This window comes from Callospermophilus lateralis, chromosome 4 (assembly GCF_048772815.1).
Source record: "Callospermophilus lateralis isolate mCalLat2 chromosome 4, mCalLat2.hap1, whole genome shotgun sequence".
NCBI lineage: Eukaryota > Metazoa > Chordata > Mammalia > Rodentia > Sciuridae > Callospermophilus > Callospermophilus lateralis.
In genome coordinates this window covers 147,481,916-147,554,004 of record NC_135308.1, presented here as the reverse complement: position 1 = coordinate 147,554,004, position 72,089 = coordinate 147,481,916, and the positions used below count along the sequence as shown (strand labels likewise).

Genomic DNA, 72,089 nt, shown 5'->3' with positions numbered 1-72,089 from the left:
TTGTGCTTAGGATCAGCTTTTACTCTGAGTGGAAAGGGGAGCCGTTGGAGGGTTTTGAGAAAAGGAAAAGCGTGATCTTCCACTTTAACAGTTATGACAATTCATTCTTACAATTGTGGGAGTCAATGGGATGACTCCACCATACGCTTGAAACATTGAAAATGGCTCATGAAAGCACAATAAGGACTATCTCGAAGCCACGGGGACTTAAGCAATATTCATAATGTCTACAAAGTGGAAACAACCCCAACGCCCATCAACTGATGAATAAGCAAAGTGCGCAACATATCCATACAGTGGAATATTACACGGAAAGGGATAAAGTGCTGATGCATTACTACAACTGATGAACCCTGGAAACATTAAGCTAAATGAAAAGGCCAGTCACAGAAGGCCATTGGGTCTCATTTATATGAAAAGGTTCACCATGGGCAAATCCATAGAGGTAGAAAATAGATGAGTGGTTGCCAGGGGAAGGGGAGCGGGGCAATGGGGGGGGGGGGGTGACTATGAATGACAGCGTTCCTTTCTAGAGTGATAACCATGTCCTGGATCAGCTAGTGATATTTTTCGCACAACTTGTGAATTTACTAAAATCCAGTGAACGGAACGCTTTCAAAGAGTAAATTTTATGGTGTGTGAATTAGATCCCAATTTTTTCAAAGGAAGGATTTAGACTTTTTTGGGAACTGGTAGCAGGAGAAGGGATTTTTCCCTTTGCTCTTTGCCACTCTCCTCCCCTCAGGTAATGCACAGCACCGAGAGAGGTTGATTCTGTTAAATTGATCACTGTGAATGCTCACGCAGAACCAGTTAACCCCAGAAGGGTCAGACACCCTTCTCCTGTATCTGTGATGCTGCCAGGTCACCATGAGTCATGACTAGCTTCTTTCTTCCAAATGCCTCTCACATGTGCACTTGACTTTATGTCCCCATTACCGTGACCCTTATCCACTGGGCATATGCACCAACATGGCTGGGGTTCCCGCCTCTTTCCTGCTCCCATCTATCATCTCCAAGCTGTCCTAACAGACCAATCACAGGACACCATTCCATCATTTCTATGTCCTACTTGAGCATCTAAGATGGCTTCTCTCAAGACATTTCTCATACTGGGGAAATAGACTTTCTGAAGAAAGAATTTTATCATGTGACTATGGTTCTGTGTTACTTTTACCTTGGAAACAGAGTTTGGATGCTGAAATATCAAAAAAGAAAGTTTTGTTGACTTACGTGGAAAATGGAATACATCAAATCAGAACTAGTCCAGAAAACCTCAGGAAGAGTAGCACCTGTGCCAACGGCTTATTGAATCAGCCATTCCTGGCATCGTCCATTCTGAGGAGTTCATTGCCTTTCTCCCTTGCTCTTCCTATGCTCCTAGCAGGGAGGCCTTCTTTCCTGTACCTCTTGACATCGGCCTTCTTAGACTAGGCCAGAGTTTCCCAGCCTTGGCTGCTGTCTGGAATTACCTGGCACACAAGCCGTCTGCCATCTGCGCAACAGCATCACCACCACCACCATCCATCACTTCCAGATGCTTCCAAAGTGTAGCCAAGGTTGACAGCCATTACTGGAGACCTGTTGTGATTCCTGTACATAAGGGAATCAAGAAGACAAAGTCCTAGCTCTCATAGAACTGATAAGCATGGTTTGGTTTGGTTTGGGGCAGGATCTGGCTAAGTCATCCAGGCTGGCCTCAAAGTCATGATCCTCCAGCCTCAGCCTCCCAGGTTGCTGGGATTACAGGTGTGAGTCAGCATTTAAAGATATGTGCTCAGCATTCATCTGTAAAAGGAAATGATGTCAGAGAGTGACAAAGGAAACAGATAAAATCATAAACATTAATAAATCAAGGCGCAGCTAGGAAAGTGGAAAAGGCAACTTTAAGCATTGTGAAGGATTGGCATTGAGCGGAGATCTGAATGGTGAGAAGGAGCCAAGATTTGAGGAAGAAGCATTTCTGACAGGGAACAGCAAGGTGGGTAAGTTTGAGGCCAGGAACAGAAGGAAGAAAGAACGATACAGGATGAGAAGGAAGACAGGGAGTGTCAGATGATGTAGGGATGTTTGAAAATGTTTTGTATCCTCATTGTGATGAGATGCTGTGGGAGATTGTTTTGCAAAGATGATCGTAGCATCCCTCACATTCCTGTGTGGATGCTCCTTTACAAGGAAATTTCGAGGCTCCTCTGATCAGGAGGTGAAGTCTACTTTCCCTCTTCTTGAAATAGGCCTGGCCCTGTAACCAAGAGGATGTAGAAAAGGCAACATGGTGAAACATCTGGGCCTTGTCCTCAAGACGGGCTACAGTGTCCATCCCCTCCCTATAATGCTGTTCAGAATCCACCATGTAAAAAAAAAACCCAATTTAAAAACCTTCCACAAGCAAAGGAAACAATTAAGAGTTGAAGAGAAAGCCTACAGAATGGGAAAAGATCTTTTGCCACCTGCTTCTCAGATAAGGGCATTAATATCCAGAATACACAAAGGACTCAATACATTAACACCCCAATAATAATAATAGCAACAACAACAACAACCACCTAACCAATCAGTAAGAAAGAGAACTAAACAGAGACTTCTCAAAAGAAGAAATACAAATAGTCAACAAATACAGGAAAAAAATGTTCAACATCTCTAGCAATTAGGGAAATGTAAGTCAAAACTACATTGACTTCATCTCACTCAGGTCAGAAAGGCAATTACCAAGACCACAAATCATAATAAGTATTGGCAAGGATGTAGGGGGAAAAGTACACTTACATACTGTGGTGGAACTGAAAATTAGTGTGACCACTCTGTAACCACATGGCCCACTCTCCCACTCCTCAGGATATATCCAAAAGATCTAAAATCATCATACTACAGGGATTTGGCCACATGAATGTTTATAGCAACACAATTAACAGTAGCCAAGCTGTGGAACCAACCGAAGTGCCCTTCAACAAATGAATGGATTAAAAAAAAAAAGTGGTACATACACACAATGCAGTATTACTCAGCCATAAAGAAGAATGAAGTGATGGCATTTGCTAGTAAATGGATGAAATGAGACTATCATGCTAAGTGAAATAAGCTAGACCCCAAAAGCCAAGGTCAAATGTTTTCTCTGATATGTGCAGCTAGTCCAAAATAAGGGGGCAGGATGAAAAAGGTGGCAGTGGGGGTGGGGGGTGGAATTACATCAAAACAGAAGAAAGAGCAGTACAGCAGACAAAGGGAATTGGGTGGGAGAGGAGGGATGGGATAAAGGAAGAACAGTAGAATGAATCTGACCTAACTTTCCTATGAACGTATATGAATATACCACAGTGAATCTCACCATCATGTGAATCCATGAGACATTATTTTAAAATTTAAAAAAGCTATAAGTACCTAGCAGAAATATCAGTAGAACACAGGAGGGGAAGAGTTGGGAGAGGAGGAGAGGGAAAGAGGAAGTACTGGGAACTGAATTAGAACAAAATTATATTCTGTACTTTTATAAGTATGTCAAAATGAATCTTAATGTTATGTATAACTAAAAATAACCATTTAGAAAAAAAAGACTGTAAAAACTGGAAGGAGAAGGAGGAGGAAGGAGGAGGAGAAAGAGAAGAAGAAGACGACATTGCCCAATTTCGTCACGTGGAGGATGAGAGGTGATGGGGGCAGCACCAGGGCACTACTCAACAGCCAGTGAGACCATCTGACACAGTCAAGTGTAAAAGGACCTAGTCATATGGGCAACCCCAGGGCGGACCAGCAGATGGACCGACTGATGAGGTCCAACCCATACTGCTGACCCACAGAGTTGTGAGCAATTAAGTAAATCTGTGTTCAAAAAACATCAAACCTTAGGGGGAGTTTATTATGCAGTTATAAACTAGAAATTTTTGGAATTCTAAATAAGGAAAGAAATAACACTTTTATGTTCTAAAGACTAGTTATGTGCCTAATGCATTGATGGATTCATTCATAAGAACCATAGTCAATCTTTCTAAAAAGTTATAAAAATATTATGGCCTTATCAGAGCAGAGGTGCTGCTCATGGGGCAGTTTTGGACCCTAGGACCTTGGACTTTTCTACTCACAATGAAATCCTATCCTTGAGTTTAGTCAAACCCTGTGAACCACAAACACGAGACCAAAAAAAAAGAGCCCAAAGTCATTTGACTCTTTATTCCATTTCAGCTAAGAATAGAATAAAAAAAGTTCTGATGAAAACCAGGACCATATTTCAGGTCAGAACTCATTATGAAATGTGTTCCCAAAGAAGATTAAAAAGGAAGTATGTGTGAACTCCAGCCTGTGGTGCTTCGCTTCGACATTATGCTGAAATAATCAAGGAAGCATTACATCATTGTTAAAAATGCAGAAGATTAAAAGATGATCTTTGAACATGCAATCTTGGAAACAACTTTAAAGCAAGAAGCACTCTTAAAACATAAAAAGCTATTTCATTAAAAAAAAAAAAAGTTTCTGTAATTAGTAAAAGCCAAGATGTTTGCTCTTGCTGTGAATAATTATTGAATCTGGAGAGAAATAGGATTGACTCTGATTGTATAAATAGCATTATTTCAGATGGTTCTTTAAGTGATAATATTTAACTAGACTTTATGGCTATGTGTTCCTGGTACTTCATAGTAGTTTCCATTAATTTCTCAAGGATGTTAGCATTATCTCCCTAGGGTGTTGCTCATCAGGCTTTATTACATATTACAGTCACATGCAATATGACTTGGGGGGAAACTATGCCCATACTTTTTTTAAAGATATTTTTTAAATGCCTTTATTTTATTTATTTATTTATATATGACAGCGAAATGCATTATAATTCTTTTTTTTAAAAAATGACAAATTTTACTAGAAATGAACAAATATATAAATAGCATTTTTCTTCTCATTCTTTCATCAATCCAGCCATCCAGACACTCAACATTATCTGTTGAGTTTCAGGCATGCTGTTGAGTGTTAGGAGTTGTATTGGGTACTTTTGTTTTTTAATTTATATATGACAGCGAATGCATTACAATTCTTATTACACATATAGAGCACAATTTTTCATATCTCCGGTTGTATACAACATATAGTCACACCAATTCATTCTTCATACATGTACTTTGGATAATAATGATCATCACATTCCACCATCATTTCTAACCCCATGCCCCATCTCCTCCCCTCCAACCTCTCTGCCCTATCTAGAGTTCGTCTATTCCTCCGATGCTCCCTCTCCCTGTCCCACTATGAATCAGCCTCCTTGTATCAAAGAAAACATTCAGCATTTAGTTATTTGGGATTGGCTAAATGCATTATCTTCTTGAACTCCATCCATTTATCTGCAAATGCCATGATTTTATTCTTTTTTATTGCTGAGTAATATTCCATTGTGTATATATGTCACTTTTTTTTTTATCCATTCATCTATTGAGGGGCGTTGAGGTCTGTTCCACAGTTTAGCTATGGTGAATTGTGCTGCTGTAAACATTGATGTGGCTGTGTCCCTGTAGTGTGCTATTTTTATGTACTTTGGGTACAGTCCGAGGAGAGGGATAGCTGGGTCAAATGGTAGTTCCATTCCCAATTTTCCAAGACATCCCCATGCTGCTTTCCATCTTGGCTGCACGAATTTGCAGTCCCCCCAGCAGTGTGTTTTTTAGTGCTGCAGATCAAACCAGGTGCCTCCCACATGCTAGGCAAGCACTCTACCACTGAGCCACAAGCCCAGCCCTATGCCAGTACTTTTTTTTTTTTTTTTTTGAGAGAGAGAGAGAGAGAATTTTTTAATATTTATTTTTTAGTTTTTGGCAGACACAACATCTTTGTTTGTATATGGTGCTGAGGATGGAACCCAGCCGCACGCATGGCAGGAGAGCACGCTACCGCTTGAGCCACATCCCCAGCCCCTGCCAGTACTTTTTACATGAGTTTGTCTTCTTAATTCCAGTATCTTAATAGTTATTATAGCAGAGGGTAGGAATAGGTGTTAGAGAAATAAAGTGGAGACATTCTCACCTTTTTGGCCACCCACCACTATAATAAGCCAAACTTCTCTGATTAGATGAAGGAGGAAAAGGATGGGAAATAAAAAGAATCCAAATGAAGAAAAGAGAAAGAGGAATTATGGTAGATAATCATGATAGATTTACAATAAAGATAAGGGAAAAAAAGGGAAAAGAAATAAACAAATGCTTAAGCCAAAGACCCAATCTTACACCAAAGGTGTCTCGGGCAGTGGGTCACAAAGTCACTGCACAGTTATTAGATTTCCTTCAACTGAGCACATTATCTTCTTATCCCTTCTGGGTTAATCTTAGCTTATGATGGATTATGGGCAATTTTGAGAATGTGACAGTTAGACTCTGTGGCCTGGAAAAAGTGAACAAATACAGACTTTCGTTCCACACTTTCTGAGGGTATTCTGTGGGCCCCACCTTTGAACCCCAAATGGAGAAAGTCTCATCTCAAGGACTTTGCATTATCTAAAACAGCAGAGGCTTCCCAAGCTTCAGTATTTGGCAATAATTATTCCCCCTTCCTCTTGATATTCTCTCCATATGAAATGTGTGGCAAAGTGGGAGCTTCTCCAGAAAAGTTCTGCCTCCCCACTGGCTCAGCCACAAGCCCTGGCTGAGAGGTGGTGCCATCCATCTCCATTAGGAGGAAAGGGAAGTAGATTCACCTGGCAGCTTCTGCCACACTTCTACAAATGGCTCCCACACAACTGACTGACAGGGTCAAGTTGCCATCACATTAGTGGTATGTCTTGATTATCAGCTAAACTCAAACTTTATTTCAGAGTCCAGACATTGTGGGTGGATATGTATATGAGGATGGGGAGAGAAAAGAAAGAAAATAGGCACGGAGAAGGAGAAATAAAGAGAGGGGGGAGAGAGAAAGGGAAAGAGAAAGAGATATAACTTTGGGATATCCCTTTGTTTTAAGTGCTTTCAAGCCCTGGAATTTCAGTTGTCTGACTTCAAATGTAACTACTGAAAAATATGCATTTCAAAATCACTTTGAAATTGTTTTTCAGATAGATGCACTTTTGCAGTCTCTGTTAGTCAGCTTTCCATTGCTATGACAAATATCTGAGATAAATCAACTTCAAAAGAGGAAAGGTTTACTTCGGCTCACACTTTGAGAGGTTTCAGTTCATGATTGATTGCCACTGTTGCTTTGGCCTGTGGTGGCATAGTACATCATGACTTGAGCCACTTGGAGCACATGGCAGAGGAAGTCCATTCGTATCCTGACCAGGTTAGAGAAAGAGAAAGGGAGAGCCCAAAGAAGAGACTGAGATCTTACAGTCCCCTTAGAGGACACACCACCAATGACCCATAGACCTCCCATTAGGGCTTCCTGCAAGTTCCTCCACCTCCCAATGGTGTCATGCTGGGGAATAAATCTTTAAGACATTTATGGGCCTTTCATGGACATTCTAGACCCCAAATAGAGTATTATCTGCTTTATTATTGTTGTTAGTAAATTTAACCAGATATTTACAGAACACTAGATAATGTAGAAATAGGTTCATTTTCTTTTGAAAATATCTCTTCCAGATGAAGTCAAGGATTTATAATCAAGGACATTATCACTATTATTTGTGAGAGTGCAAATTAAGATTCTGCCTAAAAGAACCTAGTAGCTGACATCTCAACAATTACCAGGTGGTATAATATAATATAAAATAATAATATTGAATCATTAAAGATCATGTTCTCACTGGCATGGAACAATTGGAACTCTATTTATAAATGGTAGGAAAGTAAAATAGTACAACTGCTATGTAAAATGGATAATTGTTTGGCAATTTGTTATAAAATTGAACAAACATCTACCCTATGACCTAGCAATTCCACTCCTAGAGAAATAAAAACATGTGTCCACAAAAAGACAAAAACATTTATAGATACTTTATTCATAACAGTGTCTACCCCCATATACACACACACACACAAAAAAACACAAACATGGAACAATTCAAATGACCATCACTAAGAGAACAGATAAACAAATTTTAATATATCCATGCAATGTAATATTCTATGACATAAAAAGTGAACTACTGATAAACACAAGAACAGGAATAAATTTTTTAAATTATCCTGAGGGAAGAAAGATTCAAAAGAATCAGTTCTGTATGATTCCACTTATATGAAGCTCAAAAACAGACAAAAGTATTCATTTCGATGTCTAGTTTCCTCCAAGTACCTTTCTTCCTGTGGGTGTTGGTCTCTTGTCTTTCATGTTGAAAAATTTTCCAAACTGTCTGACAACCCTTGACTGTTTGTTCATAAGTAAAAGAAAGACTATAAAAAGCCACTCCTTATGGAACACTTTATGGAACATTCAGGGTTTTGTCATCACTGCTATATTAAAGGTCACTTTGACCTCCATGTTCCTAAATCAATGGTTCTTCCTCAGTCGTTATCTCAACTGACCATGAAGAAGCTTGCACACAACTGACCATACTGTCCTCCACACCAAGCTTGCTCTACTTGGCCACAGGGCACCACTGTCTCTAGATGCCCCCACCCTTACCTAACTCTTTCCATTTCTTTTGCTGGTTCCTTCTCATTTTCCTCATCTCTCTTAGTTGGGGGTTCCTCGGGGCTCAGTCACACTGCTCTCTACCCAGAATCGTGATAATATCACCTAATATCTTGGCTTTATATACTAACTATGAGATGTGATGATGACTTACGAATGTAGCTCCAGCTCTGACTTCCGCCCTGAATTCCAGACTGTATTTCCACTGCCCACCTGATATCACCACGTAGACATCTAAAGGCGGTAAAATTCCAAAATCCAACAAGTCCAAAATTCTTGATTCCTTCCTCCACCAATTCTACTCCTACCGGTCTCCTGCCCCTCAGTAAATGTTTCCTCTTTCATCAAAATATGTCCAGAACCAGGCCACTTTGAGGGACTTGGGGGTCCTTTATATATGCTAAACATGGGGATTTTGTACTTATTTTTTCCTCTGCCTGGAACTCTTTGCCCAAAAATGCTTTGACTTGCTCCCTCACTGCCTCCAGTCTCAGAGTTCAGCTTACCCCTTGAACACTTGACATAGCACATCAACCCTTACTCTCTGTCTCCTCGATTCTATTCTATGTTTGCTCTTAGCACTTTCTGACATCCCTTACTAGTTGATAGCCTTATTTTTTGTCTGTCCTCTAGAATACAAGCTTCATATGAGCAAACACTTATTTTCTGTCCCTAGTGCCTAGAAGACTATAAGTGCTCAAAAAAACAAGGTGCTTATTATAAATACTAATCGATTGTTGAATGAACAAATGAGCCAACAATATAACTTCTACTCCCATGGGTAAGCCTTGGCGGGTAGGCCCAGCAGGGAGTTATTCAGCAGGATCTGTTTATTGTGATGGGGAAACCCCTAAATGTCAACAGTGGTAAACACTTTTTCTTAATGAGCTCCCACCTTCACTCTGTGACTCCTTCAATCTCCCACACAGGGCATATGAATGCCTGGCTGAAGCATTTTGGAATCTCAGTCCCAGAATGCAGCTGGAAATTTTCAGTATCCAATTTACATACTTTTAGTTAATTTCCCTGTATTTAATGTGGCTCATTCACTCACCCTTCATTGATTCGATAAATATTTACCAAGTCGTTATTTAACACCAAGTACTGTTCTCAATACTCGAGGTACATCAGTGACCAAAATAGATGGAACTCTCTATCTTTTGGAGATATTTAGTGATGAGGGATGTTCTTGAGGCCAGAGTTCCCTTCCAGAAAATAACCCCCCCCCCATTCTCCATCAGGTAGGGGGAGAGTGGTTTCTTGAGCCGCTGGGGAGAGACTCTGGGGCTCCAGCTGCTCTGTTACTGCACTTTCAGTATGGCTGCTAAACTGGCAGCACAAACTTACAGCCAGTTGTGTCTCCAGTTCTCCTCCTTCTGTCCCCACTTCACCCCCCTTGCTTTGTTCTCCAGAGGTGCTGGTATTGGTGCCTTCAATTTTACAGCTTTTCCGGGTGCAGTAACTTCAGTTAAGCTTCCTGCATCTCCATTCAGCTCCCTAAAGGTGACTATTCTTCTATTTTATAAGAAGAATTCCTTCTATAAGGCGCACATAAAAGTCTACATTTAATCTGCATGTTTAATAGACCAACCTGACTGCCATCACCAGCCTGATCTTCCTTGAATGCCACGTTGAATTTGAAGAACATACCCATTGGGCATCTATTCCGTGCAGGACATGTCCCAAGTGAGATTAGATAGTGTTGTTTCCATACACGGGGTGTCTGGGAAAAGTTCAGCCACCTGGAAAAGGTTTTCCCAACACCCCCAGTGTTCAGTCAGCACTGGGTTTAGTCTTCCTACCTGAGCTATTGTGTAGCCTGGGAAGCAGGGGAAGCCCAGACCCCTGGTTCTGCTGTTTCACTGCAGTCAGGCAGTTGGGAGAAGAGGGAGCCCACTTGTTCTGTTTTTTAACCTGGCCTGATCATCGGGTCTGAACTAAACCTCCAGGGCTCAGTGCGTTCAGTTCGATCACACCTTCCTGAAACAAATGTGACTTTTCTGACCTTGAGAACACCATTGTCTGGAGTTACTGCTGGCTGGGAGAAACTGAGGAGAACAAATTAAATATGAAGAATTAAGATTTAATTAAGATTACATTAAATGTGAATATAATCTTTAATTAGATATTTCATTAGGTTAAATTTATTAAGTCAAATCTAATATTTCATTAGAATTAAGAATTTAAGAATTAGAGCTGGGACTGTAGCTCAATGCTAGAGCATTTGCTAGGCATGCACAGATGCAAGGACCTGAGTTCTATCCCCAGCATAGAAAAAAAAAATTTAAGAATAAGATTAAATTATTAATCTTAATTAAAAATTAAGATTAAAATGCAGCCTTTAGAGACTTGTGTTTAAATTCTTCTCTGAAACACTATTTGTTAATAAGTGCTTGGTAATAAATCATTTGACCTTCTCCATTGAGTTGTCATGATAATTAAATAAGATTATATATGGAAAGGTTAGTCTAAAGCCTGGAAACAGCTATGTATGTAATCTAAAAGGGAAGTTCAGATTCCCAAACTTGGTGATTATCTGAAGTTTGAACCAAACCAAAGTCTATTGTGTTCTAATTAATTAATATTGTTGTGGTCTCTGGTCTCTCCTGGAGGGGGATCAGTGTTCCTTCCCATACGAAGATTTACTCCCTATAGCCTAGTTCAGGCCTCCAGAAAGCCACATATCAGGGTCACAACACACCTCCCCTGTCCCCCAGGGCCTTGCACATGCTAGGCAAGCAGTCTCCTGCTGAGCTATGTCCTTAGTCCTGGGTCACACCATTTTTGACACTTGGAGTTAGGTGACTATTTCATCATGTGCTCTGAGAATTTCTAAGTCCCTGAATCAAGGCTGAAGGTGGGTGTAATTAGTGCTAAGTTGATAATCTACATATTCCTCTTTATCCTCTAGCCACCCTTGGAGTTAGATTGGGGCTATGTGTCTAGTGTAGACCTTTGTCTGGAACCAAAAATTATGGTATCATTTCAGAGAAAAGCACTGAAGACCCAGAGTGCCTTCTCCTTTCACCTTCATGGTGATGCCAGTCGTCATGCTACAAATAGTGGGCCACAAAATAATAAGTGGGGAAAAATATATCCTCTATACATAAGTGACCATCTAGAACAAGCCTCCACTCCACCCCAACCCAACTCACCTCAACTTGGAATACAAGAGAGAGCTAAATATCTGCTGTATTTAACCACTGAGATTTGGGGTTTGATTGATTACTATGTTATCCCCAGGAAAATACAGTTGTTTAAAATAACTTATGAAGATAAAATAAAAGAGATTTCAATGTCCACTGATGACATACCAGGTAATTCAGACATCCTTCCCACTAGGAAAGTTGAACAAAACATTTTAACAATCTGCTTGAAAGCATTGGAAAAAACAACATAGTAGTGAAAAATTACCAGCTTGCCATCTGACCAACCAAGAAAAGATGAAAATCCAGAGAAGTGAACTTGACATTTGAGGATACTTTTCTCCTAGGAGCATTTGTTAATTCCAGCAAAGTCAGTGTTTGATAGCTGAGCAGTATGTTTGATGGCCTGGTATGGAGGGGAACACAGTTGGACACTGGTAAGAACACAACAGTGTGAGTTGGAAGCCTGAAGTGCTGTCTTGTAGGAGAGGATGAATTGGAAGTAAAAGAGCCTTCACACAGCTTGCAGCCCAGCTTCCAATCATCAGGTGGCCCAGAATATCTCAGGCCCTGCAACTGGACTAAGGTGATCCCATAGAGCTAATGGGCTCAGGCTCCTGGAAGAAACAAACAAAACTTTCCTGGAGGAAAAAGCAGGGGGCATTGTTTTAGGCTGAAAATTATTCTTCAAGCAACTTTCCAAATACAATGTCTAATACAATAAAGAAAACAAGGCATCGGCCCAGATAAGATTATATGAACAAGAACCAGCAAAATCAACAGAAAATAAGAACAATTACTTGGCTTCCACACATTGGCACTGGCCAGAATTTAAAACTTTAGCTTACTAAATACAAGGTCGAAATTTTTTACAAAAAAAAAACTGTAAATATTTATGTATTTATACTGGTGATTGAACCCAGAAGTGCTCTAACACTTAGCTACTCCCCTAGCCCTTTCTAGTTTTTATTTTGAGTAACTCAATAAGTTACTCAGGGCCTTGAAAAACTGCTGAGGCTACTCGTGAATTTGCAATCCTCCTGCCTTAGTCTCCCTGGTTGCTCGGATTATGGGTGTACACCACCAGTTCCACCCTGGAAATATTTTTAAGACTCAGCAGAAATAAAAGAAGAAGCAAGCAAAATTCTAAAACTGAAAATGCAATAACTGAAATTAAGAAAGCATCGGATGAATTTTTATCAGATTAGAACTTGCTGGTCAACTTACTTTATATACAAACAGAGATTTGAAAAATTGTGGTATATATGTGTAGTAAAAATTGTAATGCAAAAAAAAAACCAACAAAGTACATGTATAAAGACATGAATTGGCATGAACATACTTTATATACAAAGATATGAAAAATTGTGCTCTATATGTGTAATAAAAAAAGAACTTGCTAAAGAAAGAAAGAACTAAAACATAAATCAGAATTACATATAAAAAGGCAAGGCTAGAAAATACAGAGGAGATGGTCAGAGACTCCTAGAGAGTACAGAGAGAATGAAGCAAAAGAAGTATCTTAAGAGATAACAGCTCAATGGAGGTAGAGAGGGGAAAAAAGAGACAATAACTGAGAATTATCCAAAGCTGGTGTAAGATATGGATCTACAGATTGAAAGTTAGGCAGAGAGGCGCAGTGGTGCACTCCTGTAATCGCAGCCACTAGGGAGGCTGAGGCAGGAGGATCAGAAGTTTAAAGCCAGCCTCAGAAATGATGAGGTACTAAGCGATTCAGTGAGACCCTGTCTCTAAATAAAATACAAAATAGGGCTGGGATATGGTTCAGTGGTTGAGTGCTCCTAAATCCAATCCCTGGTGACCACCCCCCCCCAAAAAAAGAAAGTTTTATTATGTGAACTTGGCAGAGAAAAGAAAGGCGGAAACTGTTCTTTTTAAGTCAAAGATAAACTCTGAGAGTTCTGGCTTATATGAAAGGGTGAGATAAAAACAGAGAAGGAAGAATGGGTCTGTTGGGGTTGGAAGGAGGTAGTATGAAGCAGAAATAGCAGGCTCCAATTTTTACTTGTTGAATTTAACATACAAGCAAGAATAACACTGGTTCATTATTTCTTGAATAACTATTATTTTTGTCATGATTTTCATGATCATCCAAAACTTTTATTTGTTTGGAACAGTCAATCAAGACTTTCTTATCTCAAGAATTCAACACTCTCAGGTCTTTCCTTCCTGCTAGAATCTATACTCCACCTCCAAGTGTTGCTCTACCAAATGGATGTTTGCAGCAAAATGTACAAAACAAATGTGGAATTTCTACATATGAAACTAACTTCAAATGATGGAATAAACACAATTTTCTATTATAATCTATAATATTACATCAAAACTTATCTTAAAGGTTTTTTGTGTGTGGTATATTTATTTATTTGTTTTATTAACACAAAAAAAATAATCCACTGGCTACTATAAATTTTTTACTTAAGAAACAGGACAATTTTCACAATAAACTCTGTGTCTGATGAATGAAAGTGACATAGGATGCTTTCTTTATGACTGAAAAATTCCCCAAAAAGGTTAAAAGATGATATCAATAATGTTTGGTATTTAATGAGCACTTTTATATTCTAAAAGGGGCTTACATGGATTAATTCCTTAAAGAGACTTAAAGATATCTTATAAATTATATACCAATGATATAAAGAATATTATTTAATGGAAATTCTGGCAATTCTTTTTTATCCAAGATTATTCTTGTTTTGTTTTGTTTTTGTTAGTTCTAATATTATTCTTTTTATAAAATACATTATAATTCCACAGATACAACTAGGCAACAGAAATATATATGGGAAAGTCAGAGGGAAAAAATACTTTACTATAATATACTACAAGAAAGTCTATCTTTTTTTCGTGATATTAAACTTTTCTTCCAAAAATAATAAAATTTTCAAAATCAATGAACAGGAAAATAATTTTATTTTTAAATAATCTTTTACATGCCACATTACATTTTTAAATATATGTAGAGAGTACCCACGTTATTGCCTGATGCAATCAAAGATGAGTTTTTCAACACCAGTTACAGGTTTAATTGTCTCAGTTTTTTTCATTGTAGTATTTCCCTGTAGAACTACTGCTATATTGTTGTGGCTTCCCTGCATATCATTCCAAAGAAAGTTATTATGAAAAGTTCCACCATAATTTTGTACAATTTAATTAAACTTCTTAATATAATCACAAGCAGGAAAAGGCTAAAGACATACTTTTTTAAAACAGAAGATTCTTTCAAGACAATTTTATCTAATAAAATGCACAAACCTACTTCTGAAACTATTAAATGTCTTAAAGATTTGTAATTTGAAACATTATTTAACCACATTCTTGATATTACAAACGGTTAAAATTTAATAGTCAACCCCTTGTTTATTTCTTTTCAGCCATGCTAACTATTGGATTCCTAGAAATTTGGCTCTCTTGCTTAGCCTTTTTTTTTTTTTTTTCCGCTTTACTAATTTGAATCTCTCATATAATTGTGACCCTGAATATTTTAAAAACCTGTGAATTTATAAAATGGTTGGGTTCTTCAATTAATATAGGACCCTAAGTTTCTTAGAGTCCAGACAGTCATTTAATGTTTGAATTCCCTCTGCCACTCCCATCCCCCCAAAGAGAATTACCCACAAGACATTTCATTCCATTTCCAATTTTCATTACTAATCATGTCTTCCCTGTTCTGAGCTGAAATCTTCTTTCATACAACTGCCACTCATTTTGGGCTTTGCCAATCTCAGCACTAGCCCTGGCCAGATGACCTTGGGTAAGTTAATGTCTTGTTGCTTTAGTTCCCTTAGTTGTAAAATAGAGATAATAAATGTATGTTATCAATACATGGAGATTAAATAAAAATGTTTATAAAGCACCTGGCACAACAGAGGGCCTCTAAGAATGGTACCCTGTATGAGAAATAAGAAACCCTCCTCTGCATGGCTGCCATCTGAGATGTGGTAGCAACTATCATTTACTCTCCTCTTGATCAAACACCCCCATTTCCTTCCATGTTTCTTTGAACAAAAAGATACTGTCTTCCTTATTCTTCTAGTCATTCCTTTTCACATAAGTTCGGTTCTTTGAGAAAAGGGTCAACTGCCAATCCAAATATATACGTATTAAACTATTTTATCAACTGAAAACAAACTCTATATTCATGTCATTGCAGAATGATATTCTCTTTTTTACATTGCTATTTAATCTTCTTCCTTTCCCCTCCTACCTCAAGTGTCCCCATATGTGGCCCCCTGGCAAGCTGGGCTCTGAGGAAGGCAATACTTATGGATACTTTATGGTTCTAATGTGAGGAAAAGACAGAAGCACCTCTCAGATATTAGGATCCATCTGAGAAGTTTCCCTCTTCGTTCTGGTAGGAGGTCAGTTCTCCCTCCTCGAGGGTCATTTCTCTCTGTCCTCTGTGTTCCTTCTTCTGGAATTCACAATTTTGAGTGGTGGCGCCATAAGACATCTTCTTTCTGGGACTCACAAAAGTCTCGTGGTTGAGTTCTGTCTCCTCAGCTAATTCATCCTGGTCAATGATTCCACATTTCTCCTCACAGAGAGACTCTGGGTCAGCCCAATCCTGTTTCTCCCCAGAAGCAAAGATGCCATAGAAGATCACACCACTGTAGTGCACCAGTGCAGCGATGAGGAACACATTCTGCCACTCCTCACGGGTCTAAATGGAAAACAAAATGCAATTAATGTTTTCACCAAAAATAGAGATCTAGCAGTGTGTTCTGAAGGCCTTCACTGAGACAAAACTACCTGCCAAACCCAAGGCAACACTGTGCTTCTTAGGAGGACATGGTCAGACACTGCATTAAGACTATAATGAGGGCTGGGGTTGTGGCTCAGTGGAGGAGCACTTGCCTAGCATGTGTGAGGCACTGGGTTCAATTCTCAGCACTGCATATATAAATACATAAAATAAAGGTCCATCACCAACTTTAAAAAAAGACTAGAATGAATGTGATTTTGAATTTAAAAAATACATTTTAAAATAAATGACATGCAAAAATGCATGCTGCACCATTGCATAGCTCTCCTAAACACACAAATGTGCTTTCCTCTGTCATAGTAGACTAAGCCACACTTGCTTTAGGACCCAACAATTTTAAATATCAGAAATCTCTTTCTGGCTTACTGTTGGGTAAACAATATCTGAGCCACTGAAGTGTTCAACCTTTATGATCAGTAGCTTATTTACAATCATATTTTCTACGTAAAAAGTGGTAAATCAAAAAATAGGGACTTGGGTCTAGATCAGCAATAGAGTGCTTGCCTTGCATGCACAAGGCCCTGGATTTCATACCCAGTCCTGCAAAAGTTGGGGAGGATAGTGTTTAAAGTAAGCAGAGATAATATCTTAGATTGATAGGCATGTTACTGATCTTATCATCTCATGAACAAAAAGGGGAAACATGGGGCTGGGGCAAATAGCTCAGCGGTAGAGTGCTTGCCCAGCACATGTGAGGCCCTGGGTCCAATCCTCAGCACCATATACAAATAAATAAATAGAATAAAGGTGTTTAAAAAAATTCCTTCCTTTAAAAAAAGGGGGGGGGTGGGAAACATGGATTCTCTGGCTATCTCCAAATTCCATCTTCCTTTTTTGTCAACGAGCAAGGAAAGTTACCTCACACTTTCTTCTCAAAGAAGATGGAAGAATATCTGAAGTCATATTTGTAATAAGCAATTTGACTAAGAAAATGGGCCAAAACCCCATAGCAGCAAATAATTCCTGATTATAAAAAGTGGATCCTGAAATTTTTTCCCGATAGAGATACAGAAATCAAGTGGCCTGTGGTTGAACTCTGGATGGGTTGCAGGATCTCTCTGTACCTCCCATGCTGGTGTAAATACACAAAGGCTCAATAAAGACTGAGTGCCACACCCTTGAAGGTTCTTAGGAAGGATCATTAATGTCTTGTTTATTTTGCTTCTGAACAAGGAAGTAGAGCAGCACTAATATTCTTATGCTAGAACACACTAGGCAATAGATGGAAATAACCTATAAAGTTTAATCACTTCAAATTATAAAACAATCTTGGTAACTCATTTATCCTGAGTTGATGGCCTCAGTTTCTTCTTTGGGTCTCTCAATGGCCTCTGTGACCTTCATCCCTGTCCCCTACACCTTTATTTCTTAGTTGAGAAAACATGGAAACAAACAACAATCAGTCCTGGTGGCATCAACAAGTAAAGATATAAGAAATAGGAGGAGGAGGAAAGAAGAGGAAGAAGTGGTCCAGCAACTTCTTCAAGGTTAAGGACACATGTATTTACATTTACAGGCTCAGGAAGGGCCCTGAGATCTCAAGTTTTGCAGCACTTCTACTATAACCCATAACCACAAAGGAGACCATTCGTTACCTTGTGCTTGGTCATTGCACCAACAATGAGGGGACAGACCATTCCAGAGAGGGTTCCCACTCCATTTGAGATCCCCATGAGAATGCTGGCATAGCGGGGAGCAATGTCGAGGTGGTTGACGTTAAAACCTACAGTGAAGCCAAAAACCTCAAAATCAGAGTCAAGAATGGGATTTCAGATATCCTTTGGGAAACACTTGTTGTGCCCCAATTCTCATCAATCCACCGGATACCCTCTAGTATATGACTAATGGGCCTTCTACCAAGAGGCCTCAGTTTAGCACTGACAGGCTGTGGTCTGCACAAAACAGTTAAACATGCTACTACTAGCAATGTCTGCTTGGGTTCTGGATGGGAAGAATTGCAGCATGTGTGTCCTGTAGATCTGGAACTCCAAAACATAGTGTTTAGGGAATCCTGAAAAGCCAAAGCCTGCACCACATCTTTTCAGAGTAAACAATCAAACTTGTAGAATCCAACCTTACTTTGTAATATGCCCCCTCCTTTCCCCAGACTCACTCCTAAAAGGCCCTGTAGGTAAGTCTGCCTTCATGTCCATGCAGCTTACAGGAAAGGCTGGGTTTTTGTTTTTGTTTTTTAAATAATAAACATTTGCATAAACATTAGTAGAGCCCTCTATAATTGATAAAAACACTTACACACCTACTTGATTTGGAGTCTGTGCATTTTGGATTTGAATTTTATTTCCACCTCATAATCAAGTGCATTTTTACCTTAGTTCTCTCATCACTAAAGATGAGGATCCTCATCAGTAAAGATGGTAGTCTTCTGACTCACCTCCTAAAGATACTGTGGCATGAGACTCAAGAGAAATGGATATGTGGGAGCCTTTAGAAAAGAGCTGAGCTATTGTAACCACCATCACCACTGCAGCTTCCACTGTCATTGCTAAGCATTTCCCTGTCTCTGGGGTCTTCTATCAAAAGCGGTGAAAGTGGTAAAATAATATGTTGCCAACACCTCACTGTTGAATAAAGAATGAGTAGAAGGAAGGGGAAGGAGTGAAGGAGGAAAGGCAGAGCTATGATCAAGGTTGAGGCAGTGGAAATCAACTTTGCCAATACAGCCCAAGGATGCATTTCAGAGTCAGACAGACGTCAGCTCTGAGGTGCAACCCTAGTCTAAGGATTTAAACTTCCTGAACCTAAGTTTCCTCATCTATAAATTGGGGGTAGTTATTCTCATACATTTTTGAGTATTAAATTAAATGCATGAACCTCCTATAACTGATAAAACACTTTCATGTGTTTGAATGCACGTTGAATATCTACTACCCAGAGGTGAGAGCCAACACCTATACTCTTGATAGGTTGTTAGCCATCTGTCTTATTTACCACTACCTTTCCTGCACTAGAAAAGCATCTGGCATAGAGTAGCCACTCCCTAAGTATTTGTTTAATCAATTGTTGTTTAATTAATAACTAATTTCAGTTACTGAAATTACAGCAAGGGGTTGTAATTTTGTTTATTCATATCTTTGTTTCCCTTGTTTGTTTTTTAATTCTCTTTCTGTACAAAGAACCTGAAAACAGGATTTAAAACAAACATTTTTTTCCCTAATCTTGCATATTGTTTGGCTGCTTTTTTCCTACCTCCATTCATGGAACATTTTTGAGAAAACCATTTCTGTAATAAACATACCTTCTCTTTCAGATCAAAGTGCCAGCAAGTCAGAATATAAAACAGCTGCAAGATTAATTAATCTTACAGTTCATTTGAATGTGATAAATACTTTATTAGAAAAGAACCCAGAGATAAAAAGCAATTAATGATTGTCTAGTATTATATTCTGATACAAAGCCTCGGCATCTGTGTTCAGCTAAAGATAATGTGACAATATCTCAGTTTCTTGATGATTGCTCCACAATCCTAGTGTTCTGGGTGTGGGGGCAATCATCAAGAAACTAAGATATTGATAGATTTGTGTAGCAAATGAGAAACTGGGAGAGTCTGTATTTTCTACACAGAATATCTCCCAAAGTGGCCGTCACTGGGCTTAGCATCTTTCTAGCCTCACCTATCAAGATTGTCTTGTGTAAAATCACCTCCCGAATTATGCCAGTCTTCCCCAGAATCCTTATTTATTCCTTGCAAATTTTGCAGACAGAAGATCCTTAGGAACTATCACCCTCATGGATACAGTCACTCCCACAGTGTCATTGTTGAGTCAGATAGACCTTTATTTCAATTTAAGCTACTCAACATATTTAGGTAAATTAAATTACCTTTCTGAGCTTCAAAATCCTCATCAGTAAAATGGACATAGCAATTCCCTTATCATAAGGTTGTGATGGGGATTAAATGAGAGATCGTGCCTTAAAAGTGGCAAGCATGCCATAATCCCAGCAACTAGGGAGGCTGAGGAAGGAGGATTGCAAGTTCAAGGCCAGCCTCAGCAATTTAGCAAGGCCCTAGGCAACTTAATGAGAACTTGTCTCAAAATAAAAAGGGCTGGGGATGTGGCTCTGTGGTTAGACATCCCTGGGTTCAATCCCTAGCACCCTCCTCCCCCAACAAAAAAAAAAAAAAAAAAAGAGGAAAGAAAAAATGGCAAGCATGAAGTGTTTTTTTTAAAAAATGGCAGCAGCTGTGATTGGGGGCATTGGGTTTCTCTCCTTCTGATTGTGACTTAATTGGCAATCCAAAGGAAAGGAAGCAATATGAACCTGAACGTTTCAATATCTCTGAAGACAGGATATGAATCTCTTTTGCATCACAGAGTTATCAAGGGAAGGTGTCCCTCAACATCCTACTGGAAGAAAGTCATGACTGCTCTATCCTGGCTACTCAGAGGATGCTATCAGCATCACTGCGGAGCTTGTTAGAAATACAGACCTCAGGCCCCACTCTAGGCCTACCAAATCAGCATCTGAATTCTGCAAGATCTTAGGGTAGTTTCTACCTGCATTAAAGTTTGGGAAGCAAGGGTTAGTGTACATAATAATAGAGCAATAGCAACAGTGAATACTTAAAATTTTGTTCTGCCTCTGACACTGTGCAAATACCTTGTTTCCACTTGAATGTAAACTTTCTGAGGGCAGAATGTTTGATTTGTTCACTGTAACACCCCACTGTTGAGAGCAGTGCCTACCTAGTGGAAAGTGGGGAATGCATCAAAGATCTCAGTCCATCCTCCCAACAATCCCATGAAGTTGTGATTCTCTCCAATCTCTGGATAAGAACTTAAATAATTTAGCAAATTTTTCTTCTATAAATGATAAGTAGTTAAGGATGGTCTCGCACCCAGGTCTACGCACTTCCAAACCCAAATTCCTAGATCCAAGCTACTGTGAAAGTAGACATTTTTTTCCTAACTTATTCATTAGCTCCATTTACTTTTCACAGATACCTCAAGCCCCTATTTTAGGGTAGTTTGGAAGTTCCATTGTCTTTCTGTTCTAGCACATTACCACTCTATTTGATATTAAAAATAGGCTGGGATAATGGGAAGACTATAGACAGACGTCAGGTATAACTGTGCTTCTGTCCTTTTGTCACCAACTGTATGGCATTAGAAAAGTTCCCAATTTTTCTGAGTTTTTGGTAAATATCAGTAAAGTATTGAAAAATCAATAAAATATTGACACTACTACTTGCTTCACAATGCTGTGAGATAGATGCAATTATGTGAAATTTTTGGTACATAACAATTTTTATTGCGATATTTAAAAATAGACAAACAACTGAATTTTGCTTTCCCATTCAGTTTGGCATAGGGAGCTTCTAAAGTCTATTAGATATGACATGGTTGCATAGTGGCTTCTCACTTACAGTAGATTGATTTCTTCTCCCGTAAAACGGGGATCCTAATAGCACTGATACCCCTTAGAGTAGTTGTGGGAATGACAGGGCTTAATACACATAAAGGGTTTTGAATATGCTTGATCAAGGTCAGCTCATTTCAACATTACTGTATGACTATTCCACCTGTCCTGAAAGTCCACTTCCCTCCCCAGACCTCCATTTAGAAAAATGAAGCCTTCATTTGCTAAAATCTAAGGAAGCTTCCTTAAAAAAAAAAAAAAAAAAAAGTAGGTCTCTGCTTGTGCCTCAAGAAAGTCACCTGCATTTGTGACTTTTTCCAGGGCAGAGTCAGTAGGGACAACCCCAGCTTAAATGGATGACTAAGTCCATCCCAGTCATCTTACAATGTCTCCCATGAGACAGATTCTCTAGGCAGTGAGTGGCCCTGTTCCTCAGAGTGGCCTGGCTACTGAAGGAGGGGGCTACAAGGCCCTGTCTTTCCTTCCTCCTAAGACAGGATTCAGACACACCAAGGATACTTTACCTGAAATGGCAAAGCCACTAAATCCTACAGCAAGCACCAGAAAGGAGATAGCCACCCCTTTGGTGTGGGAAAAGCCAACTACCAGGAGCAAGGTTGCCTCCATGCCAAAACCTGCAAATGGAAACAATGGGGGGGGGAGTGTCATTTTCATGTCAGCCAGAGGTTATTGATTTATCAAATAAGAATGAATCCGTATTTCCATGGACCTAGGTTTTGCTCCATACATTCCAGCACAATGCTATTGCCCAGATGGGATATTCTGTGAACTTGATAACATTATCTTGGTACACATTGAACATCAAATGGTTCCAGTGATGTTCCTGGGATGAGGAATGTTATTATTAGTCAATTCATGAGTGGTTGTACATATTATTTCTAAATACTAAAACTCTTCTATATGCTTTTACTGATTCCGTGTTTGACTACATAGGTTATGGCCTCCCACGTGAAAATATCACGACAAAATGGACATAGTGCTATACATTTGTGATCATGATTTTTTCAGGTGGCTAAGGCAGGAGGACTGTGAATTCAAGGCCAGCCCAGACAATTTAGCAAGATCCTGTCTCAAAATATTTTTTTTAAATAGGGGGAGGAGTGTACTTCAGGGATAGAGTGCTTGCCTAGCAAGTGTGAAGCCCTGAGTTCAATCCCCAATACCACAAAAAAATAAAATTAAAATAACACAACAATATTAATATTTATTGCCAGAAATGGCCAGAAAGCTGTAGTAGATAAATATTTGAAATAAAAATCAGGGCCTGACTGCTTGGAACAGAGAAAGCAAAATTCTTCACCAAATCTCAGATATTTGCATAAAAACACAGCAGGACAAAAGTACTTTCTGTTCCTTTCATTCAAAATAAGTGAGTCCAGCACAATAAAAATGGATGAGAAAATTATGAAGAATTTCTTCTCATAAAAAAAAAAAAGTCAGCCCACAGCAGACAAATAAATACCATTTGCAGTATGTGAAGTGCCCTGGGAACGGGGAGACAATCAGCGATGCTTCGTTCTGGAGACTGCTGATGCTAGACATCCCCACACCACTGACCTACAGTTACATCAAAGGCAACATATCCAAACCACGTCTCAGTTCCCCTACTTTTTTACTCCTAAGAAAAATGAAGCAACCACCACCAATAAGTTCTTTGTTTTCCTTCTCTAAATTAATTTCCTAATACTCGTGTTTAGGACCCAGACTATAAAAGTCAGAAGAGATTGGCATTCAGTTCCACCTCAGAATCACTGATTGTGCAACCCTGAACAAGTTACTTCACCTCTTCAATTCCTCACTGGAAAAAAAACAATGGAGATAATAATACAACCTTGTAGCATACTGGGAAACGAAATGAAATTGCATATGTGAAGTGGATGGGCACTGCTCAACAAACGGTTACCCAAAGTCCAATGCAGAAACTTGAGAATCATCTTGGATTTCTCCTCTTTCCTCTGTTTCCACATAATAATCTATGGGTTTGTCCTCAAAAAAATCTACCAAATCCAACTTCCACTTTCCCTACCTCTACCTCTGCCCTAGTCCTGGGCCCCCTTTGCCTCTCACCCAGACAATTACAATAGCCTTTTTGGTGGTCTTCTCTCCTTGCCCTCCTCTGGTCCATACACTCACCACTGTCTTCCTAAATCACATGTCCTTTCTTTGCTTAAAACATTTGTCAAGGGCTCCGTGTCCATAGTGCAGCATTATATAATAGTCCCTCTTGCTGTTCCAGTTTCCTCTCCTGCCAGCCCTCACCTCTGACCTCACTGCCCATGTCCCAAACATAGTCCTCTGTGTTGCATTAACAGCTCTAAAACTTCTCTAATCCACACAACCTGTCTCATGCTCATGTGTATTTTCATGTACTGTTCCTTGCCTGGGACATTCTTTTCCCACCATCTTCTCTTTTTCTAGAGAAGTGTTACTCTCCTTTAAAGTTCACTTCAAATAGTTGTTCCTCTAGAAAGCTTCCTGGAAAACTCTACGCCACCCTCAATCAGTGCAACTGACATTTCCTTCTTCTTCTTCTTACTTGCCATAGAACTTTTCACATCACTTTGTAATTTTTCATTTGTGTTTCTGCCTCTCCCACAAAACTGTAATTTTAACACAAAATCTAGCTTAGCACAGAGTACACACTCAATAAATAACACTTAATGAATTAATTCCAGGGGGGGGGGGGAAACGGGGATCAAAATATTTAGGTTGGAATGAAAGCTATAGCACTTATTGTAAATCTTGGTTAAGTTACTTACATTTCTGAACTCATTTCTTCAAAATAGAGAAAGGCAAGCACTAATCACTATTTTAGATGGAACCAGTTTGTGCTTTTAAAATATGGGTTTGAACCAGGCAGAGTGGTGCACACCTGTAATCCCGGCAGTTCAGGAGGCTGAGGCAGGAGGATTACAAGTTCAAAGCCAGCCTCAGCAACTTAGTGAGGCCCTAAGCAACTCAGTGAGACCCTGTCCCTAAGAAAAATATTAAAAAGGGCCGGGGATGTAGCTCAGTGGATAAGTGCCCCTGGGTTCAATCCCTGCTACCAAAAAATAAAAATAAAAATAAATAGTGGGTGTGGGATGGAAATGTAGCTCAGTGATAGGGTGCTTGCTCAGCATGCACAAGGTCCTAGGTTTTATCCCAACCTTTGGGGATGGAGGAGAAAACTGTGTTTTATATCATTTGCTACTTGTTCTTAATTTGCTTCATAGTTTCAAATTAATCAGAGAAAAATTGCTAGTGTTCAATATACTGATTATATGCGTTTTAAAAGTAACCTACCTTAAATAACAAAGCATTTAACTGACTCTCTTTAACATTTCAGCAAAGATTGTGTCAGAAAGTTGATTCCCCCAAAGAATTAGAATGAGGACACTGTATGAAGAATAACACTTAGAAATGATATGTATTGCTTCATCTGTAAGAATAAAGGTGATCTTGATCAAATTGTTAGCAGATTGCTAAAGTAAGTAAAAGCAGTGAAGAGCCTAAATGGTTTCTCTTGATGGTTAAAGTGCTAGAGATAGGACTGTATGTTTCATGAGCTTAAGGATAAAATTTGAATTTCAGGGGTAACCAAAAGATTCTTTTTTTTTTCCAAAAGATTCTTAAAAATGAACCTATGCAAAGTTAAGATAAACAGCATTAAGATTTAAAGATCCTGGGTTCAATCCCCAGCACCACAAAAAAAAAAAAAAAAAAAAAAAAAAGATTTAAAGACCTAAGAACATTTTCATTTCATATTAAAATAGCCTGGGGTTCACACAGGCAACTGATTCAGCCAGACTAGAATTTTTTCCTTTTAGTCATATTTACAGGTGCTACAGTGGGGAATACAAGGATCTTGGAAATATGCCCTGAGTCAGAATGAACTAGAACAGAACATCATGTCTTAAGGTGATCTTCTTGTTTTAACTGTTTGTATCAACGCATGTCTCTTGTCTGTGGAAAGAAAAAGAAGGACCAGACAGGTTCCAAGACGCATGCGATCCTTCTTAGATGTGAAATGGCCTGTATTTCTTTTTAGGAAACATGAAACCAACTGAAATTCTCTAGAAGATCCTCACAAACATCTTGTCATATCAAAATAAATCTGGATTTTTCAGTGATCATACTATGTTTTTAGGTAGTTGTCACTCATCTAGCATCTCTATTTAAACAAAGAAGGATGACTGAGGTCTTTTTCTCATTTTTTTTTAAGTTTCTATGTAAAATTCACTGATCATACTATGTCAAAATATAAAACAATAAGAAAAAAACCAGTGAAAAGGTATTTTTAAAAGATGGGAGGAATGTTTGGGAGATATCATATATATTCTACTTTCTGCATGAAAAAAAAATTTTTTTTCTCTCAACGGGCACTTTGTTAGCACTTAAAATTTTTTTGAGTTCTCATTACCAATACCCAACACCATCTCCACCACTGTCTCACTCTGACTCCCGTCTCCACCATCAAATTGCCTTCTCTGACACTTAGCCCCCTGTGTCCTCTTACACAAACCCTTGTATTACATTGGGCCCACCCAATAATACAGGATAATCTCCCCATCACAAGATCCGTAATTTAATCATGCCTGCAAAGTCCCTTTTGAGAAGTGGGCAAATATATTCAGGGATTCTAATAATTAGAACCTGGATATTATTCGGCCTACTATAGCTGCTTGGAAAGCATCTTGAATGCAGAGCCCCAGAGGTTCCCCTTCAACCCATCATAGAGTAGGCCTGTGCCTACCAACCTTCAGGCTCCTACACAAAAGGTCAAGTTAAGGTCAAGCCCAACAATTCCTGCCTAATAGACCTGACCCATCTAATCTGGAGTCAGAGCATGCCCAATCCCTCCTTTTCAATTTAAATCCCAGTTGTGACCTCTTTCAGAATATCCTCTTACTCCCACCTGACCCCAGCCCCCTGGACAGGTAGCAACAAAGAGTGACTGAGAGAACTGGCAATGTTCTCAGTCTGACCTGATACCTTACACAGAATCTGCTGCTCTAGTAAGTCACCTTATTTTGCCTCAGTTTTATTTCCGTAAATTGCATGCAGTTACAGCACCTGCTTTACATGGGAATTATGAGGATTAAATAAGATAATATAAGTAAAGAATTTAGTGTTTGGCATAGAAATTACTCAATAAATGCTAATTTAAAAAGTAAAACAAACAAGATGAAAATGGAGAGGTTAAAAAATGGTGAACAATTACAAACATTGCAGATGTTCATGACTAATTTCACCTACTCTTTTGAGAAATCACCTTTCACTTTATTTTTCTAAAATGAAAACATAAAGCAGGTATAAACAACCCAAAAGAAAATGGTTGTGTGTACTGTGTATTTGTGTGTGCAAAGTGTGTTATGTGTGTATGCATGTACCCCATGCACAAGCATATGTTGGGAAGAAAGAAGTCTATTCAGAAAAAATACTTTTCTTTCCTGTAGTGTATGCCTGTCATCCCAGTGACTTGGGAAGCTAAGGCAAGAGAATCACAAGTTTAAGACCATTCTGGGCATCTTTAGTAAGTTCCTATCTCAAAACAAAACAAAAAAAAAATGAAAAAGACTTGGGATGTAGCTCAGTGGTAAAGTGCCTCTGGGTTCAATCTTCAGTATCTAAAAAAATAATAAGAAGAAATATTTTCTTATATGTTTTACTAAAATATACATATATGTGAAAAGGGAGGAAGGAAGAAAGGAAATAAACTATGTAAAAAACATATGTAGAAGAAAATGTGGAAAAGATAAATAAGAAACAGACATATAACTGGAAGTCATGTGGCTTTGGCTTGAGAGTAGACAAAAGAAACATTTTTTGGTTTTAAGCATGCCCTGATATATCAGGCATCAGCTAGTTGTCCTACCTCGGGTTGCACAAAGTACAGGCTAAATGGCCACTTAGCAGGGGTGTGATGGACACAATCGTCTGCTGGAGGGACAGACCTAAGAGTTTCTAAGATCCGTCCCAATAACTTGACATGTTTTCTAAAGTTTCTGAAGTCCCATTCACTCTCATTCTTCAAAAGCTGCTTAAGCTTCCTGTGAAACCCACAGTACCTCCGCAGTTCATGATCTTTCTGACAGCAGTTGTGGTCAAAATTTTCCTGCTTCTTAAATAATCAGCCAATTGCCCTCCGATAGGCACAACGATTGTCATCACCATGTGTGGGACTGCCGACAAGAGACCCACCTGGAAGGAAAAAGCACAGTGAGTAGCCATCTTCCATTTCTCCTAAGAGATGCATCTCTGTCATTTCCTGCTCCCCCTCATTCCACTGCCCCACAGCCTCCACCAAATTTAATCTTTTAATGTGGGATCCAGGATGGTCTGAATGTCAGAATAAACACAACGAACGAGTGAATGATTTTGAGCATGATGATGACTCTTATTCATCACAGAAGCCCCAGCAGCCAGCACAGGGCTCAGTACTTCAAAGGCAGACCACTTGGCACAGAGTAAGTGTTCATAGGTGGCAGCCACCATTTGGTGACTACTAGTTCTTCCATAGTAACCCACAGTTATGCAGACATAGACCTCTGCTAGGCTCTTGCTCCTTCCCTGTAGGAAGAAGATTTTTTTTATTTTATGATGATAGTTTGTTTCACCATCAAAAGCCTCCCTCCCTGTAAACAGCCTAATGAAAGTGGCTGGGGACACTGAAAGGCCTTCTTTCTAAACCATTCCAAGCAATTGTTATTACTGCTACTACCAGCACTACGGAGAGAAGAGCATTTGAAAATGAACTTTTTTTTTTAAGAGAGAGAGAGAATTTTTTAATATTTATTTTTTAGTTTTTGGCGGACACAACATCTTTGTTTGTATGTGGTGCTGAGGATCGAACCCGGGCCGCACACAGGCCAGGCGAGCACGCTACGGATTGAGCCACATCCCCAGCCCTGAAAATGAACTTTTAAGGTTCTTTCTATGGAGTAGTTTATAGGGCGAAAAGAAAGCACATCTTTTTATACTTAATATACATTGAGTTAGCTTCAAAAATGCCTTGAAATTAGATACAAATAAAATTTTTACAAGCAGCTTAATAGAGCTCTGATCCTAAGAAAAAATTAAATATCCAATATACCATGCACTGAATATATAACTTGTCTGACCTCCAAGTTATTAGAAGTCACAGAACAATTATGAGTTATGATCAGCAATTTAATTATTTTATCATACAAATATATTCTCAGAATCAAGGGAGTTAAAGTTCAAGAATATTTGAAGCATATGTATGTTTACCTTACTTATTGCAAATCCAAAGACCTCTTCAAAATAAGCAGGCTGACTTATTAAGAGTAGATAAAAGGTCCAGCTTCTGCAAAAATTTGCCACAATGATTGCATAAACCGGCAATGATGTGAAAAATCTTTTCCATGGTGTATTAAATTTCTAAAGAGTGAAAATATTATGAGATTTTCCATGCAAATATTGGCATCTTATTTTTTTAAGAGTATTGCACAATTACTAAGAGAAATATCCATATGAAAGAGGCAAGACTTTATCTTTCCATTTATTCTTACATTTAGACTGGCCAAGTTGGCACCTTCTCCAATGCTTGTCTCAATATATGTCTTCTCCTCATTGGATATTGTGGGGTGAGCTGCAGGGCACTCATAGGCCTGCAACAGCCAGAACATGTACCAGATAATTCCAAGCATACCTGCAGTTAAAAAACAGAAGGCTTGATGATATGGTCTAATTGTCTTCCTTCTCTCAATTTTTCAATTTTTAAAATATTCCAAAATTACAATAAGAATTTCTCAGCTAAGAGAAATTATTTTGTTATATTTTCCTGTTGTTGTTTACAGGAATTTAAAGAAAAATAATGTTCTACGAGTTAAAAAAAAAAAACAAGTTTAATAAAAGTATTAAATTTAACTCAAAAAATAAGTGTTCCTTTTATGTAATAAATTGGTCTTAGTGACCTCTATTTTCATATAATAAACTCTTAGCCAAACCCTTCTAGAATTACGTGCCATCTTCATGAGTCATGGTGTGAACACATAATGACAAACCACTCACCATAAATATAAAAGACAGAGGCCCATCCAATGTACTGCACCAATACCCCAGCCAGAGGCATGGCAATCACTGCACCCGCATAGGAGCCTGGAACCAGAAAAGATGGAGGGAAATTGACCAGTCACCATGCAAACCTTTTTAACCCATTTTCATGTGACAAAGCTCAGGACAAATCAAACTGAGCCTGGGTCTGACTGCTTCTGTGGGACGAGCCAGGCTAACTCCCAGTGTGCCCTAAAACAGGACTCCCAGGAAAGGAAGGCTACCAGGATACCCTTGAGCTTCACCCAGGGACCATGCAGGGATTAGACCAAGATTGCTCAGGTGCCACGAAGTGGAAGGGCATGAGAGAATGGAATCGGAAGATGAGAAAAATATCCAATGAGGAGAAAATTTTCAAATGTAAACAGGCACAATATTGGGTGCTGAAGATAGTAAGCGAAAGAACATATGGAACCTGCCTTGTGGAGTTCACAGCTGGGAGGATTCTCACCTCCATCCTTAAATAAGAGACACTGAATATTAAAAGGATTATGTTTTTTTATAGACTTGATATTTAAAAAAAGAAAAAGAAACATTTGAATTCCAGGATGGCAGGAAGGCTCTTGTCTCCATTCACTTCCCAAAGTTTATTTCTGTTGAATAAAAATTATAGGAGGCCATTATTTTGGATGAGGTTCTTGCACTGGGCCCCAACAGACCAGACTAAAAATCAAAATGAAGTTACTCATGCTAAAGTTTCACCTCCAAAATTAAACTATTTATCTAACTTTTCTTTTTTTGTTGTTGTTTACCTATATTTTATTTATTTATTCGTTTGTTTTTAATGCGGTGCTGAGGATCAAACCCTATGCCTCACATGTGCTAGGTAAACAGTCTGCCACCGAGCTACAGTCCCAGCCCTTTATCTGACTTTTCAGGAAACCAGGAGAAATGAGAGAACAGTCAATATCCCAAACAGGCCAGTTTAATTGGCATAATGGAGTTCTCCATGTCTTAATACTTAGACAAAAAAGATAACCTGGTGTTAGCCAGATATTTTTTATTGTTCTATGTATTTGTCCCTGCTGTCCTTCAAGGAAAGTAACTTTGAAATGATCAGTCTGCTTTTTGTTCTTTGTTTCTGCTTTTTTCAGACCTTTTCTGTCCATAAAACCAACCTGTTCAAGCCATTTGAAATAATCATTTTATTTTCTGAAATGAACTGCTGCTGATTCTACAATCAAAAATAAAGCCAATTAAGATCCTTAAGCTAGCCAGGTGTTCATCTGTAATTCCAGCAACTTGGAAGGCTGAGATAGAATTGCAAGATGGAGGCTACCCTGGGCAATTTAGCAAGACTTGTCTCTAAATAAAAAGGACTGGGAACATAGCTCACAGGTAAAGCCCCCCTAGATTCAATCCCCAGTACCAGAAAAAAAAATATTTAAATTGTTGTAATTTTGTCCTTTTACATTTCTTACTTTGTAAATACTTAACCTTGTAAATAGTTACCTATGTAAGGTAAAATAATAAGATATCTAGACAAGATAATAAGGGCTAGAGGCAGTGAAGTGGAGCACCTGTCTTCTACAGTTACAGGACATCTGGAAAGAAAACACTACCCCTGCAATCTCCCATCAAATACTAACTGAACTGAAAAATTACTATCTGAAACTCCCCCTGGGCCTTGGATGAGAAATTCTTGTTTCATAAAAATAAGCATCATGTAAGGAAATTCCACATTCCAGAATCCAATGCTAAAGAAGATTTTTAGGAAATGGGAAGTGGGGGATCTTCCAGAGAAATGGATTAAACCATATTTTTCTGAACTGGCCTGACTCTCTAAGAAAGGCCCAACATGGAATCTGGAATCATTAATACTATACCCAAGGAAGTTGAAAGATTCATTCACAAATAAAATAGGAATGAAATATCTGTCTTATGAGGTTGATTTGAGGGTAAACTAAACTATGTATATGAGATGCTTTGTAAGCTATAAAGGGTTACATAAACGCTATATAAGCTAAACTCAAATCCAACATCATTCTAAATGGACAAAAACTGAAAGAATTTCCTCTAAAAAACTGGAACAAAACAGGGATGTCCTCTTTTATTCAACATAGTCCTGGAAACTCTAGCCAGAGCACTTAGACAAAAGAAAGATATTAAAGGGATAAAAATAGGAAAAGAAGAACTCAAACTATTTCTATTTGACAACGACATGAATCTATATTTAGAAGACCCCAAAAACTCTACCAGAAAACTTGTAGAACTCATAAATGAATTCAGCAAAGGAGCACGATATAAAATTAACACCCAAAAATCAATTATGTTCCTATACCTCAGTGATAAAACAACTGAAAGAGAAATAAGGAAAACTATCCCACTCACAATAGCCTAGAAAAAAATAAAATTTGGGGGAATCAATCTAACAAGAGAGGAGAAAGACCTTTACAATAAAAACTATAGAATACTAAAGAAAGAAATTGAAGAAGACCTTAAAAGATAGAAAAACCTCCCATGTTCTTAGATAGGCAAAAGTAATATTGTCACAATGGCCATACTACCAAAAGCGCTATACAGATTTAATGCAATTCCTATTAAGGTTCCGATGATTCGATGATGTTCTTCAGAGAAATAGAGAAAGCAGACATAAAATTCATTTGAAAAAATAAGAGGACCAGAATAGCCAAAGTAATCCTCAGTGAGAAAAGTGAAGCAGGAGGCATCGCAATACCAGACCTTAAATTATACTACAAAGCTATACAAAATGGCATGGAATTGGCAGACATGAAGACCAATGGAATAGAACAGAAGACACAGAGACAAACCCACAAAAATGCAGTTATCTCATACTTAACAAAGGCACCATAATCATACATTGAAGAAAAGATAGCCTCTTCAACAAATGGAAAACTGGAAATCCATATGTACTAGGATGAAATTAGACCCCTATCTCTCATTCTACACAAAACTCAAAGTGGATCAAGGACCTAGGAATTAGACCAAAGACCCTGTGCCTACTTGAAGAAAAAGTAGGCCCAAATCTCCATCGTGTTGGCTTAGGAACTGAATTCCTCAACAAGACTCCTAAAGTACAAGAAGTGAAATCAAGAATCAATAAATGGGATGTATCAAACTAAAAAGCTTCTTCACAGCAAAGGAAACAATCAAGAACATGAAGAACAGCCTAAAAAATGGGAGAAAAATTTTACCACCTGCACTTCAGACCCAGCATTAATCTCCAGGATACATAGAGAACTTAAAAAAACTTAATACCAAAAAAACAAATAACCCAATCAATAAATAGGCAAAGGAACTGAACAGACACTTCATAGAAAAAGAAATACAAATGGTCAAAAAATATATGAAAAAAATGTTCAACATCTCTAGCAATTAGAGAAATGCAAATCAAAACTACACTGAGATGTCATCTCACTCCAGTCAGAATAGCAATTATCAAGAATATAAGTAACAATAAATGTTGGCAAGGATGTAGGGGAAAAGATTCACTCATACATTGTTGATTCACTCATACATTGACAAATTTCCCCATACTGGAAAGCAGTATAGATTTTCCTCAGAAAACTTGGAATGGAACCACCATTTGACCCAGTTATCCCCACTCCATGGTTTATACCCAAAAGACTTAAAATCATCATACTATAGTAATGCAGTCACATCAATGTTTATAGCAGCTCAATTCACAATAGCTAAACTAAGGAACAAAACTAGATTCCCTTAAACAAATGAATGGATAAAAAAAAACCTGATACATATACATAATTATATATTACTCAGCCATAAAGAAGAATGAAATGATGGCATTAAATGGATGGAACTGAAGACTATCATGCTATGTGAAATAAACCAATCCTAAAAAACCAGAGGCTGCTGGGCTGGGATTGTGGCTCAGTGGTAGAACGCTCCCCTAGCACGGGCGGGACCCGGGTTCGCTCCTCAGCACCACATAAAAATAAAGGCATTGTGTTGTGTCCATCTACACCTAGAAAAAAATATTTTTTTAAAAAAACCAAAGGCTGAATGTTCTCTCTGACATGTGGATGCTGACTCACAATGGGGGGCAAGAGGAGGGAGGAGTGGAAGTTCACTGGTTTGGAGGGGAATTGGGGGAAAACCAGGAGGGGACGGGAATGGGAAAGACAGTACAATAAATTGGACATAACATTCCTATGTTCATATATATATGAACATATATGTGTTCATATTTGTGTAACTCCACATCATGTACAACCACAAGAATGAGAAGTTAGGGGCTGGGGTTGTGGCTCAGTGATAGAGTACTTGTCTAGCAAGTGTGAAGCACTGGGTTCAATTCTCAGCACTACATATAAATAAATAAATAAAATAAAGGTCCATCAACATCTGAAATAAATTTTTTTAAAAGAATGGGAAATTATACTCCACGTATGTATGTATGATATGTCAAAATATATTCTATTGTCATGTGTAACTAAAAAGAATAAATTTTTTTTTAAATAAAGGGTTATATAAACCAGATGCAGTAGCACATGCCTATAATCCCAGAAACTGGGAAAGTTGAGGCAAAAGAATCACAAGTTCAAGACCAGCCTAAACAACTTTAGCAAGACCCTATTACAAAATTTAAAAAATAGGGGCTGGGGATATGCTCAAATAGTAGCGCACTCGCCTGGCATGCGTAAGGCATTGGGCTTGATCCTCAGCACCACAGAAAAATAAAATAAAGGTATTGTGTCCACTAAAGCTAAAAAATAGATATTAAAAAATAAATAAATAATAAAAAGGGCAAGAGATGTGGCTTAATGGTAGAGTGCCTCTGGGTTCCATCCCCTGCAGTGCAATAAATAAATAAATACTTACACAAATGCCAACTGTTACGGCTTTTGTCATCTACAGAATAACTGTGCTTTTTTTTTTAACCTCAGAATTCTTAAAGCCGATAAGGAAAGCACTTTAGTATGTATGTCAGAAAAAGGCTGCTGCTCTGACTGTGTGTGTGGAGAAGGTGGTCTTCTACCCCAGGCCGATACGCTGGGAGGTGGTAGATAATACCAAGGCATGCCTGGGACAGGGAGGGTCAGGAATAACCAAGAGCAACTATGAGGCATTGAGTGCTTTCTGTGTGCTGAGTACTCTTCTGAGTACCCTGTCCCCATGATTTTACTCAGCCCTTCAGCTTGATGACTTAGGTGCCAATATTCCCATTTTATAAGAGAAAAGAAGCCTAGGGAAGGTGGAGTAAATTGCCTGAGGTCACACAGATATAAGTACTTTTCTCTGGGACTCTGAAACCTTCATCTTCAGTCTTGCCTCTACCCAAAAAAGCCCAATAATTCCTCATTGTAAGGAGGAGTCTGTCCCTGGGGAAACTACAACTTGACCTTCTTCCCTGGCTATCCAACTCTTCTCTTTCCTTTCAGACAGGGCTCCAATGTCAGCTCCTTGAGCATTTCCCTAACACCACTCAGCCTTTATATGGCTGCCTGCAGGCCACCCTGGCAGCAGAATGCACTTGGCTTCCTTGTGTGCTCACCGCTGCAGACAGAGAAGGTCCCCAAAGACCATTGAGTGGCATGGGGAGGGGGAGTAGCAGATTTGGGGGTGGGGATAGTCCACAGTTCTTCCCCATTTACTGTGGGAATTCCAATCTTATCTTCCTCCACTGAGCCTCGTTTTCGGTTTCTTTCAGCTGTCAAACAATGAAGTGTGACTAGATGTTTCCTGAACTCCTCTTCTCACTCCAAAATCTTTTGATGAAAAACTAATGAACCCCAACCCTGGGTTTCCTTCTACTGACAGTTCCTGCGGATGTTCTTTAATAGTGCCACACCTTAACTGAGAAATGTAATAAGGCCAGTGACTTTGATCAGATAACTTTCCTTGAGATTCAGGCCATTTCTTAAATCAGCCCTATTAGGGTCATAAAAACATACTAAGAATGGGGAGTGGCTACGAGTCATTTTCATTTTGCTGGGAAAATCAAAATGAAAGACCTTAACAAACCAACCATCCAAAGAAAGCAAGGCCAAGATTCCAATAATCCACAAGGTCAGCAGGGGTGGAGTCTTACACTCCTCTAGGGGTGGTATAAGTTCAGTAGTAGGGTGGAGATGTTCTTGAACTACAAACAAGAGGCCAGAGATAGCTTCTACAGATAAGAAAGGCTTAAGATGTAAGACAGCTGTCCATGCAATTCCAAATGAGGCACTACACAGGGACATTGTTGAATAGTTCATTTCAAATTCCCCAAAAAAAACTTTACTGGTATTGTTCTTTAAAGTAAATAAAGAGTGAGGATGTGATAAATGAAAACACTCAGAGAAATAAAGAGGAAGAAGTGCAGGTTAGTTTGTCTTACCAAGGCATCTGAGCTTGAAAAATCAGAGAGGTGGAGCAAGAGGAGGACTGAGGAAGACCCTCCAGGAATTTCTCTCCACAAACTGACCACTTTGGGCTCTTTTGTTTGTGTTTGTTTGCTTGTTTGTTTTGAGATGCTGGGAATCAACCCAGGTCTTCAAACATGCTAGGCAAGTACTTTACCTCTGAGCTGCAACCCCAGCCCAGACAGACCAATTAGAACAGCTACTTACACACCAAACTATCTTTACAGCAGCTAAGGAAGCCAGCTAAACTATGCTAGGAAATACTAAGGAGGCTTAAAGAGGAAGAGTTAACAGCTTCCAGAATCAATTCTTTAATTATGAAAAAATAAAACTAGTATTTGGTATCGTGCTGAGAGTAGATTGGCTCATATGGACAAAGACAGTGAAATAAGAACTCAGAGATTGTATGATACTAGCTCTTCGAGGAAAAGGACTTTGATTCCTACATAAGAAATCTGAATATCAACAAAGCAGAGAGATCTACTTAGGCTAGAGCAACAACCAGGAGTATATGGCCAAATCTTCCCACTCTAAACTAGAACCATAAAGGGAGGAGGTTTTATATCTTCCTAGAATAAAAACTAGGAATTTAAGAGTAAAACTTCCTAAAATGATTATATGACTAAAATATGTTCCAAATATAGTATGTAAAAGCAACTTTTCTCACAGCAAGTGATTCTTTCATAGGCATAAACTGGTTGGTTGGCTGGTTTGTTTGTACTGGGGATTTGAATACTGGGCCCTTTACCATGGAGCTACATACCCAGTCCTTTTTTTTTTTTTTTTAATATATTGGGAATGCTTTTCTATTTTTATGAATCCAATGACTTTTTTTTTAAGTTGTCGATGGGGCCTTTATTTATTTATTCATACACGGTGCTGAGAATCAAACCCAGTGCATCACACATGCTAGGCAAGTGCTCTACCACTAAGCAACAACCCCAGCCCTCCTTTTGGTTTTTTTATTTTAAGACAAGGTCTCCCTAAGTTGCTGAGGATCTTGCTAAGTTGCCCAGGCAGCCCTCAAATTTGTGATCCTCCTGCCTCAACCTTCTGAGTCACTGGGATTATCGGTATGCACCACCACACCGAGTAGAAATTGTTTTTTTTATTTTTATTTTAAAAGACTGTCACCTTTCATGGTATTTATTTTAATGATTATACTATAATGAATCAATAAAGATAATAGTTATTTCAAAAAAGAGTGGGGGAGGAAGAAAGCAAACAAAACAAAAATAATAGGACCAACCTAAGTTCCAATCCTAACCGCTTGGGCCATATAGCAACTTTTACACCCTAAGGTGCAAAAAACATATACTTTGCAACTGTGTTGATGGCAGCAGCATGTGCTGTCCATTTCCTGTTGATCAATACCTAGGTAAAACCCCTCAGAACACTGAGTCCTCCCAGTGATACCAGAAGGGTCAATCCCAAAGGGTGGCTTAGAGTAAGGCAAACTTAGCAAGGTGAGGTTTGGAGCCCTAGGAATTAAAGTCCTATCATGACTTGGGGCCACTAGTCTACGCTGAGGTAAGATGAATGAGGTCCACTTCATTTATATCAGGAATATAATGGCAACAAGTAATTTAAATATCTCTGTGAAGCGTGTACGTGGTAGTAGTGTGAAGTAAGGAAAGTTCCATACCTAGAGTCAGGTGGTCTCATTCCACCTCCTCAATGGAGCACCTGTGTGACGGGAAGAAGTCTTGGGCTTTAGTTTCAATGTAAAAAGAAGAAAAGTGGGAGGCTTAATTATCCCATTTCTTCTATTTTCATCCTTGGCAAATGTCATTTGTTGGCTAATTCAACAACCACTTCCAACACCGTCTTTCTTCTCCTTCTCTACTGTAAAGGTGGGAAAACTAGGCTCTTGCTTTTCTAACCTTCTCTGCACATAGGAAAGCATGACACTTGGGTGTCATGTAGGGTAGGGGGTTTGCAAAAGGTTTTGCAAAAGGTTTTGACTTCCTAATGAAAGGGACAAATGGAGCAAGCCTGAGAATAAAAATGATCACTCTAAGGACTGCAGAGCAGAAGTCAGAATCTGCCTATGCCTTGATGGATCATTTGAGCCCCAGAATCAACACCAGCAACCACTCGCCTTTGGAATTCTCTTAGGTGAAAAGAATAGACTCTACTTAAGATCTTAGCAGGGTTTCAGTTACTTGGAGTCAAAAAGCATTTCTAAATGAAACGTGCTGTGATTCTAATACCCTTACCACAAAAGGAAGTAGTGGCCAGCCGACTTCTCTCCAAAGGTGGTGCCCACTTGCTCCACATCCCATGGCAGGCTGGATAGGTCACACCCTAGTAGAAAGATTGAAAATCGATTATTAAGTTTGACTCCAATTTCTGTGTTTAAAGCATGAATGCTGCCTCTTTGCACAGGCTATAATATAAAAACCCAATATAGACACACTGCTATAGATTGAAGTTTGTATCCCCCATCAAATGCCTATATGGAAAGCTAATCCCCAGTATGATGGAAATGGGCCTCAGGGAGGTGATTAGGGCATGAGGATAGTCCTCAGGAATAGGATTGATGCCCCTATATGAGACTCCAGAGAGCACCGTTGCCCTTTCTGTCACATGAGGACACATAGAGAAGATGACTATCTATGGTCCAGGAAATGGGCCCTCATTAGACACGGAATCTGCTGAATTTGCCTGATACTTAGACATCCCAACCATGAGAAATTAATTTATATTGTTTATGGCATTTTATTATAGAAGTTCAAACAGATTGAAAAGCCACTAAATAGCATAATCCAGTTATTTTGGCTTATAACGACTTATAACACAGATACTGAAATTCAAACACAATTCAATACAAGCATGGTGGAGAATTGGAAGGAAGTCTTTATATTTGATATTATTAAAGAATTTTAGGGGGCTGGGGATGTGGCTCAAGCGGTAGCACGCTCGCCTGGCATGCATGCGGCCCGGGTTCGATCGTTAGCACCACATACAAACAAAGATGTTGTGTCCGCCAAAAAATAAAAAAAAAAAAATATTAAAATTCTCTCTCTCTCAGTCTCTCTCTCTCTCTCTCTCTCTCTCTCTCTCTCTCTCTTAAAAAAAAAAGAACTTTAGTGTTGGAAGTGACTTCCACTGTCAATTCCCCTCATTGTTTAAAAAGTATTTTATTTTAATGAGGAATGCCATTTAATAACTTTAAACAAGGATTTTTTTAAACATTTATTTTTTAGGTGTGAGTATACACAATACCTTTGATTTATTTTTGCATGGTGCTGAGGATCGAACCCAGTGCTTCACGCATGCTAGGCAAGTGCTCTACCTCTGAGCCACAGCCCCAGCCCCAATTTCCCTCATTTTAAGACCCAGAATCTGAAGCTAAGAGTCATTAAGTGTCTTCTAGATCTTTATCTTTGTCTTCATGGCTGCTAATGTCGCATTCTTTCTACCACTTCAGTGTTTCCCAAAGTATGGCCTATATCCCTCCAATGGGACTAGAATGGGACTAGAGCTGGATTTGAGATGCAATAATAATATACATCTTAGTTATAACTGTTACATATATATTCTAATATGCTTTAGACAAAAATATAAAATAACAACCTCAAACCCATAATTTCAAAGATACGGTTGCGTACACTAAGGGCTTTTGTTTTTATTTTTGAAGAGAGTTGATCTAGGCAATAACAATGGACAAACAGTAAAACAAGTCATACATGGATATGACAAAGGTTAGAGGTGAATGTCAGAGTTTGGGAAATGTTGCTATACATCAGGAGTTAGTAAATATGACCCAATTTGAGCCACCATTTGTTTTTGTACAAGATTTTTACATTTTAAAGTCCTTAAGAAAAAAATTAAAAGAAGATACATGGCACACACAAATCATGTGAAAATCAAATTTCAGGATCCAAAATGTTACTGGAACACAATCCTCCCCATTTGTTTCTACAATATCTGGGGCTCTTTTGTGCAATAATGGCAGCATCAAGTAGTTACAAGAGACACCATATGGACTGCAAATCTCAAAATATTTACCTTGCAGTTCTAAATGATGCTACTTCCTCCACTGAATTATATCTTCACATCAGACTACACCTTAGAAATTTACAGAGGTTTTTTTTCTTTTTTTTTTCTTTTGGCAGTACTGGGGATTGAACCCAGGGGCATGGGGCATTCTACACTGAGTTACATCCCCAGCCCTTTTATTTTTTGAGACAGGCTCTCACTAAGTTGCTGAAAGTCTTAAGTTGCTGAGGCTGGCCTCAAACCTGGAATCTTCCTCTGGAGCTGCTGGGATTATAGGTGCATGCCACTGCATCCAACAGAAATTTACAGATTGATTAATAAACATATTTACCATGCCTTTACTAAAGGAAAGAGCTCTTGCTATGTGAACTGTGGGTTTAGGACTTCAGTTTCATCATCTTTTAGAATGAAAGGGGGCTGGGGTTGTGGCTCAGTGGCAGAGCGCTTGCCTAGCATGTGTGAGGCACTAGGTTGGATTCTCAGCACCACGTATCAATAAATAAAATAAAGGTCCATTGACAACTAAAAAAATATTTTTAAAAAATGAAGGGGATTAGATTAGGTTATCTCTAAGATCACTACAGAATGAATAATCCTTTATTATGTATAAATGTGAAGGCGCACAAAGCATTTTAATTAAAATATTCATAACTACGACCATTACCAGAGAGCAGGAGAAGTAGGAGATACGAAAACTGAGTAAAACCAAATTTTCTAAAGGACCATGCTGTCTCTAGCAATATCAAAAAGCGTAAGGAAGTCAGGAGCAGTGGCACACCCCTATAATCCCAGTGGGTCAGCAGGCTAAGGTAGGAGGATCACAAGTTCAAAGCCAGCCTCAGTGGTGGCGAGGCACTAAGCAACTCAGTGAGACCCTGTCTCTAAATAAAATATAAAATAGGGCTGTGGATGTGGCTCAGTGGCCGAGTGTCCCTGAGTTCAATCCCCAGTACCCCCACCCCTCAAAAAAAAAAAAAAAACAGTAAGGAGAGTATATCTCCTACCTCCACTAGACCCTGCAAAATTCTGACACACATGACACAGCCGTAGTGCACTCTGGCCGCAGAAGGAATGAACATGTTCAAAGTTGATGTTAAGAAGATGGCAGCTCCAAAAACCCTAGGGGATCAAAGCACCGGGTTAGTGGACAGTAATAGCTGAGGCACTTCAGTTAAACATCAGCAACCACTCCAACAGCTCATGAAAGAGCCTTATGGAAATTAAGAGAAATAAATTCAAAGAAATAGATGGTGTGTTAGTGTCTTGGGTACCCAAAGCTAGACTCCTTGGTTGCTTTGATTCCCATGCTCCAGCCTGTGGACCAATTATGGATACATTTATGGCAGCAGTACAGAAATGTCCTGCCTGGAAAGTCGCAAAATGACTAGGTTGAAGTGAACTAGTCAAAGACTCACCAATCTTCCTGGTTCCACCCTTCCTATTACTATGGCTTCTGCCTCTTTGGGTTTTTCCCTAATACTTCCCACACTGCTTTCAGTATACCATAAGGGGACACTGACTATCCAAGAAGCATCTTACCCTGACCAGCCCAGCACAAGACAAGCTAGGTGCTTGTCTTAGCCCCTATTTCCTGCCAGTACCACTTGCTATCTCCCTTCCTGGCCCAGGGTGTCCTGGCAAAAAAGAGCAGGCAGCGTTTTCTTCCCTTCTGCCACATGTTAGCGAAGCTTCAACTCTTTTTACAAGCTGGAAAATCAAATTATGTGTAATTTCTTTTTAGGGCAGAGATGCAAGCAGTAACTGGGTAGCTCATAGCAGCCAATATTTGACACATTTTTAAGAATAATACAATAGATAAACAATAAATAAAACCTACAAATTAGCTAAGAGTGCTTGCCTGGCACATGTAAGTCATTCATATTTAAATCTTATGATAATGACTTTCAAATTTTTGATCTTTTTTCAATTTTTTTTTTAGTTGTAGATGGACACAATGCCTTTATTTTGTTTATTTATTTTTACATGGTGCTGACAGTCGAACCCAGTGCCTCACACACGTCAGGCAAGCGCTCTACCACTGAGCCACAAGCCCAGCCCAAATTTTTCATCTTAACCCTTAAAATATATTTTATATTACAGCCCAGTCTACACTTACACACACAAATGTAACTACAAAAAGTTTCTCAAACACCAATACCTATCCTTATATGCAATGCACTCAGATATATTCTATTCTGTTTATTATTATTATCTTCTTTTCTATTTCTCTCACTTTTTAAAAGAATGCTCATTGGTAAATCACTATGTTGATTTCACAATCATCTAATGAGTTGTACTTCAAAGTTTGGCATATGAGAAATACATCAAAAAGAGCCTGGAGATATTTGTACTTGTCTTTTCTGAGACATGATACACTCCACAACATCTCCCCCAAGTGGCTGTCTTCCTCTGCTTGAATAGCTCTAAGTGACAGAGAACTCACTGCTTATTAAGACATCTCATTCTGTGATTAAACATTTAATTGGGGGCTGGGGTTGTGGCTCAGTGATAAATTGCTTGCCTAGCATTGTGAGGCACTCGATTTAATTCTCAACCCCACAAATAAACTAAAAAAATAAATAAAGGCCCATGAACAAGTGGGAAAAAAAACACTTAATTGCTAAACAACTCCCATAGAGTCTTAAAAACATCTGGAAGTCTAGAGGCAAGTCCTTAACACTCACATGACAGAAACTTTATGGTACTGGGCAATATTAACGTAAGTACATAGGATCACAGAACATCACTGGTCAAAGGGAAATAAAACACAATTTAGTCCAATGTTTCCATTTGAGATAATTGAGGCCCAGAGAGGGAGAGAAAGCAACTCAACAGAGATAACTTGGCGAACCAGATGAGAGGCCAGGAACCATTTCTTCAAGACTCAGAGCTAATTGTTCTCTTTACTACATAATCAATGAGTTGCACGGTAAAGTACATTTGTCAAAAAGTTAATTGAAAGAGACAATTAAAAGGATCATTTGGGATCAATATCTATGAACTGCTTCTATCTAGATAATTCCTGTTTTTCATTCTGCACCCCAAAACAGAAAACCAACTATGAAACTTTTTTAAAGTGCAAAGCCACGTTATAACCTGTGCAGCACTCACATCAGTCTTACCTGTTAGCAGCAAACTTGTTTGAAATGAAACCACCAGGAATTTGTGTCACAATATAACCCCAGAAAAAAGATCCATGGATAAGGCCCACTGTCTCTGGATCCCAGTTAAACTGTGCCATCTGCAAATGAGAAATCAGATACACTTGCGTTTGTAAGAAAACAACTGACCACCATTTTTCACTGATGATCCTACATAAAGATCCCATGAAGTCCTTCTTTCCTTCTTTTATTCCACAAAGACTTCTAGAAGACACCTTGCCCATTTTGGAAACAGAAGTGATAGCAATGAGAGTCCTTTCTCTAATGAATCTTGCCTTCTAGTGCAAGAAAGGAGGGGTCTGTGCAAATTACTTACATACATACGTGTGTGTGTGTGTGTGTACACATATATATAAATACATAGGTGTATTATCTGTATGTATGTGTATTACATATATAAATTAGATATATATGTACACATACCAAATAGTGATGAGTTCTAAATATAAAATAAAACAGCTTGTGAAGAAAACAAAAATCAGTTCTAGGATTACTGGGTTATTTAGTAGATTATTCAGGTATTAGTTCAGTGATAGCATAAAGGGAATCAAAGTCTTAAGTCTCTCATTTCTTAATGAGGGTAATAAAAGCCATGCTACCTGCTTCACCCAGCTGCTGTCAATCACCTCACTCCTTTCTCATGCCTTTCTCTCTAAGTGGATAATGCTTCTCTGAAAACAATGATACCTAAAATGGGCACTTGGGCCTACTAAGAATTTTTATCATTATTTGAGTCTCATTAAATCATAATGGTGGACCAAGGGCTTAAACAGACATTTCTCCAAAGAAGACATGCAGATGGCCATACATCTATATGAAAAGATGCTCAATGTCACCAATCATTAGGGAAATACAAGTCAAAACTATAATGAGATATTAGCTCACACCTGTCTTGATGGCCATTATCAAAAGAAAGATGGGGGCTGGGGTTGGGGCTCAGTAGCAGAGCGCTTTCCTGGCACATGTGAGGCACTGAATTCAATCCTCAGCACCACATAAAAATAAATAAATAAAAAGGTATTGTGTCCATCTACAAGTAAAAAAATACATATATATGTATATGTGTGTGTGTATATATATATATATATATATATATATATATATATATTTTTTTTTTTTTTTTTTTTTTAAGAAAGGATGATGACATGCACTAGTAAGGATGTAGAGAAATTGGAACACTTACATACTGCCTGTGGGAATATAGGATAGTGTGGCCATTATAGAAAACAATATGGACTCTCCTCAAAAATTAAAAATAGAACTAAAAATATGATACAGCAATTGTGCTTCTGGGTATTTGTGGGAGGCCATCCTCACATGTGATTTGAGTTACCTCCCTGGCTGGGTGAGAAAGCTCTGACACAGCTGTGTCTAAGTGCCTCTCACCCAGCCAGGGAGGTAACTCAAATCATGTTGAGAGGATGGCCTCCCACAGGTATTTACCCAAGAGAATTAAAATCTGGACTCCAAAGATATCTGCACTCTTATCTCCACTGAAGCAATATTCACAATAGCCAAGGTATGGAAATGACATGAACGACTGATGAGAGATGAATAAAGAAAATGTGGTGTATACATTTAATAAAATACAATTCAGCTTTTAAAAAAGAAGGAAATTCAATAATGTCCAACAACTTGGATGAACTACAGGAAATACAACAGTCACAGAAGAATACCGTTTGATTCCACTCACATGAAGCATCTGAAAGAGTCAAATTCACTGAATCAAAGTGTGATGGTGGTTGTCAGGGGTTGGAGAGAAATGGGAAGTTACAAACCAGTGGGCAGAAAGTTTCAGTCAAGCAAGATAAAAAAGGCTCTAGAGAGCTGCTGTACAATACCGTACTTACAAGCAACAATAATGGACACTTACAATTTATTAAGAGAGTAGCTCTCACGGTAAGCATTCTTATCTATCACAATGGAATTTTTTAAAGTATAAATTGTATGAACTATTACTATAATAATCCAAGCACTTTGTCAAGTACTGTGGTAGGCTGAAATATGGTCCCCAAAAGATATCCACCTGAAAGCCCTGGTAGATGTCAATGCTACCTTATTCAGAAAACTCGTCTTCACAGATGTGGAAAGTCAAAGACCTTAAAATAAAATATTCTGGATTATCTAGCTGAGCCCTAAGTCCAATGACAAGTGTCCTTATAAGAGAAAGGAGATTTGAGACAGAAGAGAAGACACACAGAGAGGAAAAGGCCATGTGAAGATGGAGGGAGAGAATGGAGTGAAAGTCACAACCAAGGAACTCCTGGAGCCACCAGAAGCTGAAAGAGTCAAGGAAGGAGTCCCTGCTAGAGACGTCAGAGGAAGTGAGGCCCTGTGGACACTTTGATTCCAGACTTCTGGGCTCCACAAACTATAAGAGGATAAATTTCTGCTGTTTTAAGCTATCAGGTTTACGGTAATTTGTTACAGGGAGACTGATACAGGTATTTAAGATCCAATGAGTTAAATATTAAATTATCTCATTTTATCTTCAAAGGAGTCCTTTTATTTCCATCTCACAATAAAGTGGACGAGGGTTAGCAAAAAAAAAAAAATGCTAGAAATACTGGTTCCTGTCTCCTCCTAAGAAGATTCTGCCTCTCCTTCACGGACTTCTCCCCCGCTGACCAGCATGGCTGATGGGGAGGTCGGAATAGAGAGAGCTAAACCATAGCCTAGACTCAGCTAATCTGCTTTTCCCTCCCCTGGATGGAGTATATTAGCCCCTCTTCAGGCTGGGTCCCTCCTGAACATGACACAGACCACACAAACAGCCATAACAAACCTGCTTCCTGCACTTCACTTTCATGAGATTCCCCCTCAGCCCTTCAATAACCCCCTTTTGAACCTGAACTGGTCTCCCTGAACTTGTGTTCTTTTCAACCAGCAATCCCTGACCAGGACGCAAGGGCCACTTGCTCAAGACCCCAGAGCTAATAATAGCAGACAATTTAAAAAGGTCTGGCCAAATCCAAAGCCCATCCTCTTAACCCTATAAGACTTGTGATTGATGAGAAGGACTTTGGACTTTCCTGTGATTATTTCGAAATAATCACAAGGTTTCTTAACCTTCAGTCATTTTTTTTTTTTGCTTACCATATGCCAGATACTATTCTTAGTAATCCACATATTTTAACATTTTTTTTTGGAGTGGGGGTTACTGGGGACTGAACCTAGGGACTTGAGCACACTAAGCACATGCTTTACCACTGGGTTGCACCTCCAATTCTAACACATAATTATTGAACTAAAAAATGATTATCCACATATGAGCTGAAAAAATCACCCTTTATGCCACTTATAGAACACATGCCACATAATTATTTGGAAGACCAATGTATTCATACTACCTCTCCCCACCCCCATTCCCCCACCTTCTCTCTGTCTCTCTCTCTCTCTCTCTCTCTCTCTGTCTGTGTCTCTCTCTCTCTCTCTCTCTCTCTCTCTCTCTAATGAGAATTGCAACATTTCTTAGTGCAAAATATCTAGTTTTTCTCCCCATAAAATAAAACAAACAGACAAACAAAAGTACCAGCCAGAGCACTTTGTCATTTGGTTGGACGTACTCAGCAGATATCTAAGCTTTGTTCTACTTGGACCAGAGAGAAATTGCCTGATACAAATAGGAGTTATGCTAGAGCTTCTAAAATGCTACTGAACTCCCACTCTTGAGGCCAGAGAAAGTCATGTAAAGCACATTTTAGATCTTAATCAGTTCCTCTAAGACTCCAGAAGGCAAAACCTTAGAAACTAGAGAGCACACACTAGCATTGTTCCTTGGGTTTATCAAAATGTCTTTTCTATATGCCTCAAAGCAGATTCTATTGACCTCAGCCTGTCTTTTCAGGCAACAAACAAATGCAAAACAATCTCATTTTGATCTGGGTCTCAGCAGATAAGTTTTAATTAGCTGGCCTTGCTCACAAAAGGCTGAAAGAATGCATGTGATACCCATCTGAAACCTCACTAATATACATCATTCTTTATTTTAAAAATTCATGATATGCTCCTCCACCTCTATCCCAACCCTGGCACCATCCCCCCAAAAAAGGCAGGATATCTTTTTAGGACAGATTCAGCTGTGGCATCAAAAAGAAACTACAAGAATCTCCATGGTGCTGTTTTCCTCTGGCAGAATAATCTCTTAGTTAAAAAAAAAAAAAAAGCCTGCAAGCCAACTGAAGACCTGTTTTTAATGGACTGACATCAAATTTTCCCAAGCCAGTGCTTGGCAGGAGACTGTTCCAGATGATGCTAATAGATATCACATGAAAGAATATTCTGCCATTAAGTCAGTAAAAGAAAGCCTGCATCTCATGTCCCCATCCTGCACAGTTGCATAGGACACAAAACAGTACAGGCAACACCTTCTTCAAAGCACAGTCAGCAAAGCAATGAATTCCCAGTCTGGGAAACTCTAATCTAAACGTTTCTCCAAATACAGGTGGGGACCAGAGAACTATTAGATGCCTCTCTGCAAACACATCTCCATTTCAGGGTATGTGTTCTGTTCAACAAAATATATATTTATTGGGTGCTGGTGGCCATACATTTTAATTTGGTATTTTTCTTCCATAACCTTCTTAATAAATCAGATTTTATGTTTCCAATGAATCATAAAACAATTTTATTAAATCACACCATAGTCTGCTTGCTCATGACTACAACAGCCTCTGAACTGCTCCCCAGCCTCCACTCTTGTCTCACTTGGACCCAGCCTCCTCCCACTGGGCAATGATCATCCTGGAGCATGGGTTTGGTTGCCTCTCCCCTTAAGCCCATCCATGACTCTCTGCCTCATTATCAGGCCTTGTATGACCTGATCCCTATTGACTTTGCTATCTCCAACTCTTGGTGCTCTGCCTTCTTATTGAGAATTCTCATCCTATGGATGGAATCTTATAGATCTGTGAACTTGGATGGGGAAAAGTTGGCATCTTAATTTTTACTAACTGCTAAGTAAAATTTAGGCTTTTCTGCAATTAAGTGCAGAAAACCATCTATAGTAGTTTTTCTGTAGTGACTCTGTTACTATAAGTCATAAACTAGTATGTTCAAATCATACTAATTGTTGCCACTATCCCAAACTATTGTTTATACTTCAAACTTAAAATTGCAGCAATTGTAGAACCATTGCTAGATTTTTTTCATCTGATAAGTTAATAAAGGAGCCCACATGTCTCTGTATCACCAATTTGATTTTTTAGTATTTTGATATGTATATTTTAACATAATTGACTTCCTTTTTAATCCTTTGCACTTTGTGTGTGTGTGTGTGTGCACATGAGCATGCTGTGGATCGAACCCAGGGCTCAGGCATGGCAGGCAAGCATTCTCCCACTGAGTCACATCCCCAGCTCCTCCTTTGCATTTTATGTTAAGAATTTAATGCATTATCTTTGACAAAATATTCATAAGCTATTACCAGGTTGCCAAAGGGATTCATGGCACAGGAAATTGAAATGCTCAGGTCTCAGTTCCTAAATCATAGCCTGTCTGCTCTGTTTCCATCTGTTTCTTTCTCCCTTATGATATTCCTTTTTCTTCCACCCACCCCACCAAACTCTCTGTCTGGTCCAACCATCACTTTTCTCTGGGAATTCTTTCATTATATCAAAGTCCGAGCTAGATGAGCTCAAGGATCCTGTGTTTGCTGAACTTAGCCCCTAGAATCCCAAACAATCACCACTTACTGTCTGTCTCTGTAAGGACAAGAACCGAGCTGAGGCTCACCAGACTCTCCCCATCACCACACAGTGTACAGTGCATGGTAGTCACTCTACACTTTTGCCATATCAATGAATGAGTGACAGTGCTTACTTTCATTTGCACAGCTATGAGCAAAAAAAAAAAAAAAAAATATATATATATATATATATATATATATATATATATATATATATACCCTGTGAGATATAGATACTGACCTGAATTTCTGGTTTTCCATCCACATATACAGTGCTGTTGTTGACCATTTCCACAATGGCAACTCCAAGATTACACCGAATCCCAAAGGAGATGCAGAATCCCAGCCCACTCATGATGGCGATGATGTAACGCTTAGGAATGCCACAGCAATGGCAATCACAGAGCGGAGGGCGTGGCCTGGATGCCTGCACGGGCCTGCCTTCTTCATTTAGTTCAATGTTATCTTCTTCCTCATTGGTCCCATCAATTTTTCTACATTGGAAAACAATGGACAGAGAAGAAAAACCAGAATTAGAGGGGGTGAGGGAGGTGTACTAAGCAAAAAGAAAAAATTGTAACGGAGAAAAGGAAAACCTAAGGCCATTCTCCTTGGCGTGGAGATGGCCATTTCTCCCTATACCTATTTACAACATCTTCCCTGTGTTCCAATTTCCTCTTCTTACAAGTACACCAGTCACTTGGATGATGGCCTCCCTTCATGACCTCATTTTAACTGAATGATCTCTTTAAAGGTCCTATCTCCAAATACAATCATATTCTGAAGTACTGGATTAGAATTTCAACATATGAACTGGGGAAGTGGCAGCAGGGGGTGGGGTCAATTCAGCCATAACAGTCCTCATCTCTAAAATGGGCTAATCAGATTAGCTATCTCATAGGGCTATTTACTGACTGGTGCATGTAAATGCATCACATGAAAGAACTTTACATTCATAAATGGTAAATTCTAAGATTATTGCTCTTAATATAATTGATAGCAGTCAGAAGTTCAGCATCTCTGTAAGCATGCAGATGCTTTAGATGAAGAAGAATGAAGACTGATATTTTCAGGCACTCTGGGGCTCTGAGGAGTTTAACTGAAGACAGCCCCAGCTGCTGTGCTCTGATTCCACTATAGCTTTGGCTTTGGCACATGGCCACACTTTTCACGGGCTGCTTTCTGCCAAGGACTGAGCCCAACAGGGACATAAGGCAGGTCCTTTCCTGGAAGAGGCAGGACTCTTCTGACAGGTGACTGGCTCCAGGATTCTCCATTGACCTTGCCAAAACATCTAGTTGTCTAGTCTGAAATGCTTCTCCTTTCCTCCTTTCCTGTTTCCTGCACAGATAGCATGCCTTCTGGATGCTGTTCCAGCCTCCTCCAGCTCCTTCCCCATTTTCCCCTCAATAAACCCCTTGTGTATCTGTTTTCCTGTCCACTTCCTAGAGGACTTGAACTAACACAAGCATCTCTCAACATGGCACCATCTTAGATGTCCTGAGACTTTCCAGAGGGATAACACCACAGTATGGGAACTGGGGCTGGGGAGGGGGAGAGAATGGTGAGAAAAGCACAGGAATCTCCAAAGGAGGAAGTATAGGCTCCTTGAATGGTAGGACCCAGAGCTGCCTGACTTGAAGCACCTCCTTACAGCACAGCACCTGCCCAGTTGAGGAGATCAGATGTAGGAAGTTTTGGGGAGTGGCCTGGGCACTTTGTTCTAGTTTCCCTTGTCCAAAGTGGCAGCCAAGCCAACACTTCAAAGGACTATGAGATCAGGAGAAATGTCAATCAACAACGAGAGGGACCTCCTGGGTGCAGCAGGAAGGGAAGTTCCAAAATTGATCAAAATTTAATTTCCACCAGGCAGGGCCCTCCAAGTCAGATTGGATTTGTTTTAAAAACCCTAAAATTGTAGGAGGGTTTGGGGTGTAGCTCAGAGTGGCAGAGTGCTTTTCTGGCATATGCAAGACCCTTGGTTCAACCATCAGAATAATAATAATAGTAATAATAATAATAAAAACAGTGGAACATTTCTTTTATAGGCAAGCTCAGAGAAGAAGATTGAGAATAACTTCACATTGTGTGATGAAACGGGGCTTTAGGCAATCAGTAACCTGGATGTGACTGTCAGCCCTGCCACTTACATACTAGTTGTGTGACTTTGGTCAAGTAACTTGGCCTTTCTGAATCTCACAATTTGTCATCCATATAATAAATACAATATTTATCTTAAGAGTTGTTCTTAAGATTGAATGAGACTGTACTACAAAGAGTAAAATATTACCAGGAAAAGTGAGTGGGCATTAACAAATATTATAATCTGTACCACCCCTGGTGTTTCCTTTGGGTTGTTTTGTTCTTTGTTTTTGTGGAGCTAGAGATGGAGCCCAGGGTCTCTCAAACACTGGCTTGACCACTGTCCTGCATCCCCAGCCACCTCTGGGTATTATGCATTCCTTGGTTAGAGTACTTACCATGTGAGTTGGAGAGTTTGGTTTTCATCAGCATAGTAGGTAGGGAGCAGATCTGATGATTCACATACATAGACTTTAATGAAGGTCTCCCCGACCCAGTGGGTCAGGAGCCTGCTGAGGGCAGGAGCCATCTCCCACCCATCTTCATTCCCAGTGCTCAGCATACACAAGGAATCTTCCTTTGACTGAATGGAAATGTGGGTTGATTCCAGATGTCACTCCTGACTTGAGCACTTAAGAGACGGGGTAAGGGTCTATTCATCTCTGCCCAGAAACAAACTTTACAGAAAGAATTGGGGAGGGGAAAGAAAGTTACCTAAGAATAAAAAAAAACTCCTTTCTTAAGAAAGTGAAGGACTTTAATTATCCCTAATAGCTATTTATCCCATTTGGTTTTCTCTGACTGTGCCTGCCCTCACACTTTTAGATCTGAGAATCTTCATTCTTTCCAGGGTGACATCCATCATTGTTTTTCCAAGTATAGAAAACTGCAGATTGTGGGTTGCTGGTCCTTCACATACTAAGGCAGCACATGCCTTCTCCTGTCCAGCAAGCTTCTGTTACCAATCTGTTACTGATTGTTTTACATATGCTAACAAGCTTTAGGCAATCAGATAATCTGGATGTGATTGTCAGCTCTGCCACTTACATACTAGTTGTGTGACTTTGGTCAAGTAACGTGGCCTTTCTGAATCTCACAATCTGTCATCCATACGATAAATACAATATTTATCATTTACATTTGGGCATTTACAGAACTGTTTACTTATAATCCAAACATTTCCACCAATTGTGGAGGAGGTTTTGTTTTGCAATTAATAAGGTCCACATTCGGAGCACAAAGTGAGCAGAACTTGCAGATAATTCTGTGAGTTTTTAAAATTCTTTCACTTACTTATGTATTATATGTGTTATGGGATTTGAGCTATAAGATATAGATAAATCTTCTTGAGACTGTTTTGATAATGAAGGGAGATACTATACATTTAAAAAAAAAAAAAAACCTGACAGTTCTAAACAAAACCAGAAACCCTCAGAGTACCTAGAATGGAGAAGCTATTCAGTGTCTTCAATTTCATCTTTCAATTTTCTTCCTTCCTCCAAAAACACAGCAACTCAGTGATCATGTGAAAAACAACTTTGAGGTAACTGTGACCCTTTCAGAAGGCAAATTAGAATACTGTTTGCCATAACAAAAATACTACAGTCTGGGAAGCTTAACCCGTTAAGTTCCAAGTTTTCATTCTGTGATTACTTCAATGAAATTGGCTCAGGTGAGTTAAAATGGATTGGAAATCATAAACTAGAGTGTGTGTGTTTGTGTGTATTCACATATATAATATTAATCTTACTATTTTATAATATAACTTTATTATTCTTATCATTACATTTTATTGTATATTATATACTACATTTAAGTTTAGGCTCCCCCACCCCCTGCTTCCTGACCCCACCATAAGGTGAGTAGTTTTTCCTTCACTAAGCCCTTCCACATGATGCTCTTCCTCACCTCAATGGACTGAGACTCTGAAATTGCTAGCCCCAAATAAACTTTCCCTCTTCTAAGTTGCTCTTGTCAGATATTTTGGTCGCAGCAAAACAGAAGCTGTCTAAAACAAGCCCCCAACCTTGGCTTGCAAATGGCCGCCTTCCCACTGTGTCCTCAGATGGCCTTTCTTCTATGCACATGCATCTTCAGTGTCTCTTGTAATCCAAATTTCCTCCTCTCATAAGGGCACCAATCCATTAAGGTCCAGCCTCACACCCAGTGCAGTTTTGCAGATTTTGGAGCATTAGCCTATGCTGGTCTCGTTTTCCTCCTCGTAATCTTTCCTGTCCCCTCATGTAAAAAGAGTTGGTGCTCCTTGCCTCAGCAGGGAAGGATAAGATGGACCCGCAGAGAAAAAGACTCAGTCTCTTGGTTTGTGTTTTTTATTTCCAAAATTCATAGGTGACAAACTGACAGCTCTATAGCCACATCTGGCCCACAGACATGTTTTGTTTATATTATATGATGTATGAGTAAGGATTTTTTTTAATTTGGATAAATTGCCAGTTGAAAATTCAGGAGGGCTCTGTGTGTGTATGTGTGTGCGTGCGTGCGTATGTGTGGTGTTTAACCTGGAATTTTTACCTTCTTCTGAAAAATGTGAAGACCTGGAATTATTAGATCCACACTCTCATGGCTATAATTGGCATTCCCATTTACCGCAGTCCTCACCACTCCCTCTAGTCACCCCTAAACTGAACTGAATTCCCATTTCATATTATACTTGCACTGTTGTTTTTCTTATAGTTAAAACTAAGATTTTGCTCAAGAGCAAGATGGCAGTTCTCTTGAGACCAAGTGTTCTCTACAATGGCTCAAAGAGGTCCAGCTCTATTCCTCCAAACCCCAGGGGCCAGACCTACTCATGTTTCAGCGTTTCTCCAGGACCGACCCACACCCTAGGGCAGTGTGGAACACAGCACATTCACCTGTTTTCAAGCCACCATTCTGGTTCCAAGGCTCCATCTCTCCACTGGACTAGCAAGAAGGTTGCCTGTGTTCTACTCCTGGGCCAGCTTCCAGCTGCATATTTGAATCCTTGCTCTGCAATGGACTGCTCTGGCTGCACCCTCACTTTCCAGAGTCACAGGAGCCTTGGACAAGTTGTTATTACTATGTTCATGGGGATGAATTGCAGAAAGCTGTCAAGGAAGGTCTTTTGGCACTTTAACTTTTGCTGGGCTTTTGACAGTCATGATATGGGAATCTGCAAAGCTGCTGCTATGCTGTGGAAGTGCCAACCTTCAGAACTGTGTGTCTCTTCACCTCTGCTCCATCATGCCATTCAGCACACAATAAGGAGGAAATATGAGATAAGTCCACTGGGGGACAAACCTTCTCCTAATCACATGGTTATTCTGGAATCTAATTGTTGAGCAGAAGGTTTGAGAGGAAATGAATATCCAAGAAACTATGAGACTGAATTCTGCATTCTGGTGTGTCAAAGGGGTGTCTCCTAGTTTACAAGACTCCCAGTATAACCAAACTTTACATATGAACTTTCCCCTTTTAATTATGAATCTCTTAAAGACAATTCACCTTTATTATAATCAATATAGGAACATGCTTCTGTGTTTGTCTTGAGGAATAATGGACAAAGGGAAAGACTATTAATTCATGAGTAGAGATGTGTTTTACTTCTCCTAATTAATTAATCTGTCTACAAATATAAAACTATAAATGATAAATTATTTTTCTACTGTGAGAATTGCTAATGAGAAAATGTATTCTATAAAAATAAATTTTGTAAAAATAAAATGTTGTATAATAAAACAACTAAGATTTTTAACTTGTATTTAAAACTAATCTCTACCAAATTAGACGAAGAGCAAAACTATGTAGTAGACAACCATCATTTGTAGCTCTCCAATGTTTTAACTTCCTCTTGAGATATGAAATCTTGCCTGAACAACAGAGATAAAACTACTTTTCCTAGATTTCTTGAGTTGAAGTGCAGAATTAAGAGGTGAACTCTGGCCAGGCATGGTGGTGAACACTTGTAATCTCAGCAGTTTGGGAGACTAAGGCAGGAGGATTGTGAGTTCAAAGTCAGCTTCAGCAACTTAGAAAGTCCTCAAATTTAAAAGGGATAGGGCTGTGGTTCAGTTGTTAAGCACCTCTGGGTTCAGTCCCCAGTGCAAAAAAAAAAAAAAAAAAAAAAGAGGTGGACTCTACTAAATCAGAAATGCTTGAGTGAGTTTCAGATGTGGAAAGAAGGAACAAGAGGATGCAGTGTGCAGGAGAAATGGCAATGGAAATGGCGGTAAATGCAATAGTAGAAGCAACTCCATAACTGCTGTGGATGAATTTCTGAAATAAATCATAAGTATAATCAGTACTTAAGAGCTGCCAGTAGAGGCAGCTGAATTTTACCCAGAACAATCCAGTGGGATGATACATAATATGCTTTCTGCTTTTTTTTTTTTTTTTTTTTTCCTGGAAGTAGAGCATCCAGACTGGTCCTCCCAGGGAGTCTTGAGTGTTTCCTAACATGCTCTCCTAAACTGCATACCACTTTAGCTAAAGTGGGCTGTGTTGATTAAAATTGACAACTTCAATATAACATACTTCTTTGTAGAGGTGCAGACTATTTCTGTTTGTTAATATATAAAATATATCTATGTCAAAATACAATAGGACCTGCTTCACTCCTTCTGTATTGAACCCATGGCCATTGCACTAAGTTTTAAGAAGTACTTCAGAATTTGGCTATTATAAAAATATCTGGGAAAAGTTGGGAGAAGCCAAAAATAAACTTTAGTCAAGAAAATAGAGACAATCATGGTGACACACATCTATAGTTCCAGCTACTCAGGTGGCTGAGGCAGGAGGATCACTGGAGGCTAGGAGTTTGAGATCAGCCTAGGCAACACAGGAAGACACCATCTCAAAAAAAAAAAAAAAAAAAAAAGGCACTTGATGAATGTCTATAATCCCAGCTACTTAGGAAGCTGAAGCAGAAGGATGGTGAGTTTGAGCAAGACTTAAAAACAGAAAGTTAGGACTGAGGTGTAACTTAGTAATAGAGCATGTACTTAGCATGAACAAGGCCTTGGGTTTAATCTGTGTATACGCATTCGCATACATGTGTGCGGGTGTGCGGGTGTGTGTGTGTGTGTGTGTGTGTGTGTGTGTGTCCTCCCCCAGGCTAGAAGAAAGGATGAGGGTTTAAAAGCTCAGAGATCCTGGATCTTGATTCTTGCACTAAACCCTTAGGTGAGGAGTCCTTGGAAACAGACTCCAAAATGAGTTCTCAGTTTGATGCTCACTAGCTGGTTGGCAATGAGGACTGTGAGCAGGTCACTGGAGGAGAAGGTGGACTATTCATAGCTTCTGGAGCACTTCAGGATCTATTTTCCACCTTCCCTTCTAGCCATCAGACAAATTACTAGAATTGAATCCCTGCATGGATCAGAGGAGGATCTGACTGACATTTTAGAAACTGGAACATATGCCTGGGACTAAATTCTGAATGTGCTGGATTTGGGAGAGATGAAGTAGTACAGTTGGATAAAAGAAATGTCTTAGTCTGTTTTCTATTGCCAATAACATGATGCCATAAAATGTCTGAGCTATAAAGAAAGAGGTTTAGGGCTGGGGATGTGGCTCAAGCGGTAGCGCGCTCTCCTGGCATGCGTGCGGCCCGGGTTCGATACTCAGCACCACATACAAACAAAGATGTTGTGTACGCCGATAACTAAAAAATAAATATTAAAATTCTCTCTCTCTCTCTCTCTAAAAAAAAAAAAAAGAAAGAAAGAAAGAAAGAAAGATAGATTCTGGTTCTGGAGGTCCAAGGTCAAGGGGTCACATCAAATGATGGTCTTCTATGGCAAAGTCCAAGACATCACATTGCAAGACACAGGGAATGTGCATTTATGTCTGTATATCTCTCTGTCTGGTCTCTCTCCCTCTTCTTATAAAGCCACCTGATCATTCTCTATCTGGTCTCTCTCCCTTTTCTTATAAAGCCACCTGGCTCCACACTAAGGACTTTATTTATACTGAACACCTCTGAAAGGCTAAATACCATAGTCAGATTAAATTTATACCCTCTTAATACCTCACAATGAGGATTATATTTTAACACCTGAAGCCTTAAGGGACACATTCAAAACCATAGCAGGACAGTTTCTTAATATGGAGAAGCAGATTAAATCATGTCCTCCAAAAAGATTGAGATCCTGACCCATAAAACCTGTGACTTGGACCTTATTTGGAAATGTAATCTTTGTGGATATAATCTTATTAAAATGAGGTCGCACTAGATTAGAATGACTGGTGTCCCTGTAAGAAGAGAGGAATTTGAACACAGACACAGAGACATAGGAGAGAAGTCCATGTAACAATAAAAACAGAGATTTGCAAGAACGTGAAGAGAGAGCCTACAGAATGGGAGAAAAATCTTTGCACTTGCACCTCAGATAGTGCATTAATCTCCAGGATATATAAAGAATTCAAAAAACTAAACACACACACACAAAAATAACCCAATAGTCAATGGACAAAGTAACTGGACAGACACTTCACAGAAGTCCATATTATATCTTACTGTCATGTATAACTAAAAAAGAACAAATAAAAAACTTTTTATTTGTGTTTTTTTAGTTAAAAAAAAAAGATGGGGATTTGATTGACACATCTACAAATCAAGAAATGTCAAGGATTACCAGAAATCTCAGAAAGTAGGAAGAGGCAAGGATGATATCTCCTTCAGAGAGAGCATTTCCCTGTAAATACCTTGATTTTGGACTTTGAGCCTCCAAAATTGTGAGAAAATAAATTTCTCATGTTTTAAGACACCCAGTTTGTGGCACCTTGTTACAGCATCCCTGGGAAACTAATCTGGGAGCATTGTCCCATGACACAAAATTTAGCATCCTAGTAAAGGCTAGAAAAATGGATCTAGTAAGTTGCTAATGTGGCTCCTAAAAGCATAAACAAAATACACATCAAGAGGAATCTGATTACTTTTTGAAATGCAATTGCATACTGATTTCTAGTCATTATTGCATTTTGCTCAGAAATACAGGCTATAGCCACTATAACATTATTTTTAAAATAACTTGAGGGTTTCCTGTGGCTCCATAAATGAGATGACCACATCTCAAAGTAGATTTGACTGGCAGTGACTTCCCCCTCTGAGTGAACACCTGAAGTGGGGACACAATGAAATCAGGTCATGATCTACTCGGCTTAATACTCCCTTTACTAAGATAATAAGGAATGCTGCGGTGATGGGGCACCAGCCACACTGGGTAGATCAGAGGCTGCTGTCTTCTGCAAGATGGGTTTCATGGTAAAACTAGTAGCAACTGAGTTGATAGGATCCTGGAACACTAGAGGCCAGTAGAGGCACTTCACTATCCTAGGCAAGGGCAGCAGATGTGCAGTGACAATTGGGATCCTGATCCAGTGGAATCTCACAGATGACATGATGCTCTTGGGACAAAATAAATGAGCAGCTAGCAAGGATATTGCTTATATATAATGAGAAAAGTTTCAAGAATTGAAGTAGGAGATATAGGCTAAGGTTGGTTATACCAATGAAAAGTCACACTCTCTTGCTGAGGTTCTAGACCAGAATTCATTGATTGAAGAAACTGGGTCTCCATGACAAAGGAAAACTATAATCCACAGAAGGGCATGTAGAAGGGTTCTCTCAGCCCTCTCCCCAAAGAAATCTATAGCCATTGGAAAACATATAGTGGATAAAAAGGAATACCTTGATTTTTTTTAAGACTGTTGGGTAAAGGGGCAAGTTGATGTCGGTAATCCGGGGTCCACAGCACCATCATGTCCCTCTTGTCAGAATGGGGTTCATAAGGGTTAAGCAATAAATGGGCCTGGCCCAAGTCTATATCAAAGCATGTTCACTTAGTCCAAGGACCTACCCAGGGGTCATTTCCCCAGGTATAATTTACACATACATAATTAGAATGGAGGCACGTAGCATTTGGTGGGGAAAAAAACTTATATTGGTTCCTTAACTTAATAAGAGCTGTTGTAGTACAAAAAGCCAAAGGGAAATCCTTGAAACTGCCACCCCTGGGTGAGATGATAAATCAAAAACAGGGTCACATTATACAGAATGACAGAGATTAGCTAGAAAGTTTTAGAAGCTTAAAGGTTGCAAGAAGTGGTAGTCCTCATTATATCTCCATTTAATTCACCAGTCTGTCTCCTACCAAAAAAAAAAAATTGATCATGGCAGATGATAGTGGACTACCACAAACTTCGGTATATAGCTTGCCTCTCTAGATCTAGTGTAGTGCATTCTTTTCATATTCATTATAAAAGAGAATCAGAAGTTTACACCAGCATTATTATGAATAATGCTTATATATATTCATGGTCTTGTTCTCTATTATAGTCAGAGAGATCTTCTGGACCTTTTGCAGAACATCACACTGATCTATTGTGACCAACATGTTGTTTAGACCTCATAAGCAAAAAGTAACAAGTCTCTTGATGTCTCAGTAAAAAAACAAGTTCCAGAGGGCACAGAACAAAGATTGCATAGCAAGACTCATAGAAGCCTAATGGTTTGGGTCATTTCCTCCAAAATAAAGGAAAAGTTGGGTCTAAGGTTGTGGCCCAGAGGTAGAACCCTTGCCTAGCATGTGTGAAGCACTGGGTTCAATCCTCAGCACCACATAAAAATAAATAAAGGTATTATGTCCGTCTATAACTAAAAAATATATATAAAAATTTTTTTAAGAAATAAAATAAAGGAAAAGTCACTGCACTTTGTACTTTCCACCACTAAAATGGAAGTACGATACTTGGTATACTTGAGTTTGGGAAGCAGTAAATTTAGAAATAACTAATTATTTCCAACATTTAGAAATAATATTGTAACCCATTTGTTCCATGACATTAAAGGCTGCTAGTTTTTATTAATGAGATCCAAAAGCAAGAAAGTGTTCCTGGCTGGGCACAGTGGCACAAGCCTATAATCCCAACAGCTCGGGAGGCTGAGGCAGGAGGATCACAAGTTCAAAGTCAGTCTCAACAATAGCGAGGTACTAAGCAACTCAATGAGACTCTGTCTCTAAATAAAATACAAAATAGGGCTGGGATGTGGCTCAGTGGTCAAGTGTCCCTGAGTTCAATCCCCAGCACCAAAAAAAAAAAGAAAGTGTTCCTCAGCATGTCCAGGCTGAAGTAAGAGCAATCTTGCCACTAGGGCCATGCTATCTAGCATACTTCTGGTACACAGGAATCTGCATAGGAAAAAACACCACTTGAGGTTTCTGGTAAAACCTAATAGAAGAAACATAGCATAAATTCTGGAATAAGGCCATGCCATCTATAGTAGAGCAATACCCAACATACAAACATAACTCCTGGCATGTTACTGAACCCTGGTAAAGATGGAGCATCTGACCATAGACTATCAAAAGATCATGTTGCCAAAACTACCTATCATGAGCTGGGTACCGTCAAACCTACCAAGTCATAATGCACATTACAAAATGGAAGTGGTACATCTGGGGTCAAACACAAGCAGGGCACTAGAGCATCACAGAGCCTACGTCAGAGGGTATAGACTCCTAGGTGACCTACAACTCTTGCACCAATGACTCTCCATCAGTTCACACCTTTGAACAAATGACGAAGTGAAAAGAAAAAAAAACCGAGTGTGATTCACAGATGGTCAGTTTGGTAAGTCAAAACCAGTTAAAATGGACTGCTGCTGCATGAAAACCCCACTCAGGGGTAGCCTTTAAAGAAAGCCATAAAGAGACATCTTTCCAACAGGTAGAGTTTTGAGCAGTCACCTGACCATCTGTTTTGTATGGAAAGGGAAACATTACAAGATAATTATAGGTGTGGATTCGTAGGCAGTGGTGATGGCTTAGCTGGCACAACAGAGTCTATAAAGGGCAATATTGGAAGACTGAGAAGGAGTTCTGGGGAAGAAACACGTGGATCAACCAGTAAGAGTGGACATAAAGTGTGAGATCTTTAGGTTGCACAGTAACATAGGCCACACAGTGTCCACTTGAAAGAGGTACTACACAACACATGGACAGGCTGACTTGCCCAGTTGAGGCTAGCCAATTCTGTCCTTAGCCACCCAGTGGCGACAGCAGCAGACTCAGCAATGAAGTGACCATGGTGTCAGAGATGAAGGCTATACACAGTTACTTAACCTTCCCAATGGGGAGTTTCAATAAGAGTGAGGAAACATGAGTACAAAGTGGAGTGAAGCAGGAAAAGACTGTCAGAGATGAAGTCAGATACTTCTCAAAGTCCTACAGACCACTAAACGGACACTGACTTTAAGTCAGAGTGAAGTGGGAAACCATGGGGAGGTTTTAACACACAACTGCTGAATGCGGAGGGCCAACACAATGTGGGGACTAGCTCCATCCCTTTAAAGGGAAGATGATCATACTTTAAAGAGATCAGACTCCATCTTGGCCTTCCTTGAGGAAAGGCTTCAATGGTAATGTTTCTTCAATTAGAAGAAAAGCCCACCAGGTTTAGCAGTGGCTGCTATAATGCAGTCCAAGTAACTCCCTGAACCTAAACAAGTAACTTAATCTCAAAATGGAAAGAGGAAAGACACTTGATTAGAGAGGTAGTATGATGGAAATGAAGAATACAGGCATAGATATTTGCAGCAATGTGGATGGAACTGGAAGGCATTATAAATAAACGAACCAGGCACCAAAAGACAAATGCCACATGATATCACTCATATGCGGAAGCTTAAAATTGATTTCACAGAAGTACAGGGGAGAACAATAGTCACTAGAAGCTAGGAAGGGAAGGGAAAGGGGAAATAGAGTTGGATAACCAGTACTAAAATACATTAGATAGGAGGAATCAATTCTAGTATTCTACAGCACAGTAGGGGGTCATAGTTTACAACAACTTAGTACATATTTATAAAGAACTAGAGGCAAGAGGGCTGGGGTTATGGCTCAGTGGTAGAGCGCTTGCCTGGCACATGTGAGGCACTGGGTTTGATCCTCAGCACCATACAAAAATAAATAAATAAAATGAAGGTATTGTGTCCATCTACAACAACAACAAATAGATATATATGTGTGTGTGTGTGTGTGTGTTTTAAGAGCTAGAGGAGAGGAATTCAAAGACTCTAATACAAAGACATTATAAATGCTTAAGGAGATGGAAATTCTAATTGCCCTGATTTCATCATTTAACATTGTATCAAATTATCACTCTATTCCATAAATATATGCAATTATTATTTGTCAATGAAAAATAAACTAAAAACAAAAATATGGGCATAGAACATCTGGTTTGAAACCCAGCTCTGTGGTTTACAAGCCCCGTGACCTTGCACGAGTTACTTAACCTCTCTGTATCTTGGTTTCCTCATCTATAAAATTATAATAGTTCTGTTTCCGTGGGGTTTTTAACAGAATTAAATGGATTACAGTGTCTGAATCATGCTATGTTTTTGCCATTGTTATTTTTCACACATAAGCAATCAAAATTTATCCATATTGTCATTGAAGTTGAACAAATCTGCAAGTCCATTTATGGGCATTCATTTCCAGGTTCAATGCCTTCTGTGTCATCTATGTATTCTAAAACTACACTTTGGAATATTATCCTATACTTCTGAACTATTACTGGGCCTTTAGCTGATTCCTTGTTCAACTGCTTCTTATCAATGACTTTTCTTCAGGAAAGCTAACAATGCCTGACTGTAATCAGCCCATACAAATCAGGAAACAGTTCTTTGTGGGGTTTTTTTTGTTGTTGTTGTTGTTGCTGATGTTGTTGTTGGTGGTGGTGGTAGTGATTTGTTTTGAACATTGGATTCTGTCAACTGGTCTTATGTGAAAATCAAAGAGGTAAAGTGGAAAATCCCACTTGGCTGGGTACTTTGCATGTAATTATCTTAAAGACTTAAAATCCACACCAAATGCAGGGTACATCGAATTGTGGTGTTCTGCTAAAATACCACTAGAACTGAGGATCAACTTGGATGGCCCGTCAAGTAATATCTATTTTTCCTTCCTCAGCTGATAATTTCTACCTAGAGATTACTGAAAGAAAAGATTCTGGTTCAGCTTTGTTTTTCTCTAAAGTCATTCCATAATTACTACAGCAACGACAATATCTAGCCTTCATTTAGTATTCAGTGCCTTCTCTGCCTCAAGCATTTTGCTAGTCACTTCTTTTACTGTCCTGTGATGCAATTCAGAGGAAACTGCTCAAAGAGCCTAGACACATAGCTTGATTTTGGGCTGAGGTCACACAACTTGGAAATTACTAATTTTGTTATATCCCTAAGCAAATCTATTTGGTAAACAGAGATCTTCGTGTGTATTATCTAATCAAACATAGTAAAACCCGTGCTTAGGTAAATCTCCTATTTTAAAAAGTAATTAAACTTCAAAAAAGCAATTAAACTGCAGTTTTTGAAAATTACTAAATTTTTTTTGTTTTGGGGGTTTGTTTGGCAAATCATGGTTTTTATTCCTGACTCTGCCAGATTCCTTTGTCATTGTTTGAATAAGCCAATTAAGCCATTGTGCCTTCTTTTTGCATTTCTAATCAAGTGAAAGCCACACAATAAGATGTTACCTGGGGAGTGTTCAACAGAAGGATAAAGCACTCTTTTAAAAAATGTTATTATAATCATCTTCTATATTTGATTGGTTTGTGGTGCAGTCACTGAGCGAGGTTTTCACCTCTATGTGATAATTCTGCGTAGCTGATCAAAGTCTTTTTGTTTTTAATTACTAAAGTCTAATGAACCCAACGTCATTCTTTTCTTACCAAAGCTCATCAAGAATGATACAGTGAAATATTTAACTCCAACAGGAGCATGTATGTTATAAAACACAAAACATACAATCTCAGAAATAGGTTGCTGAGAAATAATCCTTTAAATGTAAAAGTTTTTAAATTTAAGAGAGAACATAGAAAAGTTAAAAGGAAATGCCCAGTGACATTTTCCTTCACAAGGATTAGAAATAATTACTCAAACACATAAAAAGCTTATAAATGGTACTTCTCACATACACTTATATCAGAGAGATGAAGGAGTCATTCTACTTTACACATAAGGACTACTGATTAATTCATCTATAAAACCTGAGATGACATTTACTACATCTATAAAATTTAACAAATTAAAATGTCACATCAATTCACCCACTTATGGAAAATGCTCCTGCCAATAATAATATATTTTCCTTTAAAAATATTTTCTTTGGGTGTGGACTAAAATCTCATTCAATTATATGATAGTACTGAACATTTCCCACTGCTACATGTAAGATCTTCTGCTTTAATGAATATTAATCTTTTAAGTGACCTTCTTCAAACGACTGTGTAACTGTCTTTCTCTTTGAAAACTATACAATCAGGAACCACTTTACATATTTTCTATAACAAGCTAACAAAATTACAAATATTTAATTTTCATGTATAGTGAAAACCAAAGTGGAAAACAATGTATTTCAGCTCAAAGCATAATTTATAATTGTTATTACCACTGAATTAACATGAAATATTGTCTCTCTAATTCAATGCCAAACATACCATATGTAACATTATCATTACCAGTAAGTGCTAATCCTGCTGGATAAACAATACTTGTCTTGATATTTCCTAATTCAACCCAATACTTTTCATGCATCTCCCACACTCCCTTTCTGGCACAGAATATTGATTCTAGAAGAGGGGTCCAGAAGCCATCAAATCTGACCCGTCTCCTCCTCATTAAAATGTGGTTTATAAACATGATACAGAGTTGGCAGTGTGATGCTACTCAGAAATAAACCTAAAGTTTACATTCAAACTTTACCTTTGTAAAATCCCCAGCGAATCTCCCACAGCATTCTTCACTCCTTCCTTTCCAGGTTTCAAAATTTTTTCTTTGAAGGTATCAAATACTTTAAAAGGCATTTTGAATTGGGGGGGCACCTATGAGCCGTTAATAGTCAGTCTCAGAAACTGCCATCCTTTCTCATTTCTAGCGTACGGAGCACTCTGTTTCACTTGATGAACACCTGGAAGTCAGTTCTCATAGAGGGAACTACTTAAAATCAAAAAGAAGATGAAACCCAACCCAGATTCTCCAAGCAGAGACAACCCTCTCCTCTCCCTCCACAATTAAAAAAAAAAAAAAGGAGGCCCAGGGGTTTCTAGCTGGGAATTCAGCCCCTTGCAAAAGCTACAAGCTCAGCAGCAGCCTGTGGCCGCTGTCTCAGGCAGCCACTCAAACTGAGCGCAGCCTCTCTCTCTCCCTGGCTGCAGCTGGAGAAGCTAACGTGGGCTCCAGTCTACAAGGGGTCCCCAGACGGGCAGCAGCATCTGTGGTTGGGCTCCGGCCCCTCCTGCTTCTCTCCAGCTTGCCTGTGGCTCTCTCCGAGTGATCCTTCCCCAGGTAATGCTATAGTAACCAGCACGACACCTGCCCCTCCGCCACCCAGGCTTATTAATGGGCTCTCAGCCAGAGCAGGCACCCACAGTGAAGTTTATGAAACATTTAAAAGTCCTCTGCTTTTCTGAAGTCTGGCACTGCAGACAGGCTCCCAGCCACCACTTCATGACTTTTATTCTCCTTGTGGGAGCTGTGAAACTGTTCTCAGCCGGGCACTAGCATGGATGTGGTCCCTGGAGGAGCACTTGCACTTGAGTAGGGTGAATGCAAACCCCAAGCCACAATCATCTAGGGGATATTTGCTCCTCATCAACAGAGCAGATTCTCTCAAGGTGTGGCACACAGATGCCATTAGACCATGTGATTGAGAGATCTGAGATCTGCTTAAAATTAAGCATTGCTCCTCATTGTCCTCCTTATAAATAAACCCTTCTCATAGCACCTACGGCCCCTCCATGGAACCCTAAGCCTTTTTCTTGTGCCTCTGCTCTCAGTAGCACAACTTCATTGAACTTAGCAAGTTCCCTGTTGCCCCTCAGGTTTCTTAAGCTATACCCCTGCCTTGGTGAACCCTCTTCCCCCTTCCCCTGGGTAGCCTCTGGAGATTTTCAAGTCTCACAGAAATATCGCTTCCTCTTTAAAGCCTCATAGACAAGGTGAGGTGTCCCTCCCCTGCACCTGCAAATCTCCTGTCCTTGGCTCTGGCAAGGCCTGGCTGCTAACCTATATAAATAGCGACTGGACTGGAGTTGAAATATCAGTTGCTCCCACATATATGGGCTGTAGAGTGAAGGCTCCATCAATGATCCTACCAGGAAGAAACAGCCTTTATCTAAGAAGCTCCAATGCTCCACCCCCGCCCCAATGAGAATCATGTGCTGTGCCTACTGAGCTCTTTCCATGGTCCAATATTGAAGTATTAACACAACATTCTTAACGTTGATTTGTAGTCCATAACTTTTTATTTCCCTCAAATTTATTGACAAGAAACTGAGGCAAAGAGAAATTAGACTTGTCAGAGATCACACAACCAGGCAGTAGCAAGCCAGGTTTCAGATCTACAACTCCCTGTTTTCTTTCTTTCTCTCGCTCTTTCTTCCTCCCTCCCTCTCTCCTCCCTCCTTCTTACCTACCATCATTTTACTAAAGTATATTTTGCATTTCATATAATTATTTCGAGCAGACAATTCAAATAATTCTTCATAAATTTACCAAGCTGTATAATCATAACCATGAAGCACTTTGAGAACATTTCTATCACCCTAATAAGATACTGTATTTTCACCATCCATTCCATTTACTACCTTTTACCTTGCCCCAGGCAACCACTAATCTACTTTCTGTCTCTATAGATTTGCCTTTTCTGGCCATTTCATATAAATACTACTACATAATATATGGTCTCTTGTAGCTGGCTTCTCTGATAACTTAATGAATTAAAAAAAAAAAAAGCTGTGGTGAACATTTGCATCCAAGTTTTTATGAGGCATATGCTTTCATTTCTCTTTGGGTAAATAACTAGGATTGGAATTTCTGGATAATATTGTAAATATATATTTAACTTTTTAAGAAACTGCCAAATTATTTGCCAAAGTGGCAAATTTTGCATTTTGCATTTCCACCAGCATGTATGAAGGTTCCCATTTCTCCACATCTTTGATGATATTTGTTTTCTGTGATTTTTAGTATACCCTTTCTAGTGGGTGTGATAATGACATCTCACTATGGTTTTAATTTGCATTTGCCTGATGACTACTTTGACTGTATTTCCATATGCTTACTAACCATCCAAATTTGTTGATGAAATTTTTATTCAAATATTTTGAGCATTTTAAATGGGTTTTTCTCTGCTCATTATTGAGGTATATGATTATATATTCTGGATATAATTCATCAGATATGTGTTTTGCAAATATTTTCTCCCAGTCTGCTGTTTGTCTTCTCGTTTTCTTCTATTTTTAAGTGCAAAATTTTTGAATTTTGATGTCAAATTTACTCATTTCTTCCTTGATGAACTGTGTTTTTATTGTTATAATTAAAACTCTTTATCTAACCTGATGCCTCAAAAGTTTTCTCCTTTTATTGTTTTAGAACCTATATTTGCCTATAATTCATTTTCAGTTCATTTTTATGCATGGTGTGAGATAAAAGACTGTCTAAGTTCATCATGAAGATATCCAATTGTCCTATCATTGTTAAAAATGCTATTCTGTCTCCAATGAATTGCCTTGGCATCTTTGTCAAAAATCAATTGAACAAAAATATAAAGATTTATTTTTGGACTTTCAGTTCTGTTCCATTGATCTCTATGTCTATTATTATGACAGTATTATGCCATCTTGACTATAGCTTCATAGTAATTTTTAAAATTAGAAAATGAAAAGTCCTCTAACTTTGTTCTTTTTTAAAAAACTGCTGTGGCTATTCTAGATCTTTTGCATTTTGCATAAAAATTTTAGGAACAATTTGTCAGTGTCTACACAAAATATCCCATCAAGCCTTGTGCTCTTAAAATGATGCTTTTTTGGTCACCAATCTTGCCAACATAACTCTTTAAGACTTTAGGAAACCACATGTCAGTCATTCCACCAAGTCTTTACTTATCTCCAACAAGCTCACACATTTGTAAAAAGCAGATACAATCACAATAAAATACAATAAACACACCCTCTTGCTTAGAAAACATCCACTGATGGAGCTTTTAACCCATTCCTCAATTCCTAGATACACTTAGGTTCCTTATCTCTTACCACACATAATAGAAACATTGCTAGGCAACAACCTCATCCATCTCTAAAGGTGAATGGTTGCTGAGAGAACTAAGCATTTCTACAGAATATATTGCTCATGAAACATACCTAGAGCTATAGTTTCTTGGTGATAGATGGTTGATAATAATCACTAAGATTTTTGGAGCACTTTCTAGGTACAAAAAGTGACATCATTATATCATCTACAGATAAGAAAACTGGGACCCAGAGAGATTAAGTAAGCTCATAAGCTAAGAAACCTAACAGAGGGGCTGGGGATGTGGCTCAAGCGGTAGCGCGCTCGCCTGGCATGTGTGCAGCCTGGGTTCGATCCTCAGCACCTCATACAAAGATGTTGTGTCCGCCAAAGACTAAAAAAAAAAAATAAATATTAAAATTCTCTCTCTCTCTCTCCCTCTTTCTCATTCTCTCTCACTCTTTAAAAAAAAAAAAAAAAGAAAAAGAAACCTAACAGAGATGGGATATGGACCTAAGAAGTCTGACATCAGAATCTATACTCAACTTTCACACTACAGCTGCTGATGAAAGACCAGAAAATATAAAGTCAGTGCTATGGTTTGGATCTGGAATGTTCCCCCAAAGGTCCATGTGGTAAAGGATTGCTTCCCAACTGGTGCTATTAGAAGGTGTTGGAGCCTTTAGGATGTGGGAGCTAAATGGGAGATCTTCAGGTGACCAGAGGGATGCCCTTGAAGGGGATTGTGGAACCCTGTTCATTTCTTTCATTTCCCAGCCATGAGGCCAGTAGCTCTGCCCCTCTACATGTTCCCACAGGCCCATAGCAACTGGGCCAATTGATTACCGATGAAAACCTGGAAAACTATAAGCCAAAATAAATCTTATTTCTTTAAATGCTGGTTATATTACATATTTGTTATAGTAATAGAAAGTTGACAAATACAATCAAACTTTACAGAACCAAGGCTCCTTTCATTCATTGATCCATTTCTTTTTTTTTTTTTTTTTTCCCCATTAGGTACTATGGATTGAATACAAAGGACATTTTACCACGGAGCTACATCCTCAGATCTTTTTATTTTTTCATTCTGAGACAGGGTCCAAGTTGCCCAGGCTGGCCTGGAACTTGCAATCCTCCTGCCTCAGCCTCCCTAGTCACAGGGATTACAGGTGCGTGTAATACACCACTACTCCTGGCTCTTTTCTTGAGGTTCTACTAGATGCCAGGCCCTTTTTAGGCAATGATGTTACAGGGTGAATTGCAATAAAAAAAGTAAAACAGAAAATAAATGAGTCCATCAGAGTGCAGTGGGTACCCCTGTGGTGATATTTGATATAGGTGGCTATGGGAGTATAAGCAAGGATGCCAACTTAGCCTGCAGAAGGGAGTGGAAGAGGGTCTTCCAAGATGAGGAGGTAGGAGTGTAAGCTTTTGGGATAAGAAAGAGTGAGACAAACTAAAGAAAAACATGAGAAACAGACATGCATAAGACAGCATGGCATCTGGGAACCTTGCTTGGTAGGTTGAAAACACTCCAGAGAACAAGGCTGAAGTAATGACCTCGAATGTATAATCCAGTTGTTGCAGAAAACATTAAAACATGTGTGCTTCATCTCAAATATCAAATGTAGCAAGATGGAGGAAGTTACGGGTAGTGAAGAATTTTACTGAGGACTCTGAAACAAAACCTTGGTCCCTACTAAGAATGTGAAGACTTCATATACATTAGAAAAAAGTCCAGCCACTGCTGTATATTTCATGGCTTCCCTACATTCTATACCAAAAGAAAGGAAGGAAGAAAGAAAGAAAGCAATCCATTTCCCTTAAAGAACATATACTAAGCCAGGCATAGGAGCACTTGACTATAATCCAGTGACTTGGTAGGCTGAGGCAAGAGAATCCTGAGTTTGAGGCCAGCCTGAGCAATTTAGTGAAACCCTAAGCAACTTAGCGTGACCCTTTCTCAAAATAAAAAGTTAAAAAAGGGGCTGGGGATGTGGCTCAAGTGGTAGCGCGCTCGCCTGGCATGCATGCGGCCCGGGTTCGATCCTCAGCACCACATACAAACAAAGATGTTGTGTCTGTCAATAACTAAAATAAATAAATATTAAAAAATTCTCTCTCTCTCTCTCTCTCTCTCTCTCTCTCTCTCTCTCCTTTTAAAAAAAAAAAAAAAAAAGTTAAAAAGGGCTGGGGATGTGGTTCAGTGATTAAGCACCCCTGGGTTAAATCCCCAGTACCAAAAAAACTAAAAAGGAACATATACTAAGACATCTTCTGATGTCAGGGTATTTTCAGTGTCTCCATTCCCTCCCCTTTTACAATGACAGACCTCCAAAAATTCTGCATATATTATGTTTACCATCCCGCTTACCACTGTTGAATGAACCAGGGGTAGGCACTTGCACTACACTGATCAAGTCATTTAATTTTGGAATTGAAAGACTGCTAGTTAATCTTAAAGGACCCTGGAAGTATAATGGTGAGATGGCTACACTCACTTTATGGATTAGAGATGCAGAAGTCTTGGGTCTGTCAGAGTAACAATGAAACAACCAAAGTTAAACAAGGTGTGGCAGGTGTTTCTAACGGCCTTCAATCTGTCTAGATTCAGCTTAACTTTCAATCTGTCTAGACTCAGTTTAACTTCTGCCCTTATAAAAAACTGCCCTAAGGGGCTGGGGTTGTGGCTCAGTGGTAGAGTGCTTGCCTGGGTACTGGGTTCAATTCTCAGCACTGCATATAAATAAATAAAGTAAAGGTCCATTGACAACTAAAAGAAAAAAAAAATTTTTAAAGAAATCCCCCTAAGACAGTGTTTGCTCCTCGCAAATATTGAATCATGGCTATTGCAATTTTTTAAAAACGTGAATCCTCTCCCTAACACTACAAAGGTGAGCCTGGCTGTTCAGATCAATGATAGGTAGAATGCTAGGCTTCAAGAGTAAAACAAGTAGAACACAAAAGCTGGCCACAAGTCAGGTTGTTCCAACCTAGCTTAAAGAAGCAAACCAACAAATATCAACCTGAAGATATTTATTTGATAAAATAATCTCATCAAATCCAACAAAAATATTAGATGGAGAATCTTAAACAGCATCAGAGCTAAGTTGAACCAAATTATTCATGTTTGGATAAGAAACTTCATTTAAAAAAAAAAGAAGTAACAAAGAGGACTAATCATCTTAGGGTTCCTTCTCTCCTGAATTCTGTGGCAGTTTTTCCAGCCAATTCCATTCCCTTCCCCAACTCCATACCCCTCCTACTCATTCTTCCATAACACCCTGGCATGTTTTCTCTATCCAGGACTTTTCTCAATTCTTTAAATTGTATATTGTTGATAACTATTATTACTACAAGCCAAATTGTATATAAAGCTTGACTTTTTCATGAACTCCCAATTTTGATAGTCTTTTATTAATAGTTAAACATATACAGAGTCTAACAACCTTGTGAAACAAATAAGCAGATAAAGAAACCACAATTCAAATATTGCCCAAGGTCACATGGCCAGGAGAATTTGGAGAATTGGGATATCCTAAAGCCCACACCTTGGATTGTTCCACCATGATAACAGTACATTGAGATCCTATGAACCTACTGGGGTAGTATTGAGTGACTTTAACATAACTCAGGAAAGATATACTCACAATCCTAGTATCTCTAAAAACTTTACTGAGCACCTAACTATAGGTAAATTCGTTCTAGCTACTTTGGAAATTTTTAAAATAAAATAGCGTGCTGGTTTTCAAGATTACATACTAATATGTTTGCTTTCATTAAAATATTCCACTGTATTTTAAGGCAAACTGGCAATAGAGTGAAGAGAAAGTAACATAAAA

General features: G+C 39.0%; 1 protein-coding gene and 1 pseudogene across 2 annotated transcripts; one reads left to right on the top strand and one right to left on the bottom strand.

The window, feature by feature from the left end:
• Positions 1–15,959: 15,959 nt before the first annotated feature.
• On the bottom strand, positions 15,960–65,039 carry Slc17a8 (solute carrier family 17 member 8). Of its 2 annotated transcripts, XM_076853231.2 has the most exons (12): positions 64,939–65,039; positions 49,348–49,600; positions 43,382–43,500; positions 41,264–41,378; positions 38,474–38,561; positions 29,887–29,973; positions 29,385–29,524; positions 29,104–29,253; positions 27,921–28,053; positions 22,374–22,484; positions 18,066–18,193; positions 15,960–16,368 (listed from the first exon to the last, which is right to left on the bottom strand). In XM_076853231.2, exons 1-12 carry the CDS (start codon positions 65,037–65,039, stop codon positions 16,024–16,026), a joined length of 1,770 nt encoding a protein of 589 aa, XP_076709346.1. In that variant the 3' UTR covers positions 15,960–16,023. The 2 variants fall into 2 exon arrangements, with proteins under 2 accessions (XP_076709346.1, XP_076709347.1); XM_076853232.2 differs by lacking the exon at positions 29,104–29,253.
• On the top strand, positions 53,912–54,511 carry LOC143397368 (succinate dehydrogenase [ubiquinone] cytochrome b small subunit, mitochondrial pseudogene; annotated as a pseudogene).
• Positions 65,040–72,089: the final 7,050 nt, after the last annotated feature.

What these genes read in the sequence shown, in the direction of transcription:
- Slc17a8 (XM_076853231.2), bottom strand. Translation starts at nt 65,039, where the DNA reads ATGCCTTTTAAAGTATTTGATACCTTCAAAGAAAAAATTTTGAAACCT. An exon ending in CCAACTTGGCCAGTCTAAAT is followed by an intron (nt 29,254 to 29,384) that starts GTAAGAATAAAT and finishes TTCACTCTTTAG; the next exon opens with AAATTTAATACACCATGGAA. An exon ending in TTGGATTTGCAATAAGTAAG is followed by an intron (nt 28,054 to 29,103) that starts GTAAACATACAT and finishes TTTTCCTTCCAG; the next exon opens with GTGGGTCTCTTGTCGGCAGT.